The 72089-nt window shown below is 35.7% G+C and overlaps 1 protein-coding gene and 2 pseudogenes across 3 annotated transcripts; 2 read left to right on the top strand and 1 right to left on the bottom strand.

The window, feature by feature from the left end:
- Positions 1-31856: 31856 nt before the first annotated feature.
- On the bottom strand, positions 31857-33337 carry LOC149234912 (transcription factor SCREAM2 pseudogene; annotated as a pseudogene). The gene is made up of 2 exons (XR_016245864.1): positions 33193-33337; positions 31857-32054 (listed from the first exon to the last, which is right to left on the bottom strand). The product of XR_016245864.1 is annotated as a transcription factor SCREAM2 pseudogene (transcript).
- Positions 33338-43147: 9810 nt separating this feature from the next.
- LOC149234911 (zinc transporter 8-like) lies at positions 43148-44742 on the top strand. Its single transcript, XM_089461265.1, has 3 exons — positions 43148-43867; positions 43961-44110; positions 44222-44742. The coding sequence occupies exons 1-3, from the start codon at positions 43244-43246 to the stop codon at positions 44534-44536; spliced, it is 1089 nt and encodes a 362-aa protein (XP_089317391.1). The 5' UTR covers positions 43148-43243; the 3' UTR covers positions 44537-44742.
- A 17234-nt stretch (positions 44743-61976) lies between these two features.
- On the top strand, positions 61977-63799 carry LOC149234910 (zinc transporter 8-like; annotated as a pseudogene). Its single transcript, XR_016268239.1, has 3 exons — positions 61977-62707; positions 62801-62950; positions 63062-63799. The product of XR_016268239.1 is annotated as a zinc transporter 8-like (transcript).
- Positions 63800-72089: the final 8290 nt, after the last annotated feature.

Genomic DNA, 72089 nt, shown 5'->3' with positions numbered 1-72089 from the left:
AGTTCCAGGCTTAATATTGTAAATAATTCAGTTGTAGAATCTCAACTCTTATGACCTACAAGTTTTCCAAAAGTCACAATGGCCAGCGGAGATATCAAGACTACTTCAGAATTTTCAGTGGATATATTTCTTGCAGAATCCATTGGAATCAAAGTTGTTTGTCCAATTCTCACGGGAATGGATTGCGCAATGTATTTGGGAACACCTTTCTTTCAAAATTTCATGAAACATGGAGCAAAGTTTGACCAACAAACAAAGAGATTCGACTATTTTCTGGAACTAAAAGGTAAGGAAATGTATTTTCCTTTCATAAATTCAAGTTCACCCAATAGAATAAAATGGATTGAAAGGTTAGAAAATTTGTTGGCAAAGATGTTAAAAAAGAAGGAAATCCTCAGGATAGATGAAAACATTGAACAAGGAAAATTTGACAGAGAAATAATAGATCTAAGGAGTAAGTTTTTGGAATGTTGCTCGGAAGATCCAAATGCCTTCTGGCATGTACATAAGAATGAAGTCGAGCTACCTTTGAAAAAGGATTTTAATGGAAAACTCAGAAGATCAAAGGCCATTCCGATGAATCAGGAGCAGTTAATCCTCTGCAAGAAAGAGATCAAAGAACTCTTACAAAAAGGTATGATCAGGAAAAGTAAGAGTCCAATAGCCTGCTTTGGATTTTATGCAAGGAAAATTTTAAGGATGGAAAATTTTCTGGAAGTTTAAAAACATTGGCGAATCTCACTAATCCCTAATATGCAAACTATAAATTTTTTAATGATATATTTGCAAAATTATTCAAATTTATAATGATTTTATATATAGTCTCTATATAATGTTGGCGATTTTTAAGATAAAATAATTTTATATTCTAAAATTTGGGCGAATCATCTTTTATAAAAATTGGAAATTGGCGAATCATTTTTTGGAAAAATCATGGAAAATTAGCCCACTGGGCGAACATTAGCCCCTAAAATTTTCCATGATTTTATGTTAATAAGCACGCTGAAGTAGCCAGAGGAAAGCTAAGGCTAGTAGTAAATTATAAACCTATGAATAATTTGCTTGACTATGATGCCTATCCTCTTCCAAAACCATCCACCATCTTGGCACAAATCTCTAAGTCAAAGATATTTTCTAAATTTGACTTAAAATCAGGATTTTGGCAGGTAGGGATCAAAGAACCAGACAAATGGAAGACTGCTTTTTCAGTACCAGAGGGCCATTTTGAATGGAAAATAATGCCTTTTGGTTTGATAAATACCCCTTTTGCCTTTTAGTGCATCACGGAGGAAACCTTTGAAGGTATGGAAGATTTCCTTAAAAAGTATATTGATGATATTCTAATTCATTCAGAAGATATTCCTGCTCATATCAAGCATTTGAAGGTATTCCTCCAAAGAATAAAAGAAAAAGGAATAGTTCTTTCTGAATCAAAGATGAAATTATTTAAGACAATGATAGACTTTTTGGGATACAATATACAGTTTGGCTCCTACCTAGTAATCCAGAGAAGTCGAGATTTTATTGATAATTTTCTTGATAAAATTTTAGATAAAACACAACTGCAGAGGTTTCTAGGAAGCCTTAATTATGTATCTAAATTTCTTTAGCATTATGCCCAAGAAAGAAAACTTTTGAACCAAAGGTTGCAAAAAGAACCGATCCCATGGAATGAGGAATGCACTAAGTTGTCTAGAGAATCAAAGAAAGGATCCGCAGAGTCCAACCTTTAAGTCCGATACAAGAAAATTGGAAAAAGATAATCATAACAGATGCTAGTAATATTGGATAGGGAGTTGTTCTTTGCCAAGAAAATCCAAAGAAAAAGAAAGAACCTCTAGAAATATACCAGTATGCCTCTGGATTATGGTCTACAACTCAGACAAACTGGGCAAGCCTCAAGAAATAACTCAGAGCAGTCTGTCTGGGAATTGAAAAATTCAAAGATTTTGTTATCTATACAAGGTTTTTAGTAAAAACTGATTGTCAGGCATTAAAATTCGCCATCCAAAGATGTGATTTTGAAGATGCTGCTATGGTAAGATGGATGATGACACTCAGTCAATATAATTTTGAAATTGAATTCATTCCTTGCCACAAGAATTATTTTGCTGATATGCTATCCAGGGAATTCTTAGAAAAGAATTCTATTCATTCTTTAGCCTTCAATTTCATAAGAAGAGTCGAAGATTGTGTTGAAATAGAAACCCCTTATGGATGGGTCAAGTATCCCAATATCAGTTGTACCATGTTATTTGATCATGATGATGAATGGTACCTGTTGAGTCCCAAACTTGCATCTTCTCTATACACCTTTTTAACCTTTTTCCATTTACCTAGACCTCCTAAGCTGTCAAATCATTGCATATTAGTTTAAAAAGAGCATATAAAATGGTTTCCTAACTATGTCTTGTGAATGTTGTTTGATCTAGATTTTTTCTCATTTAGTTGCGGAATCTTGTCACTTTCCGCAGCCAGCTCAACTTTTCGTAGCCTTTTTGTTGAAGTCTATGTTACAGGTGTCTACAGGAGAATCCAGCCACATGGGCAAGTTGTAAATGATGTGGACATGGACCGTGTCCTATTGGTTTAGGCGAATCCCTCATAGAAGGCCGTGGTCAAAGGCAGTCAAGCAGTGGTCAACCTAAGAGTTTTACGGTGGCAGAACTCTATTTTTCACCACGTGAAGACTTACGTGGCCATTCCTAAATCTCAGGAGACGTGATAACACCTGGGGACTGCTCCATGAACCGAATATAACAGCCACCCTCCTTGGATTTAATCTCCACGACTACCATAATGCTAGATTTCTGGACGTGGTTATTCACATGTCTTTTTATCAGCGCAGATTTAAGGAAAGTAGTTGTGTCATCCTCTGTTATAAATAAAGCATTCTCATACGCATATTAGCTAGCTTTTTGAATGTAATTTTGACTGTTTACGAGCCCACTGTGCCGTGACTTTATCCTTATGTTATGACTGCATTTTAATACATGAGAAGACACTGTTTATAAGTTCAATTCGTGGTTGATTGCTGATTGGCCGAGGTTGTGCAGAGGGCCCCTGTACACACCAAGGTTTTGTAATTGCTGTATAGTTTCATGCTTTATTCCTTTACGTTCCTGATGCCATAATTGTTTACTTGTATATATTACACTACTTATGGTATTCATGTTGATTGATGTCCATAGTTTTTATGCTTTCTAATGTTGTTAACTGATCAGTGTCTTTATTTTGGGTTCTAATAGGCAGCCCGGGCATTTTCACATAGCTTTATAATGACTACTGACATGGAATTATCTTGTCCTTCTGCTGATTTATTTTCTTAGTTCTAATTCCAGCACTGTTTATTTCTTTCAGTTTTGTTCATTTACTTTTCTGCAATATATATATATATTAGATTACTCATGTCATTTTCAGTTATCTCCTATAGCCAGAGCGAGTCAAATGGTGAGGGATTGGAGTATGAGTGTGTAGTTTAATATTAGTTTCATTTTATGCAAATTAGATATCAGATTGCTCAATTTGTTTATGATTACCTCCTAAAGCCAGAGTGAGTCAAATGGTGAGGGGTCAGAATATGAGTTGATGTAATATGATTTTAGTTTACTTTGCTTGCAGTTTTTGAATTTCTTTGAGTTCAGTTTCTTTTTATACAGCAGCAAGGATACTGGGTTTCATAGTCACTAGCTCACTGTTTGGCTTAATTAGAATATTGGTATATTTTTATTTTCTCGTAGGAATAGATTTCATCATTGCAATTTTTAAAACCTTTTTGAAAACTTTGAAGTTTGGAAATTATTTTAAAAGTCACCATTGCCTTGAATACTTATATCCATACTTGAATTTTAGAATTGCCATCTCACATTAGGGAATCAACAAAAGATAAACCCAAAAACAAACCAAAAGTCAAAAACAACAAAAAGTAAGAAATCAATTATCTTTCATATATAGTGCACCTCACTTCAGTAGTTTACGACTCCCGGATTGACAATTAATATAGAAATTTAGGACACTCTAAATTGACCAAACATTTTGGTGCCATTTCTGGGGAAGTGAAACTAGGTAGCCAATTTCTTAAAAAAAACAAGAAAATTTCAAGGAAGGTAAAAATTGATAACTTCTCAAAGTATGCTCCTCTTGCACCTAGTGTGACCTGGAGGATCAGAAAAGAGAGTTATTGGTTCAATAATTTCTTGACTATGCTCTCTTCTTGCACCTAGAGTGATCTGGAAAGATCAGAAAGAGAATTATTAGCCCTACTTGAAGAAAAATAAAAAATGACATGCATAGAGCAAGAGATTCTAGGGGAAGGTTTATAGCTAGGGCCAAGAGTTCAATTTTTACAACTCCATCTACTTCAAGGCATAGACAAGATACACCTCCATCATCTCCAACTCACACTCCTAGCCTTAGGATTCCTGGAATTCAAGGGTCAGTAGCTGAATTAGGAGACTCTCCCACACTATCCAACGAATCTGAGTTAGGAAAAGACCCTTTCTTTACTTCTACAGTAAAACAAATTGTAATCGAGGAAGTAGAATCATCTGAAGAAGAAGAGGGAGAAATTCCTCCTCATTCGCCATTAGTAGAAGAACCAGAGGACTCTGAAATCTCTGAGGAAACTATCATGACATAGGAAGTAGTAAATGGATTTGGAGGAGGTAGGGGTAGAGGTAGAAGAGGAGGAAACAATGGAGGAGGTAGAGGTAACAACGGGGGAAATAGGGATGGAGATAACTCATTTGGATTTCCTATAGTTGATGAGGAATCTCGAACAACAATGAAAAACATCTCACCATCTGTCCTCCCAAAATTTTATGGGTTGCGAAGTGAGGATCCTGAAACATTTCTATTTTAGTTTGAAGTCGTGTGCCGAACTTATGATTATATGGAAGACTCTCGAAAACTCAAATTGTTTCCTTCAACATTGAAGGGAGATGCTCTAAAATAGTTCATGGGATTAGTCACTCAATCTATTAGGATTTGGAATGATATGAAACAAACATTTTTGGATAGATACCTAGACTATTGTATGCCCACCAATCATAAGGATGAGGTATTCAAAATGGTGCAAAAAGAAGATGAAAACTTGGAGGATTTACTTGAAAGATTTCAATACAACCTGAAAAGAGAAAAAATGAATAACATAGATGAGGAAACCTTGAAAGCCCTTCTATTGAAAGTCGTTAGAGATGAATGGATAGATATTTTGAACATGATGGGAAAAGGAGATATATCTCAACTTCCACTTCATGATATAGCAGAGCTATGTGTCCATCTCTCAAGGGGAAAATCTAAAACTGGAAAAGGGCCTAGAGATCCTTCTCTCATTAGAGAAAACAAATCTTTAACTAGATCAGTAAGTAGGGCTGAGATTGGAAACATGCTTGATGAGTTCAAAACTGATATTTTAGGGAGCCTTAGTGAGCAACTAGATACCCTTAAGATACAAAACAAGCAGAAAGCAAAATCTGAAGCTTTGGCCATCTTTTGTCCAAAATGTAGGAAGAAACATGCTCTAAGGGAATGCCCCTTGGATGCAAAAGTTGTAGAAACATGTATGATCAGAAAGCCATGAGACCAAGGATTTTCCTTCAATTCCTAGGCTAAAAGTTGTCTTCAAGAAGACACAAATTCAATTGAGTCTCTCTGCTTTGTTTGAAGGAGACCTTAGCAGGGGCAAGAAAATCAAGGGTTTAACAACCCCATGAACTTTCAACCCCCACCAAATTGGAATCCTTGGCAACAACCTTGGTCCCAACCTCAAAATCCATTTCAATCATGGGTACAAGGTATGAAAAATACTTATGGGAGATTTGCACAATTCTATCAATATCCTCCATCTTTTCAAAATCAACAAGCTCCACAACTTCCAAATCAAAATCCACAACTTTCATTGCCATTTCCACAACAACAACAACCTTCTCAACAAAATCCAAATTCCCAAGTCTTGCTTCCATTCCAACAAAAGAAAAATCAACTACCTTCCCAGCCATTGCCAAAACCCAATAATAAAAACCCTCAAAATGCTTACATGGTAGAAGGACAACAATTTCCTACCTATATGATTGTTCCTCCGAATGATGTACAACTTAGATCTGGTAGAGTTTTAGAAAAAAATTCTATAGATGCTCAAAAGCAAAGCATTTCTCAGGAAGATTCTCTTGAAGCCAATAAAGGTTTTAAAGCATCTCTTCAAAACCCAATCACTCAAAAAGAAAAAGAAAAATAATCAACCTCCACAACTCCTATAGTTGAGCAACCTACATCTTCATCCACACCTCCTTTTCCTGAAAGATTACAAATTGACAAAGGAGTGGAAAAACAAATATTGTTGCCTGACTATGATTTTCTAGATGAATTAAAGAATGTCTATATCAATATTCCCTTGCTACAAGCCATAGAGAGATTCCTATTCTAGCAAAAACAATAAAGGAGTTGAGTCTCAAAAGACTAGGAAGGAAACCAAGAGATACAAGAAGAATCCACCTAGTAGGAAAAATTGCAAATATCATGATGGGAAAAATTACCATGCAGAAGTATGTAGATCCCGGTAGTCCAATTGTCAAAACACATATCAATGGGGTAGAAATTCAAAATACTTTGATTGATTTAGGGGCTGCTATCAACATTATGAGTAGACAGACTATGGAACAGCTAAAACTTCCTAATCTTCTTTTTACACCTACTCTACTGCAACTTGCAGATCGATCAATTATCAAACCAGATGGTGTATTAAAATACATTTCAGTCTCCTTAGATTCTTGGGAATATCCAGTAGATTTCATGATTTTAACTCCCAAGAGTAATCTAGGAGGGCACCCACTCATCTTAGGAAGACCTTGGCTAGCCACAGCGGATGCTTTTATCAGTTGTAGATCTGGGGATAGTATATTTCTGATGGTAATTCAACAAAGAAATTCAATTTGTATCCTCCAGCGAAAGCAATTACAGAAGTAGGAGATAATGAATGGGTCGATGATGAGGACACTATACAACCTGTCTTTACCATTTCTGAAATCAGTGAAGATAGTCAAATTCTGAACACATTAGAAAATTTTGAAACATCTTCAGAATATGACCACACACAATTTTAGTTAGATTATGACATTGAGTATCTATCATCTAGAATATGTCTCTTTACTCTATGGAAGAGTTTGGTAGTTCCGCCATTGAGATTTTTCCAGGTAAAACATTTAATATCAACAAAAACTTGGAAGAATCACAATAGGGAGAGCTAACCAAAATCTTGCAAAAACATTCTACTGCATTTGCATGGGAGTATACTGATATGAAAGGTATTGACCCTAAGACTTGCATTCATCACATTTACATCGAGGAAAACAGTAGACCAATCAGAAAACCTCAGAGAAGGATGAATCCAAACCTTAGGGAGATAGTGAAAGAAGAGCTCCAAAAACTACTCAATGTAAACTTCATTTATCCAATTTCAAATATCCGATGGGTTTCTCCTTTGGTTATAGTACCTAAAAAGAATGGTAAATGGAGAGTCTACATTGATTACAGGGAATTGAATAAAGAAACTTTGAAGGATCACTTTCCTTTGCCCTTTATCGATCAGGTATTAGATACTCTAACAGGTAAAAAGTACTTTTCATTTTTGGATGGTTTTAGTGGCTATAATCAAATTCAGGTAGCACCTGAAGATCAAGATAAGACCACATTTACCTGTCCATGGGGAACTTTTGCTTACCGAGTGCTTCCTTTTGGATTATGTAATGCACCCGCAACATTTCAAAGGGCAGTACTAGGAATCTTTTCTTATCTAATCCATGATTGCGTAGAGGTTTATATGGATGATTTTATAGTTTATGGTAATTCATTTGAAGAGGCATTAGAGAATTTGGAAAAAGTCCTTATAAGAAGTAAAGAAACAAACCTTTCATTGAGTCATGAAAAATGCTTTATGATGTTTACTGAAGGTATTGTTTTGGGACATCACATTTCAGGGAATGGGATTAAAGCTGATAGATCAAAAGTTGAAGTCATCTCCAAGTTGCCTATTCCAAATTGTCAAAAAGATGTTAGAAGTTTTCTGGGATTTATTGGGTAATATAGAAGATTTATAGAAAACTTCACCAAAATAGCATCTCCACTCTTCAAATTACTTACAAAATACTGTGAATTCAAATGGGATCCTGATTGTCAATCAGCATTTGAAACTTTGAAAACAAATTGGAAACTTCCTTTCCATATTTCTATAGATGCTTCAGATACAGCTCTAGGAGCTATGTTGGGTCAAAAGGATTTAGTTCCTTATGCCATTTACTATACCAGTAAAAATTTGACTCCCACTGAGTTGAACTATATTGTGATTGAAAAAGAGTTCTTAGCTGTTGTTCATGCAATCAATAAGTTTAGACATTATATAACAGGCTATGAAACTTTTGTCCATACTGATCATTCTGCGATTAGATATCTAATGAACAAATCTGTTACTAATGGCAGAGTTACAAGATGGCTCTTACTTTTACAGGAATTCAATATTACTGTGTTGCATAGACCAGGGAAACAAAATACAGTAGCTGATTTCTTGTCTAGAATCCAAAATACTAAAGAAGATTCTCCTGTAGAAGATAAGTTTCCAGATGAATATTTATTTGCAGTAACTACTAAGACTCCTTGGTATGCGGATATTGCTAATTATTTGGTTACAGGGAAACTACCTCCACATCTATTTCCTAGTGAAAGAAGAAGAATTATTCAGAAGAGTTCAAAATATTCATGGATTTCTAACGAATTGTTTAAAACAGGGCCAAATTGTGTGATCAGAAGATGTGTTAGGGAAGATGAAATGCCTGACATCCTCAAATCATGTCATGATGAACCATGTGGTGGACACTTTGCTGAAAAAAGGACGGCCTATAAAATCCTTTCTTTAGGATATCATTGGCCTTCCCTCTTCAAAGATACAAAAGAATATGTCAAAAGGTGTGACAGCTGCCAAAGAGTAGGGAAACCGACTCTCTCAAATGAAATGCCATTACAACCACAGGTACTCATCGAACCCTTTGAAAAATGGGCTTTAGATTTCATTGGACCCATTAATCCACCATCTAAACAAAAGAAGTATATATTGGTATCTACTGATTATGTCACTAAATGGGTAGAAGCCAAAGCATTACTTTCTGCTACTGAAAATTAAGTTATTAGTTTTCTTTATGAGGAAATTTTTACTCGCTTTGGTGTCCCAAGAGAAATTGTGACAGATCAGGGAAGTCAATTTACATCCAACATGATGGAGAAGCTGATGGAAGAATACAAAATCAAGCATAGAAAATCTACTCCTTACCTGTTATATACCTAGGGGGCATAACATGGGGTACAAAGGGAGGTATCCAAGGGAATAATGTAATAATGGGATGGGCCATAGTAATAAATAAGGTGGTTAACCCATATCATGTAAGGGACCACAAGTAGTTTGTAATAAGAATAACAAGATCTGAATATAGATAGAAATGATTCACTTTATTGATCAAACCCTTAAGGTAGGGCAACACCATATATTCACTCCTTAAGGAAGTAGAACACTCCACAATCCATATGCCTGTTCATACAATAATCCTTCACATCCCTCAATGTGGAGTCTCTAGCCTCTTTATAGGCCTCATACATACAATACCATGGGTCATTACCATGGTTCCCTCAATACCATCTATCTAATACCATGGGCCCATTACATTATTACTAACTACTTGTGGTCCCTTACATGATATGGGTTAACCACCTTATTTATTACTATGGCCCATCCCATTATTACATTATTCCCTTGGATACCTCCCTTTGTACCCCATGTTATCCCCCCTAGGTATATAACATTACCATCCACAAGCAAATGGCCAAGTGGAGTCTACAAACAAAGTTATTGAAAGCATCATCACCAAAATTGTTCATCTACACAGGAGAGATTGGGCAGAAAGGATTCTTGAAGCCTTATGGGCCTATAGAACTACATGGATGAATACAATAGGACATTCTCCCTATGAACTTGTTTATGGGAAAGAAGTCCTGCTCCCCATTGAGTTTCAAGTCAAGACTTTCAAGATGGCAGTTTAGTTGGGGATGGATCTATCAGAAGCCCAAAAGCACAGAATGGAGCAATTGAATGAGCTGGATGAGATTAGACAAGAAGCAATCCTAAGAACTAATCTAGTTCAACATCAAAGAGCTAAGTGGCATGACAGATACATCAAAGAGAAAAAGTTTCAAGAGGGAGATTGGGCATTACTATTTGATTCCAAGTTTAAAGACTTCAAAGGTAAATTTCAGACCCATTGGCTTGGGCCATATGAGATTGACAAAGTCTTTAGCAATGGAGTGGTAAGAATCAAGACCATTGATGAATTCCATACTCCTCTTATTGTGAATGGCCATAGATTAAAGATTTATCATAAGCCACTCTCAAAAGAGGAATTTGTCAAAATGTTTCAAGAGAATTCTGTAATAAGGTTGGTGAAGAAGAATCCTTCTTCTCCACCAGCCTAGCCTTTGTTCTTTTTTATTAAAAAAAAAAAAAAAAAAAAAAATTAATAATAATAATTCTATAAGCCTGAAAACCAATCACTGATTGGAAGTCTTATACAGAAAATATAGAGTGAAAATCAGGAACACCTGACACCCTATATTTTCCAAAAAAAAAATATCTCTTTCTTTCCCATTTTCACTTCACTTCATTTTCATTCCACTCCATTTCATTTTCATTCCACTCCACGCCATTTCATCCATTTCATTCCATTTCATCAATAAAGGTCTCTCTCATGACCATTTCCATTCAGTTAGTTATTATCTAACTATCTTTATTCAGCCAAGTGGTTGTTGTGTCAGTTTCCGCAGCTGGAAGCCGTTTCCGCAGCCAGAAGCAGTTTCCGCAGCCACCACTCTGTTTTTCAAATTAACAGTCCAGATGTTAGTTCAATAATCATGAAAATGAAGGTATGACTGAGCATATGTTATGAAGACATGGAGCATCTAAAGACATCAATAAGGAGCAGTTGATTAAGGACTAATGGACAACAAATGGCAAAGATTCCAAGGTATGAGTAAAAATTTCTTTCAAATAGAAATTGAAGGCACAATTTTGCATAGTTATTAAACCTTAAAGCTCCACTATATGCAATGATTACCATGATAGCTCCATTACCATTTCACGACATTCCTCCTTGAACCATGCATTTATTCCCTAAACAGTCTCATGATTAATTCTCGGGTTTAACTCTTAGTTGACTACACTTTAACACCCCACTTGTAATCATGAGATGTGACCTATTTAATTACGGCTCCTCTCCACTGCATAATTTCCGCAGCCATTTCATAAACGTGTTAACATCTCCTACGCAGTCGTTCAGTTTAAAATTCTGGGTTCACTTCATTCCCCTCCCATTCTATTGAAGCCACGACTATGTTACCACCTCGTTCACATACGCCTCCACTCCATTTCGTGAACTCATCTTAGCTGCCTATCCTCTATTTCCGCTTACAGTCCCTAAACACTCCCGTTACCTGTTCTCCAGCTTCCATTTTCAGCCACTATTTTTTTCCTCCATAAACCTCGTAACCTAGCCGTCTTACCTCTGCTAAACCCCTCACACGCAGTCGAATTTCAAACAAAAGGAAGGATGGGTCGGTTATTGAGGGCAGAACCGGAAGGGCCCAAGTTCTTAGAAGGATACCCTCAAGTAAAAGACTTGCTGAAGAAGGCAAAATGGCTACGTTTCATTCAAAAATTTAAGGGCCACAATAAGGAGATAACAAAAGCTTTTGCAAGGTCTTTCAACGGCCAGGTGGTGGAAATTGGAGACCTTAAGTTCACAGTCACCGAAGCATCCATAGCAGCTGCTACAGACCTGCCCCAGGAAGGTGAACGTTGGTTTAAAAACAAAAGTTTGGATGAGCAGGCATGGAGAGTCATATTACGTAACCCAAGTATGGACATAACTGTATTCACAAAATGAATTCTTGTTCATGCATTAAAAGAAGAGTGGGCCAGCTTACTGTTAATCATTCAAAAGTTCATTACTTGTGAAGGCCATTTTGGAGCAATGTACATGTATCATACTCAGTTATTGATGAACTTCTTAGAGAACCAAACCCTTAATCTACCCTACTTCTTATTGCTGAGCTTGAAAAAGATGTGCACAACAGTCCAAAAGAACATAGAAGACATAGAACCTCATTTATATCATCATGGGCTTGTGAGGATTCTAATTGAAGACCAATTGAAGAAAAACAAAGATACCTGGGAACAGTTTTTAGTAAGAAACTACTTTTAAGAGCCATTTGAGGCACCTGAAAGCAGTACACCAAAAACACCAAGAAGGAGTAAGAGAAAAGATAAAAGTGTAATAATTCAAGACTCTCCTATTAGCAAAACTAAAGAAGTTGGTCAAAAAGAGAAGGAGGAAAGAACTAAGGATAGAAAACAGAGAAAATTAAAAGGAAAAAGGAGCATAGAAGATGTCTACCAATCACTAGAACCATTTGTAGAGGAAGACTATTAAGTGTTGTCTAAGACACTAGTGCATCTCTGAAAACAAGTTGCTACAACCAAGAAGAAAGAAAAAGGAAAACAGAGTATGGAAGAAGAGAGTACTAGCCCAGAGTATTTAAGAAGAAGAAACAGGCTTAGAGGAAAGTGGAGGAAAACAAAAGTAAAAGGAACCCACTTCATTGACTTGGGTAGGGAAACACCCGAGAAACCTCCAGCTGGTCGTAGCCCACCTCATCCTCAACCAAATATTGAAACCAGTCCTCCAAATGTTGATATAAGTCCTTCTCGGCCAGAGTTAGAAATTAGTTTTCCTCCTTAACAAGACTTTGAGGTCAACCCAAGGAAAACACCCGAAATAGATCCAAATCAGCAAGAGGTGTATGATTATCTCGAATCCTTAGAGAAGACAGTTGCAGGCCCGAGCACATCATCCACTCTGCCTCACATAGCACAAGAAGCACAAGTCCAATCATTGAAACAAGAAGTGTTTGAATTGGAGGTTTTAAACAGGCACATTAAACAAGGACATGAAGCATTAAAGGAGAAAAGCAAAGTGGAAAAAATCATTCATGATAATACTATGTTACATCTGGGACTATGGCAGAAAAAGAACAAGAAATTAAAGAAAAAGTGCAGGAAGTTGAGTAGGGAGTTAATCAATCTCAAATTCAAATGTTTGATAAGGAAGCCCGGGATGGTAGTAGCACCAAGGAAGAAGAGAAGAGGACTGGATGTACTGGCAGAAGCTTCAGAACACATGGACTAAAGGGGGGATGATCAAAATTTTGGTTGCATGAGGACATGCAACACCTTCACAGTGGGGGTATGTTGAGTCCCAAACTTGCATCTTCCCTATACACATTTTTAGCCTTTTTCCATTTACCTGGACCTCCTAAGCTGTCAAATCATTGCATATTAGTTTAAAAAGAGCATATAAAATGGTTTCCTAACTATTTCTTATGACTGTTGTTTGATCTAGATTTTTTCTCATTCAGTTGTGGAATCTTGTCACTTTCTGCAGCCAGCTCAACTTTCCGCATCCTTTTTGTTGAAGTCTATGTTACAGGTGGCTACAGGCGAATCCGGCCACATGGGCAAGTTGCAAATGATGTGGACATGGACTGTGTCCTATTGGTTCAGTTGAATCCCTCACAGAAGGCCGTGGTCAAAGACAGTCAAGCGGTGGTCAACCTAAGAGTTTTACGGTGGCAGAACTTTGTTTTTCACCACATGAAGACTTACGTGGCCATTCCTAAATCTCAAGAGACGTGTTAACACCTGGGGACTGCTCCATGAACCGAATCTAACAGCCACCCTCCTTGGATTTAATCTCCACGGCTACCATAATGCTAGATTTCTAGACGTGGTTATTCACGTGTCTTTTTATCAGCGCAGATTTTAGGAAAGTAGTTGTGTCATCCTCTGTTATAAATAAAGCATTCTCATATGCATATTAGCTAGCTTTTTTAATGTAATTTTGACTGTTTATGAGCCCACTGTGCCGTGACTTTATCCTTATGTTATGACTGCATTTTAATACATGAGAAGACATTGTTTATAAGTTCAATTCATGGTTGATCGTTGATTGGCCGAGGTTGTGCAGAGGGCCCCTGTACACACCAAGGTTTTGTAATTGTTGTATATTTTCATGCTTTATTCCTTTACGTTCCTGATGCCATAATTGTTTACTTGTATATATTACACTGCTTATGGTATTCATGTTGATTGTTGTTCATAGTTTTTATGCTTTCTAATGCTGTTAACTGATCAGTGTCTTTATTTCAGGTTCTAATAGGCAACCCATGTATTTTCACATAGCTTTATAATGACTACTGACATGGAATTATCTTGTCCTTCTGCTGATTTATTTTCTTAGTTCTAATTCCAGCACTGTTTATTTCTTTCAGTTTTTTTCATTTACTTTTCTACAAGATAGATATTAGATTACTCATGTCATTTTCAGTTACCTCCGATAGCCAGAGCGAGTCAAATGGTGAGGGATTGGAGTATGAGTGTGTAGTTTAATATTAGTTTCATTTTATGCAAATTAGATATCATATTGCTCAATTTGTTTCTGGTTACCTCCTAAAGCCAGAGCGAGTCAAATGGTGAGGGTTCAGAATATGAGTTGATGTAATATGATTTCAGTTTACTTTGCTTACAGTTTTTGAATTTCTTTGAGTTCAGTTACTTTTTATACAACAGCAAGGATACTGGGTTTCATAGTCACTAGCTCACTATTTGGCTTAATTAGAATATTGGTACATTTTTATTTTCTCTTAGGAATAGATTTCATCATTGCAAGTTTTAAAACCTTTTTGAAAAAATTGAAGTTTGGAAATCATTTTAAAGGTCACATTGCCTTGAATAATTATATCCATACTTGACTTTTAGAATTGCCATCTCACATTAGGGAATCAACAAAAGATAAACCCAAAAACAAACCAAAAATCAAAAACGACAAAAAGTAAGAAATCGGTTATCTCGCATATATAGTGCACCTCACTTCAGCAGTTTATGCCTCACGGATTGACAATTAATATAGTAATTTAGGACACTCTAAATTGACCAAACTGTACCCAGTAAAAGAGATAAGGTGGAGAGAAGGAATTCCCAACCTCTGGACTTGGGATGACCAAGAAGTTGAAAATGACCTGGTCATTCAAGAACTTGATTATTTGGCTCATATTGGGAATATTGCTTATGAAATTTACTATGAAGATGATAACAGAATTGGAAATTGCAGACTCACAATTAAACAATTTAACAATCCTCTTAGAAGGACTGATTCTGATCCAGAAAGACAAAAGTTTGCTTTCTTCCAAATGATGAATTTAGAAAATATCTCATCCAATTTCTTCTATCATCTCCAATTTGATTTCAGCCATGAAGACCAGCCAATAGAAAGAATGAATCAAGAATATCCTCTCCCAGATTGGTTTATAGATTGGTGGAAAATCTATGGTCTCAGTGCTATCCTTACCATGCCCTATCAGTTCACACGATTGAAGATTGATGGTTTTTCTGTACCCGACTCACTCCATACTCGAGTTTTGTATAAAATTCTTAAAGATGTCAAAAGATGTCATGGAAATAGAAGATATCACTTTCCTAAATGCAATAATGAGACGTGGTCATACTCACTGGTTCGTAAGCCAAAGATATTGTGCAAGATAGCTTGCCTCAAGCACTGATGGGACCAGAATGGAATACAATAACTTTCATCATCAATCAGATCTAGAAGATAATCCTCTTGAAGAAATTAATTTTTTTCAACTGCCAGAAAATCATGAAGATCAGATTTGGGAATCTTAAAAAGAAGTTACGGTCCAATTCTTTTCCACAAGTCTCATAGATCATTTCCGACATAGTTACTACACCCACCCACAAGTGTCATTTTTTGTACTGTAAATTCTTTCTAACCGAAAATGGTGTTAGACATTTCTTTCATGGGTTCATAAAAGAATCTCCATTTTGTACACACTAGCACATAATACTAGATATGTTTGTGAATCTCTGTGCGGATGTCCTTCCAAGGTCACCCGAAAGCAATGATTCCTGACATTTTACTTTCTCTATGTCACATAATAATTGTAAGGATTCTGATACCCTTGCACAGGACTATCAAATCCTTCTTTGTTTGGACGATTTCATTGCATGGATAATCTTACTCTTGAAGTCATGGATTTCACGGGGGAAGATTTTTCTGAAGGAATGGGCTATATAAAGAAGAGGAATGCCCAGATGAAGGCATTCAGGTCAAGTCTAGAGTACGTGTAAAAAATTAATGTCATACATTACTTTTGTCGTGGAAGTTGATTGATCCAATCACTAATTCTTCTTGCTCTAAGATTTAATAACTGTTGTACTTGGAAGGAGACAAGGCTCGTTCATTGAAGTACATGGAATCTCGATTTATTTTCTTCTCACGGTAATCTTATCGAATGCTCTACGAATAGATTTTGGCTCCTTATCAAATCCTCCCGTGAATAGATTTTGTATTGATGCCAGTGATTAAAATGAACCTTCAATTCTTCTTTTTTGAATGCATATTTTAATTGCAATTTATGCTCATCAAACTTTTCCATTATAAGATTCTATTACATCTACTTTACATTATTATTGGTATAGTTGAAATTATTGTTTACTTATTTTGAATTATATATATCATAATTTAAAAATTTATATATTATAGCAATTGCATTGGCTATTTTAGAAATGCTATTCACTATAAAAGTTCACATATTTTGAAATTCCATTATTTTCTAACAGAAACAAACTTCTTTGCCATTCCATCGGATTGCTATCCAATGTTTTGATATTAATATCTCCCAGTACAATTACCATATTTTTAGAAAGTTATTCTATTTTTAGAAAGCTATTCAATGTTTTTTCTCAGGATATTTATAGTTTTGTTCCAGTCTATCTATCAAGTAAGTATTTAGCTATAAATAATAATATATAGTTTTGATGAACGTTAATCATCGTATAAAAAAATAAATTGAATTTGCCTACTTTCTTCAAATCTTCTTTTCTTTTGGTTGCTACTATAACTTTCATAATACAATCTCTCTTCTAAACTGGAATGTATTTTCATGTGAAAATACAATTTAATTTATTTGAATATATTAGTAAAGAAACAATTAACTTATTTATAAAAAAATTAATTCATACATGCACAATATGGTATATCACACAATGATACATTGATAAATATGGTATATCACACATTGATAAATTATCGTTCAAGTGATGTTGTCATTGCAGCGTAAATTATAATGTTACTTTGTTTATTTATTGTGTGCATCCAATTATCAATGATAAGATGTATGTATTGTTTAACTGGTTTATTTTTTAGTACTTCCGAATAAAATCTAGACAAGTTTAGAAACAATAATCTCAATGGTAACTAGTTTGGATAGCTAGCTAATAATACTTTTTGTTTTGTTTTTCACATTCAATATGGCGATAGCTTCATGAGTTTGTTGATTTGTATTTCAATGCTTACTACAATATTAACATATATCTTTGTATATGAGAAGAAGTTTCAAAGCACTGGATACAAAGTGTATTCAACCAGGTTGCAGCGATTTTTAATTTGAATAAATTTAAGTGAACCATATTGTTTTATTAATAAGATTAGTTGGATACTTCTTGTTAAATTAAGTGTTATTTGGTCTTTGATTTAGGAATTAGTGATGGAAGTTGCTAATTGAGAAACAAAAACAATATCATGATTTGATTTTTAAGTGGGTGGGATAAGGTTTCAAAGTGCGGACATTCTCTCTGCTACTTGTAAGTCTGAAGATTGATTTTGACACCTTCAAAAGTGTGTTGCAGAAAATTTTGCTGATATTTTATGCAAGCAAGAAATTGGGTAAACCCACCATTTGAATATAAAGCTACATGCACTTATAGGAACGATATGAGCTGTCACAAAGTGGCTATCTCTAGGATTACAGGTCTCTAGGTTGGAAAAGCCTTCAATTAAAAAAAATAATAATCAAGTTGTCGCTCTTGTTCCACCCTTGACTCAGTTCAACCTTGCAGACAGGATCAATCAAGCACCATTCATAGGTCAGACAATGGCAAGCAAAAGTAAGAAAGGTGATCGAGCAAGTTCTTCGGCAGTTCAATGCAAAAGACAGCCCACTAGTGTTGTTATTCAAAGAAATGGAAAGTGGGGAGTACAAATATATGTAAATCATGAGAGAATATGGCTTAGCACCTTTTAACTCATAAAAATAAGCTGCATTGGCTTATGAAAGAACTTCCACAAATTTAAAAGGCAAAGATAGCCATATCTAACCAATAAACCAACCTTTGAAACACAACCATATTTTCAAAATCACAAGAAGTTGTTAAAATGGTCAAAGATCGTTCCTATGATGAAAAAATACAAATCAATTAAACAAGGTAAACCTCTTCAGCTTACCAGGGTCCTCTATGATGCATAAACAACATCAATTTCACAAAGCGTTGAGTGTTAGTGATGTGGGTTGGTGGTACCAAAAGAACATGCTCAGAATCACTTACCTATAGACACCCTGGACAATGGGGAGACCATATTTCTTACATTTTTTGACACATTGACAGCGAAACACATTGACAGTAATGGTAAAGAATGGAAATTCATGTTCAATTACTTGCCCATCTTCGATCTGTCAAAATTATTTCGATGATGATTTTTCTATGAATGCTAGACACATGAATGGTTACTACTTGCCGCTGAAAAAATTTGGACAACAACCTCTCGCAAACTACTCAAATAAACAACTAAAATCAGCAAAAGACTCTAGTCTCCCCTGTGTTAGAAAATTATATATTACGGAGCAATGGAACACATAAAATATTGCAGAAATATAAACACAGAGAACTCATAAAACAAGAGAGACAAAGATATACGTGGTTCACCCAGTTTGGGCTACGTCCACACCGAACAGCCAGTCCTTCCTTTCTATTATCTAGCAAAATGAAGAGACACAACCTACAGCAAATCCGCTGTAATATCCTCTGTTTTCTCTCACAGTCTCACCTCTCAGTTTCTCGCTCACAGAATACACATCTATATCTCAGCCTCAAATACAATGCCCTCATACAAAGAGAGGGGGTTTCCTTAGGGCAAAAAACCCTAAACTAAACATAATTTCTACCGTCAGATCATCTGCCTAATGAACGGCCCAGATTGACTAGAAATTACTATACTTTTACAAGGCAATTTTACATTTGTTTTTAGCTTCGGGGGCACTGCCCCCAAGCCCCCCCACGTGGAGGGGTGTACAAACTTCCTGGCGTATACATCCGGCTGAAACAAAGACCTCTAAAAAATAATGCTCCACACACAACAATCACCCACTTGGAGAATGATTGTAGAAACTCCACCGCTGCTTCATTTGCTGGACAATGACTCCTCTTTGGACCTGGTTGTTTCTCATCTTCATCGTCATCCTTGAAGACCAATTGAAACTGAGCATATTCTCAGTTTCTCCCTGGTTACAACTTTTGTTAGCATATCTGCAGGATTCTGGCTAGTGTGTATCTTTTCCAGCTTCATCTCTCCATCTTCCAACACTGATCGTATGAAATGGTACTTGAGCTGTATGTGTTTAGTCCTAGAATGAAATGCTGATTTCTTTGCAAGATGAATGGCACTTTGGCTATCACTGTATAACGTGCCCATATCATGCTCCTTACCCAATTCACCCATAAACCTTTGTAACCAAATCATTTCTTTACTAGCCTCTGTAGCAGCAACATACTCTGCTTCTGTTGTTGAAAGTGCAACAACACTTTGGATTTTTGAAACACAACTGACAGTTGTTCCTCCAACAGTAAATACATATCCTGTAGTGCTCCTAACTGGGAGATGTTTGAACCACCAAAGCATAATGCTTGATTTGTGGTACCTTTCAAATATCTGAGAATCCATTTCACTGCCATCCAATGTTCCTTTCCTGGATTGTTCATCTACCTGCTTACAACTCCCACTGCATGTGCAATATCAGGCCTTGTGTAGACCATTGCATGCATTAAGCTTCCAACTGCTGATGCATATGGAACTTTAGACATATAATCCATGTCTTCATGGGTCTTTGGGCACATTTCCTTGCTAAGTTTGAAATTGCTAGCAAAAGGTGTACTAACTGGTTTTGCATTGTGCATGTTAAATCTTTTCAACACCTTTTCTATGTACTCATTCTGAGACAATGTTAATTTACGATTTTTCCTGTCTCTAGTTATTCTCATACCAAGGATTTGTTTTGCAGCTCCCAAATCCTTCATTGCAAATGAATTTGCTAATTTTCTTTTGAGCACGTTTATTTCCTGCATGTTCGATCCTACAACAAGCATGTCATCTACATACAATAACAAAATAATATAGCTACCATCATTTTGCTTTTTCAAATAAACACAATGATCAGAGTGACATCTAGTATAACCTTGTTCAGACATAAACTTGTCAAATTTTAGATACCACTGCCTTGGAGCCCGTTTTAAGCCATACAAGCTCTTCTTCAACCTGCACACTAGTTTCTCCTTCCCTTTCACCTCATATCCTTGTGGCTACTGCATATATATCTCTTCCTCCAAATCCCCATGGAGAAAGGCTGTCTTTACATCTAACTGCTCAAGATGAAAATCTTCAGTTGCTACAAGACTTAAAATAGTTCTGATTGAAGTCATTTTAACAACAGGAGAAAATATTTCATCAAAATCAATACCTTTCTTCTGTGCAAACCCCTTCACCACAGGTCTAGCTTTGTACCTCTGTTTTCCTCCATCTTCTTCCTTCAGCCTGTAAACCCATTTATTCTTCAATGTAGTTTTTCCTGTAGGCAACCTGACTAAATCCCAAGTCTGGTTATGCATTAAGGAGTCCATCTCTTCTTTCATGGCTACCTCCCACTTCTTCTTGCTTTCAACCTGCATTGCTTCTTCATAACATTCGGGTTCAGCAAAATCAGTCAACAATAAATAATATAATGAAGGAGAGTATTGTTCAGGGGGTCTACTTATCCTGGTAGATCTTCTAACACCACTTTCAGGTGTTTGGGGTGCTTGTTGTTGTTGTGGTGGTTTCTGTTGTTGTGGTTGTTGATTATTATTATTTTTAGGCACCTTTACTTTTTCAGTGATTTCATCAAGAACTGCATATTCCTTGTTTTCCTTTTCCTGTTTCTTTTCCTGCAATTGATTCTTATACAAGACCTTTTCATTGAATATTACATCTATGCTCCTAATGATTTTGTGATTTTCGTAATCATATAAGCGATAACCAAAATCATTAACACCATATCCAATAAAGGTACAATTCTTTGACTTTGCCTCAAGCTTTGTTCTTTTTTCTTTATCAATATGGACAAAGGCCTCACAACGAAAAGGCTTTAAAAAAGAGTAGTTTACCTTTTTACCTGTCCATGCTTCCTCTGGAACACCACCATCCAAGGAACTTGAAGGCCCTTTGTTTATTAGATAAACAATAGTATCTACAACATCTGCCCAAAACTGTAAAGGCAATCCTGCATGCAATCTCATGCACCTTGCATGCTCCATGATTGTTCTGTTCATCCTTTCTGACACACCATTTTCTTGTGGTGTTCTTGGAACTGTCTTCTCTCTACGAATTCCATGCTCTGAACAGTACCTATCAAAATCTTTGCTGCAATATTCACCTCCATTGTCTAATCTAAGACACTTCAATTTCTTTCATGTCTCAATCTCAACCGAAGCTTTCCATTTCTTGAAAGTATCAAATACATCAGATTTATTCTTAATACAATAAATCCAAGTTTTTTCTAGTTGCATCATCAATAAAAGTAACATAATAACGAGAGCCACAGAGAGATGATACCTGAGCAGGTCCCCATACATCTGTATGCACAAGCTCTAATTTTTCATTCTTCTTTTCTTTCCCAACTCTGAGAAATCTGACTCTCTTTTGTTTTCCATAAATGCAATTCTCACTGAAGTCAAAATCAACATTCTTCAAACCTGGCAACAAATTCCTTGAGTGAAGAATCTTCATCCCCTTTTCACTCATGTGTCCGAGCCTATGATGCCATAATGTTGTATCTGCTCCTTTGGAAGTTAAAGCATTAACATAGTTAGAAATACCATTGCATAAATACAATGTACCAACCTTTTCGCCTTTTGCTATTACCAGGGCTCCTTTGGTGACCTTCCAAGCGTTATCTGTGAAAGTTGTCACACAACCTTCACCGCCTAACTGCCATGTTGAAATCAGATTTTTCTTTAGATCTGGAACATGCCTTACCTCCTTTAATAGCCATTGGTTTCCATTCTGTTGTTTTACAAGAACCTTACCCATTCCAACGATTTTACAGGGTTTATCATCACCCAGACGAACTTGTCCAAAATCTCCTTGAACATAGTCATGAAAGTATTTCTTATCAGGTGTGGCATGGAATGAAGCCCCTGAATCTACCACCCAGGAATCAGTAATATTTTCGAAAGAAAGAATCAAAGCATCTTGTAACACCTCACCTGTCACATTTGCTTCATGATTGTTTTCTTGTTGTGCATCTCCTTCTTTTCCCTTCCGAGATCTACAGTCTTTCTTTAGCTGTCCTTTCTTTCCACATTTCCAGCACACTATCCCCGATCTAGACTTGGATCTGCCTTTCCTTGATTTACTGCGATATCCTGAGCTCTTTCCTCTTTCCATTTTTCTTCCTCTAGACTCTGCACTAAAAGCATTTCCCGATGTCTCACCAGAGCTTTTCCGTCGCATATCCTCGCTAAGAATAGCACTAACAACATCATCAAACTTTAAAGTACTAGATCTAGAAACAGAGTTACTAATGGCCATTACCAAACCATTCCAACTTTCTGGTAATGAGCACAAGAATAACAGAGCTCTAACTTCATCATCAAAGTTTACCCCTACAGAACTTAACTGACTTGTAACTGTATTAAAATCATTTAAATGGTTTGCAACAGATCCACCTTCCGATATATTCATATTAAATAACCGTTTCATAATAAATACCTTGTTTGAGGCCGAGAGTTTTTCATATAGTTTCGACAACGTCTGCATCAAACCCTTTGTTGTGGTTTCCTTCGAAATGTTGAAGGCGACTGATGCAGCAAGGCACAACCATATTGTTCCGAGTGCCTTTCTATCGAGAAGGTTCCATTCTTCGTCTTTCATACCCGTCGGCATCTTTGTTTTTACGCCCAATGGTAGGTATAGATCTTTCTGATACAGATAATCTTCCATCTGCATCTTCCACAGAGAGAAGTTTTGGCCGTTAAATTTCTCGACCCTAAACTTACCATCTTCCGCCATTGCTCCCACTCGAACCAGGAACCCTTCTTTCCTGCGAGTTTATCAGCCAAATAGACCTTCGGCTCTGATACCAGTTGTTAGAAAATTATATATTACGGAGCAAAGGAACACATAAAATATTGCAGAAATATAAACACAGAGAACGCATAAAACAAGAGAGACACAAATATACATGGTTCACCCAGTTTGGGCTACGTCCACCCCGAATAGCCAGTCCTTCCTTTCTATTATCCAGCAAAATGAAGAGACACAGCCTATAGCAAATCCGTTGTAATATCCTCTGTTTTCTCTCACAGTCTCACCTCTCAGTTTCTCGCTCACAAAATACACATCTATATCTCAGCCTCAAATATAATGCCCTCATACAAAGAGAGGGGGTTGCCTTCTAGGGCAAAGACCCTAAACTAAACATAAGTTCTACCGTCAGATCATCTACTTAATGAACGGCCCAGATTGACTAGAAATTACTATACTTTTACAAGGCAATTTTACATTTGTTTTTAGCTTCGGGGGCGTTGCCCCCGAGCCCCCCTATGTGGAGAGGTGTACAAACTTCCTGGGGTATACATCCGGCTGAAACAAAGACCTTTGAACAATCATGCTCCACACACAACACCCTGTTCGAAATGCAAACAGAGCAATTTTCTAAATCAATAAATTGTCGCATGTCGACTTACTTGCAGGAGGGAAGGCTGTCTCTTATAGATTTCATGTGGAAGAGAGGGCCGCCATGGGGTATCAATGGAGGCGACAAACCCCATGAAGAATTGTTGATGTCTGTAATGTGGTCCGAGGAAGCCGAGGAGGTCGTGAATTGGTTGAAGAATTAGAAAAATCATGTGGTCCGAGGAAGCCGAGGAGGTAGTGAATCTGCTGAAGAATTAGAGAAAAAATTCAGAAAATGAAGATAAATCTCATAATTTCGATATTAAGCGCTCTTCCACCATGGCTGCTCATAAAGAAAATAGGGTTTCCAGATTTTGAATGTTGGTCACAGAATTTTCTATTTCTTTCCTTTTGCACAACTTAAATTCTCCTACTCCTGCTCCTACTAGTGGTTGTGCTGGCCGTTTTGTAGTGGGCAGCTGATAAAGACATCTCGGCGTATGTTCATACAAATCATGCCTTGTGGAACTCTCCGGAGAGAGAGCCTTACTTGGGGCGGGCTATAGGCAATTTTCTTCTCGTAGCTACCGGTTTTAGCATTCTATTGGCATAGAAATCTGTGGATACAACGATTGTGCTGTTAGACTAGAGCATACATAACATACAGCGGATTCATACTCAGAGACTTAGACGGCAATAGCAGAGAATAATTCACATAGATAGAAAAATGGAGAAACAACAAGATTACTCAGTGAGAAATAGCGGAATAGATAAAACAATCACTGAGAACAGAAATCACTTTGCATTACATAACAGGCTTGGGCCTTGGCTTGCTTTCCTTGGCCAGAGAAATTACAAATTTATAGAGGCAAAAGAAGGATCTAGAATCCTGTATGTGATTGAGATGGAGATCTAGAATGATCTAGAAACTAATGGCAGTATAGAAAGATCTAGAATCCTGCATGTGATTATAGAAATTGCTTACAGTGTAGAAGGATCTAGAATCCTGCATGAATTTGGCTTCACACTTAAAATTCTCCCACTTGAAGCCAAATAAGAGTCATCAAGTCACACCGAGTCCTACCATGCCTCTACATAACTCATGTTTATTTCGTGGTAGAATCTTAGTGAGTATATCAACAGGGTTCCTATCTGTATGGATCTTTTCCAAGGATAATTGTTCTTCCTCCAGCACATGCCGAATCCAATGGTACCTTAAGTCAATGTGCTTGGTTTTTTAATGAAATGCTGGGTTTTTCGCCAAGTGAATGGCACTCTGACTATCAAAATATAACACATACTTGTCCTGCTTTATTCCTATCTCTCCTAGGAGTTTTTGCATCCACAACATCTCTTTACAAGCTTTTGTTGCAGCTATGTACTCTGCTTCTGTTGTAGAAAGGGCTACTATTCTTTGTAGCCTTGACACCCAAGATACTGCTGCACCTGCAAATGTATGCAAATAACCTGTAGTGGACTTTCTGGTATCCATATCTCCAGCCATATTCGCATCTGTAAATCCTTCAAGCACAATCTCATCATGACCAAAACATAAACAATAATGACTAGTACCCTTGAGATGCCTCAAAATCCATTTTGCTACTTGCCAATTTTGTTTGCCTGGATTGGCAAGGAACCTACTCACAACGCCCACCGAATATGCAATGTTTGGTTGTGTGCATACCATGGCATACATCAAATTTCCAACTGCTGAAGCATAAGGAATCTTGCTCATCTCTTCTTTCTCCTTGTCATCACTAGGACATAATTCAGTACTCAGCTTGAAGTGGGCTGCAAGGGGTGTACCAACTGGCTTGGCATCCTTCATATTAAACCTGTCAAGCACCTTCTTGATATATTTTTCTTGTGACATCCACAACCTTTTGTTTTTCTTGTCACGCATAATCCGCATGCCCAATATCTATTGTGCTAGTCCCAAATCCTTCATTGCAAATTTTCTACCCAAATCTTTCTTCAACCTATTGATCTTATTCTTATCATGCCCAACAATCAACATGTCATCCACATATAACAATAATATGATATACTTTCCTTGATCATACCTCTTGATATAGACACAATGGTCAGCTTCCAACCTCTGAAAACCATGTTCCAACATGAATGAATCAAATTTCTTGTACCATTTTCAAGGTGCCTGTTTAAACCCATAGAGACTCTTCTTCAACCTACAAACAAGGCCTTCTTTGCCTTTTTCTATGAAGCCTTCTGGATGCTCCATATAAATTTCTTCCTCTAATTCACCATGAAGGAATGCAGATTTTTTATCTAACTGTTCACATTCTAGGTCTAAAGTAGCAACTAGACCAAGAATGACTCTAATGGATGACATTTTAACAACAGGTGAGAAAATTTTAGTGAAGTGAATACCTTCTTTCTGGGAAAAACCTTTCACCAGCAGCCTTGCTTTATACCTCTCCTTCTTTTCATCACCTTCATGCTTAATCCTGTAAACCGATTTGTTTTGTAGAGCCTTTCTACCTTTTGGGAGGTTTACCAACTCCCAAGTTTTATTTTCCTGCAAAGAGTTCATTTCTTCTTCCATTTCTTTCTTCCATTCTTTACTATGCTTGACTTTACAAGCTTCTTGAAAACAATTAGGTTCACTTTCATCAGTCAACAAAATATAGTTTGAAGGAGGATACCTTTGTGAAGGCTTATGAGGCCTAGAATATCTGTGAACCAACTATGGTGGTGCATTATCAGGTTAAATCTCCTGTAAAGGTTCTTGCAAGATTCCTTCTTCTTATTGTTCATCATTTTCCACTTGTTGTTCTTCATGCTCCTGAATTTGTTGTTTATTTTCTTGTATTGGTGGTATGTTTTCCTGCTACTCTTCAAACCTGTCAATAACCTTCTTGACCTCCAACTCACCTACAAACCTCTTGAACATTTGTGACTCATTAAATATAATATCCCTACTTCTATAATTTTATGTTTGAATGGATCCCATAGACGATAACCAAAATCTTCATCCGCATATCCCAAAAAAATGCATTCCATAGATTTATCATCTAGCTTAGTTCTATTTTCTTTGGGAATGTGTACGAATGCTTCACATCCAAATATTTTCAAGTGAGAATAATTCAAGTTCTTACCAGTCCAAACTTCTTCAGGGATACTGCCATCCAAGGCTGTAGTTGGAGATCTATTTATGAGGTAGCAAGCAGTCCTGACTGCTTCAGCCCAAAAATTCTTCTCCAAACCGGAATTAGACAACATACTTTGCACCTTTTCCATAATGATGCAATTCATCCTTTCTACGACACCATTCTGTTGAGGAGTACCAAGCACAGTCTTCTCGTGCTTTATGCCAAACCTGTTACAATATTCCTTAAATGCATTTGAGCAATATTCTCCACCATTATCTGTTCTTAAACACTTCAGCAATTTGTTAGTCTCTCCTTCAACGGCAACATGGAATTTTTGAAGTATTCCAAACACTTCAGTTTTATTTTTCATAGGATATGCCCAAACCTTCCTGGATGCATCATCTATAAATGTTACAAAATATGATACTCCTCCTAATGATTTCATGTTAACAGGCCCAAACTCATCTGAGTGTACCAATTCTAACACATTTTTCTTTCTGCCATGGCCACCTCTAAAGAATGAAACCCTTCTTTGTCTACCATATATACAATGCTCACAAAGATCAAGATTGTAGGATTTCAAACATGGCGATAAATTTTTACCAACAAGGATTTTTAAGCCCTTCTTGCTCATGTGACCCAAACGCTTATGCCACAGATCTGCTGAATTTACTTCTTTTGTGACAACAGCCAAATTTGATTTTCCTATCAGTGTCTTCAATGTGTATAATGTTCCTGTCTTGGGTCCTTTGGCCACAACCAGTGCACCTTTGCTAATTTTCCAACCTCCTTTTCCAAAGCTTGTCGAATAGCCTTCATCATCCAGTCGTCCCAAAGAGATTAAACTCATGCGCATTTCTGGTACATGCCTGACCTATTTCAACAATATATCTTGTCCATCTATCAACTTGATCTGGACATCTCCCACTCCAACAATACTACAAAAATGATTATTCCCCAAATGCACTCTACCATAATCACTAGGATTATATGAAACAAAACTATCTTTGCATGGGGTTACATGGTGAGATGCGCCAGAGTCAAGGATCCAATCAAAGCTACTACTAGATGCATATACACATGCATCCTCTACTGAAATAGTAAACAACACATCACCATCTGTGGCTACAGCAGTAGTCTCACCTTCATTTGTGCTGGATGACTTGTGATTTGTACTAGAAGGTCTGTGTTCCTTTTGTCCTTTCTTCCAGAATCGACATTCTTTCTTCATGTGCCCGGGTTTGCCACAATGAAAGCAGATGATTCTGCCTCTCCTTTATTTTTATTGGCCTCTCGATCTTGATCGCCCTTGCTATCATCGATCCATTCTCCTACCATGATCAGCGAGAGCTAGAGCCTCTCCTCCCTGGTTTTCCGCAATTGACATGCGTCACAGCTCCTCATTCATTAAATTACTGCTGACATCATCAAACTTCAGGGTCCTTATAGTTGCTGAAGTGCTCATAGCTACAATTAAATTTTCCCAACTGTCTGGCATAGAACACATCAGTAATATGGCTCTAATTTCATCATCTAAAATGATTTTAACAGAGGCAAGTTGATTAATAATAATATTAAATGCATTCAAGTGCTCAACAACTGAAGCACCCTCCTTTATTTTGAGATTATAAAGCTTCTTCATCAAGAACATTTTTTTTGATGTCGTGTTCTTCTCATATAGATCATGGAGCTTCTTCCATAATCCTTCTGTCGTCTTTTCTCCGGACACATTAAAATACACAGTCTTTACTAAATATTGGCGGATTGTTGCAATTGCCTTTCTATATAGCTTATTCCACTCTTCATTCGTCATCAGTGAGGGTTTCTTTGTTGTGTCCTCAATCGGAAAATATTGATCCTTTAAAATCGGTATATCCTCCATCTGTGATTTCCATAGGGCAAAATTAGCCCCGCTCAACTTCTCCATATCGGTAATTGTTGTCTCCATTTTCAATCAAATTCACGCCCCAAAATACAAAAACTCCACTTAAAAATAAACTTTAATTATTACTCTTTAAAATTTAGTAATAATGACCTTCCTCCTTTTAAAATACCCTTTTCAAAATTCTGGCTCCTTTTAAAATATACTTTTCAAAATTCCAACATATAATTATATATGATTCATAATAAATATATAAAACATATATAATGTTTTAACCTTTTCACATTTCACAAATACATATGTTGATTTGAGAAAAAACTTGACGTATACGTGGAAGCTTGATGTAAAAAAAAACTTACGAACACCACGTTTCAACTCCAAACTCCACGGATCTCCATGTTTCAAACTCCAGCGACACGTTTCAACATAGATCCACAATCTTGTTTTTCTTGCAACAACTATCTTTTAGTTCCAACATTCCTCAACTATTTCCTTGATAGATCCTTCAACAGTGCGAGGGGTAACAACCAATGTTTTAATGAATGCTGCCAGAGTAAGGCGATGGCACTAAGCGGCTTGCACAGTGAATATTTGACCCTAGCTCTGATACCAGTTGTTAGACTAGAGCATACATAACATACAATGGATTTATACTTAGAGACTTAGACGGCAATAGCAGAGAATAATGAATAATTCATAGAGACAGACAAATGGAGAAACAACAAGATTACTCTGTGAGAAACAGCGGGATAGATAAAACAAACACTCGAGAATAGAAATCACTTTGCATTACATAACAGGCTTGGGCCTTGGCTTGCTTTCCTTGGCCAGAGAAATTACAAATTTATAGAGACAGAAGAAGGATCTAGAATCTTGTATGTGATTGAGATGGAGATCTGGAATGATCTAGAAACTAATGGCGCTGTAGAAAGATCTAGAATCCTGCATGTGATTCTAGAAACTACTTGCGGTGTAGAAAGATCTAGAATTCTGCATGAATTTGGTTTCACACTTTAATAGGTGCAGTGTGGGGGATGGTTCACCCCCGAAAATGGGACAAATGTCATTACAAGACAAAATTTAGAAATCTTCTGATTCAAGGAAAAAAGTCTATCAACCTAACCAACTTTGTAAATATTAAACTCCAAATATAAATATATAAGTATTATGAAGATATGTAAGAACCACCCTGACAAACTTACTTCAACTTAAATTTAAATCTAAATTGAAGTAGCCAAATGTGGAGGTAATGTTCATCAATTTAATTAGGTTTCTTTGAACTGAAAACTGAAAAATGGTGCACCAAGCATATGTTTCTCGTAAAACTTTTCTAAAATAATGCGCAAGATTTGTGAAAATGTCTGGTGACTATTTATTCTGAATAATGAGGGAGTCATGGCGTGAAATATTTATTGAAGTTGCGGAAAAAATAAACAATATTTTTTATAATAAGAGGAAGGGATTTAAAAATATAAATTATAAATTATTTTAAATGTTTTATATTAAATAATAATTTATTATAATTATTTTTAAATAAAATATAATGATATTATTTTTATTATAATACTATTTATTAGTGTAGAATACATCGTGATAGATTATTTTATTAAGATATTTTGTTGTGAAATATTAAGGGTTGGTGTGATCTGGTTCGGGTGTCATTTAATGATTTTTGGTGATTTTGATGGTTTAGATGGCTACTAAGACTCCTTCAAGCCACAAATTATACATGTTACATCTAAAATCTCAAATTACTTAACAAACAAACAAAAAATTTTTTGTATTCAACCTTTTCTGATCCATAACTAATTAATCAAAGTCTTTCGGTAGAAATCACATAAGAGAAAATTTTGATTGACGCAGTTGTTACTTGAAATTGGAGTAGTCTACCTAGGCTGTAGAATGGCCCGTTTTCCGGTACCGGCCGAAAAATCGTCCGGCTCCGGCTACCGGTAAACTCTCCATCCTCCGCCACCATCTCCTAGCTCCGCCACCCTCTTTCTCCGCCACCGTCCCCTCACAGCCCTGACATTCCCTGACAAAAAAATCGTCTGGCAGTTAAAGCGCCTGACATCCCTGACCGATCAGCGACGAGCTGGAATTCATGCGGGGAGTATTATGGCCGGTTCGAAATGGTCACCCGCGCGCGATCGTTCAGCAGCTCACTTCCCGCTCTGAATTGCGATTCCGCTGTGCTGAGGTACCGCTCTGCAGCTCGGAGGCCAGGAACTCTTCAGCGCGACCGTGTAAAGCTTTTATATTTTACCTCTAATTCTTTATGGAGTAGTCTTTTAGATTACTCCGCTGGATGAACTAATTTATGGAATCTCCTGCTAAAACCTTCTACGCGTGCAGTTAACGCAATCGAGAAAGTTTGAGATGGTGGCCGAGGAGCCGTCGGTAACAAGCGCAGATATCTCTAAAGAATGTATGGCCGATGTTCAGTTTCCGACCTTTGAAGCCAGGAATTTCGTCTACTGTCTATTTTCTTTCATCTGCCTGTTTAAAATTTGACTGTGAAATACCATTGTACGTCTTTGAGTTTTTGAAACTTCGCCGTGGGATTGATAACGGATTAAAATTGTTTGCCCTACTGGACCCTGGTAGCATAGGTTTCGACTCTTGTCCTGAGTTTGGTAAGTTTTTCACAGTTATATCTTTAAACAGAAAAATCCCTTTATGGTTGAATCTTCGGTTTTTTCCTCCTCATTCGACAAATCTCCAGCAAACGTTTGGAACTCCGGCTCGGTTATCTTCTATTCCGAAAATTATTTGTGTAATTCTTCGCAATCTTCCCCATATGCCCTTGAAGAAAGCTTAAGGATTATGTAATTCCGGATTATATTGGATATTTTGTTTGTATTCTTGTGTCTTCCACATTTCTTTTTTTGGATTGGACATTTGTATTTTCTTCTCTGTTCTAAAATATTCACGACTCTATCTTGTTTCATATATTTGCAATATGTCTTGTTTCATATATTTGCAATATGCTTTGCAAGGAGAATCGAGCGATGTGGGTGCGAATGGCTTGGCCATGGGGGACCCATACGTGAACTCGGTGTGTAGTCCATTAATACGTTGCAGAAGCTCCTTCAAGTACTCAACAGCATCTCCCAATATTGAGGTCCTGTCCGTCTGCTAAAAGGAAATGCCAAGCAAGAGGAGCTTTAGTGTTAGTTACCATTAATTAGCAACATCTCAACAAGCATTCAAATGAAAAAACTCTTAAAGTAGGCAAGTTTCCCCAAATTATATGTTCAAACTGTGAACAATAAACCAGAATCTATCATATCTAAATCATTTGTTGAACCAAGAATTCCACTGAAACTACGAAAATCTAACTTGCTCATTTGATGAAATGGGACTTTTTACTGATCTAAATTGATTAAATTGATTAATTTTTTTTTTTTGAGTTGAGGATTCTGTGAGATGAGTAAGAGTAATTTTGATATGAGACTTTTGAACCCATCACATTATATTTTTGGGTAGACCAGCCTCACACTTGCTGGTCTATAGTGACTGTTACAACACTCTTTACAAATAAAATATATAATCTATGCATCTGCATTAACAATGCCTGAGAGGACCAGCTTTACTATTCTCTATAGATCTAACAAAATGGACGAATAACTACAGAAATCTATCTAGAATATGAATAACTATGTAGGAATAACTATGGAAAACTGCATTCAAACATACTAAAATGTAATCTGAAGTGTCTCAACTATTTATCCAAATTGTAAACCATTAAAGCCATGACTTACTGAAAAAGGATTCAAATCTCATGATCCACAATCCACAGATCATATAAACAGCTAAGGAAACAGTGAACTGCTCCATAAACACAATCCTGCAATCCTCTTGGACAAGATGAAGCCAGGACTGTAATATTTTCTTGGTACATAACTTAATTTGCATTTGCCAGAATAGGTCAGGATACTTCAGGATATATCTGAGAGGACATTAGTCTCTAGTTGGTCATGAAAATCTATGTGACAAAACTCCCAAGACAGATTATCTGAAAACGAATATCTGAATATAACCACCGAGCCTTTCTGAAGGCATGGAGTTTTGGTCCCTAAATCTCAACCAAATGCCAGCAAAATTAGTCCTTGAATTTCAACAGAATCTTTGGCCAGGCTCAATATTTTTATACTGTGATTCTAACTTCAGTCATCTTAAGTTTTCTAACTGAAGTGTTGTAACCGATTCAACAGAGAAAACCAGAAGAGGGAAAGAAGCAGGGGGGACAATGAAAAGGAAATGAGATCACCTTGGAGACGTTGGGCACCACAGAACGAAGCTTTAACAGGCGATCATTGACCTTCTTCCTCCGCCTCCTCTCTGCCATAAGATTCTTAGCAGGCAACCCATTCTTCCTTCCTCTACCAACACTTGCAGCATTAGCATACCCATTATTGTTATTATTATTAGCAGCACAAGGAGCATCAGCCTCCCTTTACCTGGCAGTGATAACTATATGGAAATATACAAAATTATTATGGCGCATCAGCCTCCCTTTGTCTCATGATCAAACCTGATCAAACTTGCCAACACTGAGAAAATTTGACATATGACCACGTTTATCATTTTGATAGATAAGACTAGTATTATTTTGTCTTTTTATAACTGGAGTCATATGTGGTGTCTTCCCTGAAATTTTCTAGAGCCTCTTACTCTTTGCCTTTGTCAAGTCATTCCAAAGTCCAAGTCATGTAACTAAGGCATTGAAAAGCCTTGTGATATTTGCCAACAAGAATGAAAAATGATAATGCTTCTCTTTGTTCAGAGTCGGCCAGATTGAGCAATTATAATTATGTTGCTCATCAACAGGGGAAAATTGTAGTGGGACAGAATCTTACACTCCTAATTCAAGAAGAAAAAATTGTGGAAAAATGCATGGAAAAACTTTATAAATTAAATCACACAAGGAAGGCAGCATCATGAGACAAAGTAGCAAAGCAAATCCAAGTTCTGAAAACTTCTTATGGCAGTGATGATAAAATCTAAATACACAACAGAAGAAAACTAAATAATAAACCCACAAATAAAAAGAATGCCATTGAAATTTGGAATTTTTAGATATTGTGGTCTCTTGCTAGCATTGAACTTGGGTAGGGAAAATAAATCAGTATGTTGATGTAAGGTTTAGTTTCATTAAGTTATTGATTCAAATCTTATGAAAAGAAGTAGAGCCTTACTCATTACAGTGAAAAATAAATCAGTATGTTGATGTAAGGTTTAGTTTCATTAAGTTATTGATTCAAATCTTATGAAAAGAAGTAGAGCCTTAAGTATGTAAATTATTTATTTGTGGAGATGTTAATTGACAGAGAATTGGATTTAAAGTGTCTTTCCAGCCAAGATAGTAAGATGCATGCTGGGCTGTTGTGGGAGATGTTTAAGATTTGGGAGGTAACCGACTTTGAATATTGATGATCATTGGGTCCCTCAATTCAGAATGTGAACATTCTCACCTTCATGCCTTGTTTCCCAACTCAGAAATTGTTTAAACTGGTGCATTGTTCCCACTGGGCTTGAACACATGCAAGGAATCCAGGGGCATTGACTAGGTTGTAGATTTGTTGCTAGTGGACATCACCTACAGAGGCTGGTTGTAGCCATTCATGTACATAGCATTGTCTTGGCATCTCACAGCCAACAAATTGAACCACTAGAAACACAACTGGATATGCTTAGAACTGTTTTGATGAGTGGGGTGCTCCATTGTCGAGAACTGGCCTTGGTTTTCATAGCACTCAAATCAGTGAAGTCTTGAAACTAGACCAGAACATAGAAAAGAGTTGCTGGCCACCATAAGCAAGTAACTAGAAGGGTAATGCATCACACAAGCACAACCAACCTCTAAGCAATCAACTAGATACTCATTACAGTGAAAAATAAAGCAGTATGTTGATGTAAGGTTTGATTCAAATCTTATGAAAAGAAGTAGAGCCTTAAGTATGTAAATTATTTATTTGTGGAGATGTTAATTGGGGTATCTCTAGCTGTTGGATAGAATGACCACTGTCTTTCTAACTCAAGATTTATTTTCCCCACCCAAGTTCAAATCTGAGCTAGTGACATCATAATGAACTATAATATCTTGCTAAATATTCTTGTATTAGCTTCTAGCTTTCTAAATTCTAAAATAAATATATTTATGACATAACTTGATCCCGCAACTTCACTCTAATCTTTCCAGTGAAAAAAACTGATCTTCCCCCCTCATTCAAGCAAATTGGAAGTAAATCCCTTTTATGCAATTGGCTAATGGTTCACATTTGGGAGGATTTATTCGTGTGGAATTTCAGGACTCTGTTCTTCTAGTCAAATCAGTGAAGTCTTGAAACTAGACCAGAACATAGAAAAGAGTTGCTGGCCACCATAAGCAAGTAACCAGAAGGGTAATGCATCACACAAGCACAGCCAACCTCGAAGCAATCAACTAGATACTCATTACAGTGAAAAATAAATCAGTATGTTGATGTAAGGTTTAGTTTCATTAAGTTATTGATTCAAATCTTATGAAAAGAAGTAGAGCCTTATGTAAATTATTTATTTGTGGAGATGTTAATTGGGGTATCTCTAGCTGTTGGAGGGAATGACCACTGTCTTTCTAACTCAAGATTTATTTTCCCCACCCAAGTTCAAATCTAAGCTAGTGACATCATAATGAACTATAATATCTTGCTAAATATTCTTGTATTAGCTTCTAGCTTTCTAAATTCTAAACTAAATATATTTATGACATAACTTGATCCCGCAACTTCACTCTAATCTTTCCAGTGACAAAAACTAATCTTCCCCCCTCAATCAAGCAAATTGGAAGTAAATCCCTTTTATGCAATTGGCTAATGGTTCACATTTGGGAGGATTTATTCGTGTGGAATTTCAGGACTCTGTTCTTCTAGTCAAATCAGTGAAGTCTTGAAACTAGACCAGAACATAGAAAAGAGTTGCTGGCCACAATAAGCAAGTAACCAGAAGGGTAATGCATCACACAAGCACAACCAACCTCGAAGCAATCAACTAGATACTCATTACAGTGAAAAATAAATCAGTATGTTGATGTAAGGTTTAGTTTCATTAAGTTATTGATTCAAATCTTATGAAAAGAAGTAGAGCCTTAAGTATGTAAATTATTTATTTGTGGAGATGTTAATTGGGGTATCTCTAGCTGTTGGATGGAATGACCATTGTCTTTCTAACTCAGGATTTATTTTCCCCACCCAAGTTCAAATCTGAGCTAGTGACATCATAATGAACTATAATATCTTGCTAAATATTCTTGAATTAGCTTCTAGCTTTCTAAATTCTAAAATAAATATATTTATGACATAACTTGATCCCGCAACTTCATTCTAATCTTTCCAGTGAAAAAAACTGATCTTCCCCCCTCATTCAAGCAAATTGGAAGTAAATCCCTTTTATGAAATTGGCTAATGGTTCACATTTGGGAGGATTTATTCGTGTGGAATTTCAGGACTCTGTTCTTCTAGTCAAATCAGTGAAGTCTTGAAACTAGACCAGAACATAGAAAAGAGTTGCTGGCCACCATAAGCAAGTAACCAGAAGGGTAATGCATCACACAAGCACAACCAACCTCGAAGCAATCAACTAGATACTCATTACAGTGAAAAATAAATCAGTATGTTGATGTAAGGTTTAGTTGCATTAAGTTATTGATTCAAATCTTATGAAAAGAAGTAGAGCCTTAAGTATGTAAATTATTTATTTGTGGAGATGTTAATTGGGGTATCTCTAGCTGTTGGATGGAATGACCACTGTCTTTCTAACTCAGGATTTATTTTCCCTACCCAAGTTCAATGCTAGCAAGAGACCACAATATCTAAAAATTCCAAATTTCAATGGCATTATTTTTATTTGTGGGTTTATTATTTAGTTTTCTTCTTAGTTTTATTTGTGGGTTTATTATTTAGTTTTCTTCTTAGTTTTGGAAATGCTTCTCTGCATTAACATGGGCATAGTACACTGTCAATGGCCCTAATAGACGCACTCTGAGTAAAACTGAAGATGAAAGTTGAGTCTGAAACCATCAGCCATTTGCTTATTCATTGTCCCTTCTCAAGAGAAGTACAGGCCGATTCTTTGAATCTGAACAGAGGTCTAGGTCACTGGCAAGGAAATAATGTTGAGGATTGCTTGAAACATTGGATGGAAGGCAAGTCTATTAGGGCACCACCTTGGGTGGTCTCTTGGGCCAAATGGCTAGCTAGGAATGCTATGCTATTGCAAAACAAAGGAGTCCCAACTTTTCAGGTAACCCACTAAATCAGGTACACATAATAATAATAATCTATTTTTAAAGTCACAACCTAAACTGTCACCAAATTGATATGGAGGGTTGTGATTAGCTGGTCAGAAAAGAAAAGAAAAACAAACACCAAAAAAACAACCTAGAATAATGGCAGAAGTAAACATTAACAAATTGAAAGATGGGTAGTTTTCGTGGGGCCTGTCAAGGAAAACTTGGAGTATGTGGGAGAAGGAGGCATACTATTTATTCAGGAAAACCATATAGATTGATTTGAAGACTGCACTGGGTGAAGGTACCATTAACTGTGGAGAGATGAATTGTCTATGGTTCTTGTTAAGGGTTGCTATTGAAAGAGGGGTAACAAAATTGCAGATTTCTTAAGATCTTTAAAACATCACATTTTTGTACTAGGTAAAAGAAGACAGATAAGGTTCACACTGTCAATGGCCCTAATGCTAGCAAGAGACCACAATATCTAAAAATTCCAAATTTCAATGGCATTCTTTTTATTTGTGGGTTTATTATTTAGTTTTCTTCTGCTGTGTATTTAGCTTTTATCATCACTGCCATAAGCAGTTTTCAGAACTTGGATTTGCTTTGCTACTTTGTCTCATGATGTTGCCTTCCTTGTGTGATTTAATTTATAAAGTTTTTCCATGCATTTTTCCACAATTTGTTCTTCTTGAATTAGGAGTGTAAGATTCTGTCCCACTACAATTTTCCCCTGTTGATGAGCAACATAATTATAATTGCTCAATCTGGCCGACTCTGAACAAAGAGCAGCATTATCATTTTTCATTCTTGTCGGCAAATATCACAAGGCTTTTCAATGCCTTAGTTACATGACTTGGACTTTGGAATGACTTGACAAAGGCAAAGAGTAAGAGGCTTTAGAAAATTTCAAGGAAGACACCACATATGACTCCAGTTATAAAAAGACAAAATAATACTAGTCTTATCTATCAAAATGATAAACGTGGTCATATGTCAAATTTTCTCAGTGTTGGCAAGTTTGATCAGGTTTGATCATGAGACAAAGGGAGGCTGATGCGCCATAATAATTTTTTATATTTCCATATAGTTATCACTGCCAGGTAAAGGGAGGTTGATGCTCCTTGTGCTGCTAATAATAATAACAATAATGGGTATGCTAATGCTGCAAGTGTTGGTAGAGGAAGGAAGAATGGGTTGCCTCCTAAGAATCTTATGGCAGAGAGGAGGCGGAGGAAGAAGGTCAATGATCGCCTGTTAAAGCTTCGTTCTGTGGTGCCCAACGTCTCCAAGGTGATCTCATTTCCTTTTCATTGTCCCCCCTGCTTCTTTCCCTCTTCTGGTTTTCTCTGTTGAATCGGTTACAACACTTCAGTTAGAAAACTTAAGATGATTGAAGTTAGAATCACAATATAAAAATTTTGAGCCTGGCCAAAGATTCTGTTGAAATTCAAGGACTAATTTTGCTGGCATTTGGTTGAGATTTAGGGACCAAAACTCCATGCCTTCAGAAAGGCTCGGTGGTTATATTCAGATATTCGTTTTCAGATAATCTGTCTTGGGAGTTTTGTCACATAGATTTTCATGACCAACTAGAGTCTAATGTCCTCTCAGATATATCCTGAAGTATCCTGACCTATTCTGGCAAATGAAAATTAAGTTATGTACCAAGAAAATATTACAGTCTTGGCTTCATCTTGTCCAAGAGGATTGCAGGATTGTGTTTATGGAGCAGTTGACTGTTTCCTTAGCTGTTTATATGATCTGTGGATTGTGGATCATGAGATTTGAATCCCTTTTCAGTAAGTCATGGCTTTAATGGTTTACAATTTGGATAAATAGTTGAGACACTTCAGATTACATTTTAGTATGTTTGAATGCAGTTCTCCATAGTTATTCCTACATAGTTATTCATATTCTAGATAGATTTCTGGAGCTAAACATTCGTCCACTTTGTTAGATCTATAGAGAATAGTAAAGCTGGTCCTCTCAGGCATTGTTAATGCAGATGCATAGATTATATATTTTATTTGTAAAGAGTGTTGTAACAGTCACTATAGACCAGCAAGTGTGAGGTTGGTCTACCCAAAAATATACTGTGATGGGTTCAAAAGTCTCATATCAAAATTACTCTTACTCATCTCACAGAATCCTCAACTCAAAAAAAAAAATTAATCAATTTAGATCCAGTTTCAGTAAAAGTCCCATTTCATCAGATGAGCAAGTTAGATTTTCGTAGTTTCAGTGGAATTCTTGGTTCAACAAATGATTTAGATATGATAGAGTCTGGTTTATTGTTCACAGTTTGAACATATAATTTGGGGAAACTTGCCTACTTTAAGAGTTTTTTCATTTGAATGCTTGTTGAGATGTTGCTAATTAATGGTAACTAACACTAAAGCTCCTCTTGCTTGGCATTTCCTTTTAGCAGACGGACATGACCTCAATATTGGGAGATGCTATTGAGTACTTGAAGGAGCTTCTGCAACGTATTAATGGACTACACACCGAGTTCACATATGGGTCCCCCATGGCCAAGCCATTCGCACCCACATCGCTCGATTCTCCTTGCAAAACATATTGCAAATATATGAAACAAGACATATTGCAAATATATGAAACAAGATAGAGTCGTGAATATTTTAGAACAGAGAAGAAAATACAAATGTCCAATCCAAAAAAAGAAATGTGGAAGACGCAGGAATACAAACAAAATATCCAATATAATCCGGAATTACATAATCCTTAAGCTTTCTTCAAGGGCATATGGGGAAGATTGCGAAGAATTACACAAATAATTTTCGGAATAGAAGATAACCGAGCCGGAGTTCCAAACGTTCGCTGGAGATTTGTCGAATGAGGAAAAAACCGAAGATTCAACCAGAAAGGGATTTTTCTGTTTAAAGATATAACTGTGAAAAACTTACCAAACTCAGGACAAGAGTCGAAACCTATGCTACCAGGGTCCAGTAGGGCAAACAATTTTAATCCGTTATCAATCCCACGACGAAGTTTCAAAAACTCAAAGACGTACAATGGTATTTCACAGTCAAATTTTAAACAGGCAGATGAAAGAAAATAGACAGTAGACGAAATTCCTGGCTTCAAAGGTCGGAAACTGAACATCGGCCATACATTCTTTAGAGATATCTGCGCTTATTACCGACGGCTCCTCGGCCACCGTCTCAAACTTTCTTGATTGCGTTAACTGCACGCGTAGAAGGTTTTAGCAGGAGATTCCATAAATTAGTTCATCCAGCGGAGTAATCTAAAAGACTACTCCATAAAGAATTAGAGGTAAAATATAAAAGCTTTACACGGTCGCGCTGAAGAGTTCCTGGCCTCCGAGCTACAGAGCGATACCTCAGCACAACGGAATCGCAATTCAGAGCGGGAAGTGAGCTGCTGACAGATCGCGCGCGGTTGACCATTTCGAACCGGCCATAATACTCCCCGCATGAATTCCAGCTCATCGTTGATCGATCAGGGATGTCAGGCGCTTTAACTGCCGGACGATTTTTTTGTCAGGGAATGTCAGGGCTGTCAGGGGACGGTGGCGGAGAAAGAGGGTAGCGGGGCTTGGCGGAGGATGGAGAGTTTACCGGTAGCCGGAGCCCGACGATTTTCCGGCCGGTACCGGAAAACGGGCCATTCTACAGCCTAGGTAGACTACTCCCTTGAAATTATGGTCTCTACATTTCTCTCTATTTAAGCGAAAAAAATTTGGTTGATGCCTTTCAACCAACAAGTGTGGTTCATCATAAGGACGAGATGAAATATAACCGTTACTTGAAATTATAGTCTCTACATTGCTCTCTATTTAAGCCTTTGCCATGGTCTGCCTCTTCATTTGGTCTTGACGATGAATTACACTCAAAAATTTCTCTTGTGTGATTTCTACCAATAGGCTTTGCTTAAAAACATATTACTATAATAGAAATTAAAAATAAAAATTATAATAATCAAGTATAACTGATATCTCGATATATTGCCTCACTACTTCTGAATATACGAATATATATCTTGATCAATTAATTTTTCTTAATAGGTGAAACTGTATATACTTTATATTACTTATTTTATATCATTTTTGTTTATTACTTTATATTTATATATATATATATATATATATATATATATATATATATAGATATAGATATATAATTATAATTTTAGATGTTACTGGATTTTTAAACTCATATTTTATCACTTTAATGATATTAAAAATGAAAAATAATTTTTAATATATATTTGTACTCCATTTGAATTTCAAAATATTTATCATATTATTAATTTTCTTGATATTTTAATTTAGTAAAAAATAAAATGATTTTATTGTTTTTTTAAATATCTAAAAATTTAAAGAATTTCAAAATAATTTTTTATTTTAAACATGTTTTCAAAATATAATTATAAATAAAAAAAAGTTGTATTTTAATTATAAATATAATTTGTTTCTTTAAGTCTCATAGACCAATGTTTCGTCTCACCGGAGGTTAACCATCATCATCATCATAAAAAAATTCATAAATCAAATTTTAAAACTTCAATTTTTTTATTGCAAATGGTAAACCTAATTTAATGGATGTGGTTTAAGCATATTAAGATTTGGAATTGTTAGAGCATAATTTTCTTCCCTTTAATGTTAGATGTATTATTTTGTGGACCAAAGCTATCACTATGACTTTATAGGGATATTGATAAAATTTGTTATTTAATATTATTTTTCTATTTAATGTATAGACTAATCTTGAATTAAATTAAATTTAAATAAAATGTATGAAAAAATAAAAAGTTGTTGTGAATTAGATTAAATCAATTTTGTTTATTTAGTGAAAAATTATTCAATCAAGTATAGATATTTCCATAACATAAGTGACCAAATAAATATTGACATCTTTATTATTTTAAATTAATTTCCATACTTGTCCCTGTTAAACTTGGGAAATATATATATATATATATATATATATATAAACTAACTTCAACTTCAACTTAAGCTTAATTTAAACAAAATATTTAAATTTAAATTTAAGAACTTAAGTTAAACTAGTGAGTGTGGAAATTTAGTCAAGTCTCACTAGCACCACTAGTTGAGGATAAGCTTCCTTACCAAGGCGACCAAGAATTGAACCTCACGAAAGTTCATAAATCCGTTCTAGAGAGAGGAAATTTAAATTTTAGAATTTAAGTTAAACTAGTGACTTTGGAAACTTACTCAAATATCGCCAGCACAACCCATTGAAGATGAGTTTTTTAAATTATTAAACCCGTTCTATAGAAAAGAAATATGCTAAAATTCAGTTAACTTTTAAAACTAGACCTACATAAACACAGATGACTTGAAAAAAAAAATTACTTTTAAAACTTACAGTTCTAAACTAACGTCAAACATAAACACAGCTTTAACTTAAACATCAAGGATTAAATTCAAACCAATAATATTTTTTATTATTTAAAGTCGAACGACTTTGTCGCCTTACAAATATGGCCCATCAAAATAGTTATATGCGTGTACTCTAAACCTATTTATTTAGATTCGAACCTTTTCCAGTTTGAATTCTCCTCGTGTACCTTAAAGTAGCCGCCCTGTTTGCATAGCCGGAGGAATGTCGACATATTCCGTCATTTTATAGTCAACGGTTGTGTTTACTTCCAAATACGGAGCATGATCGTAGGAAATAAAGTTGCCTACAAGGAAATAGGGAGGAGGCAGCAGTGCAAGTGACGATATTAAGATCACATTCTTTGGACTTTCAGAATGGCTGTGCATTGAAGGGCTATGCATTGAAGCTCTTAAGTGTCGATATTATGAGGACATTTTTTGGACTTTGATAAAGAAGTACGCGTTGGGAAAACAGTTAATTATTGAATTTTGTGAGATGGAGATATTTATGCAGACTAATCGTAACAAACCAACGCGGAAGCAGTGCAAGTGTCGATATTATGAGGACATTCTTTGGACTTTGATAAAGGGGTGTGCGTTGGGGAAAAAAATTAATTATTGAATTTTGTGAGAGGTAGATCACTGGAGTCTTTTCAAGTGTGAAGAATGGCAAATTCTTCAGCAGCCATGAAATGCATCATAGCTGGTGCGACCATGGCCTTATGTTCCATGGTCAATTTTGTGGGTGCAGAAGAGGATACTTGCTCTGGTAAAGACAGTGAATGCAGAAACAAGACAGAAGCTCTCGATTTGAAGATTGGGGCACTCGTATCTATTCTTGTGGCAGGCACTATTGGGGTATGTTTGCCTGTTCTGGGCAGGACTTTCCCTGCTTTAAAGCCTGAGAGGAATATATTCTTCGTCATTAAGGCTTTTGCTGCCGGAGTGATTCTTGCTACTGGTTTCATCCATGTTCTTCCTGATGCCTTCGAATCTCTTACCAGTGAATGCTTAAATACGAATCCATGGGGCAACTTCCCCTTTGCTGGGTTTATAGCAATGATGGCCGCAATTTGTACTCTCATGGTGGATGCTCTGGCCACTAGTTACTATGAGCGCTCTCACTTGAGAAATCAAAACAAAGAGAATCATCTTATTGGGGGTGCAGATAGTGGTGGGGGCAATGACCCAGAACATCAGAATCATAATTCACATGGTACACATGGGCATGCCCATGGATCCAATTCTATAGCTGAAGTTTCCACTATTCGTTATCGTGTGATTGCGCAGGTAAAATTCTAAGATTCAAACTCTCAACTGCAGCTTTGAATAGCTATATTATTAAATTTAACGTCATGCAGAATGGGACATGGTTAATATCAGGTGTTAGAGTTGGGTATTGTTGCTCACTCCGTTATTATTGGAATCTCATTGGGCGCATCTGAAAGTCCATGCACAATTAGGCCTTTGGTGGCGGCCTTATCATTTCACCAATTTTTTGAAGGAATGGGCCTTGGTGGATGCATTGTTCAGGTAATAACTTTTATCCCTTAAATCTTCAAAAATTCAACTAGTATAAAGCAGGAATATTTACATTGATAATAAGGTTGATTGATTGAAATCTGTTTTGATTGAGTGGAGCAGGCGGGTTTCAAGAATAAGTCGGCAGCAGTTATTCTTATGACATTCTTCTTTGCTGTGACAACGCCGTTTGGTATTGCACTAGGAATTGGGATTTCGTCGGTTTACAACGAGAACAGCCCCACTGCACTGATCGTTGAAGGGGTCTTTAATTCTGCGTCTTCGGGAATTCTGATATACATGGCTCTCGTGGATCTTATTGCTGCCGATTTTATCAACTCGTCTCGGATGAAACAGAATGGAGCGCTTCAACTGTCCTCATACCTCGCTCTCTTGTTCGGTGCAGGGGCCATGTCTTTGCTCGCCAAATGGGCTTGAAATTTGAACAAATCTTTTCCGTACAAAATCTCATCTATTTTTATCTTGGTCGGTCAGATGGACCTTTCTATATACGACACATCCTTTTCTTTTCTTTTTCCAAGTAGAAAAAAAAAAGGGTTTTTTATTACAATAATCATGATTATGTCTTTAAATGTTTTTACGTCTTGTTTTTCCTTCTTCCTTGGTAGGATCATAGATAAAACTTCATGTATTCCTCACATAATAAAACATTATTAATTCTTTATATGGTCCGTTTAAAACAAAATATTATATCTTTTGGTATACAAAATTTATTACAATCTTTATTACATCGAAATGTAATAAATGCTATGCGGGGAACCCGTTTCAATGGTTAGCGTGGGGCTTTGGAATTGTATATTTTTGGAGTTCCCGCATTTCCTAAGAATTGGGAATACAAAACTTGTAAAGAAATGTGCTGAACTACCCACAAAACATGAACCTATATTGAAATCTTCCTAGGAAGAAAGGCCAAAAACATCGTTAACACTGATATCCTTAATTGAGACACTGGAGCAATCACTTGATGTGTTAAGGGAGCCTGTGGCACCATGATGCCATATCTAGGATGTCACGCTGATGAGTATTTCTTTTGCTATTTATGTATACATTTAGCAGAAGATTGTGTGTGCATATTGTATGTGGTAATGAATGCTTAAACATTAGAGTTGTTTTACTTTTTCCCTTAAGAATAACTAGAGAAACATATGTAAAATTGTTCCTTTGTATTTTTAAGCTAGATTGTTTCGAAGACTAGTCATGTGTCATAGAACTAAAAGTGAACTTGAGATTTTAATATTTTATATATATATAAGGGAGAAAATCCTGTAGAGAGACACATAGAGAATATACAAAGCCAAATTGTTTCAAAGACTAATCATGTGTAAGAGAACTAATAATGAACTTGACATACATATATATATATATATATAAAATGGAAAGACTCTGGGAGAGACACCTACATCGTATATTATTATATAATATTACCATTCTCCATTCACTGTATTTTATAAATTTTGAGAAAATTTTTAGCTGTTCCAAACACCCTTACCCAAATTCCCACTTTCCAACTACTCAAACAACACAAACAACACAGACTACAACTATTTTCAAATATGATTTTCCATAGTCCAAAGTCTTTCTGATAATAACCGAGTTACATTACAGTGCTTTTACTTAACTTCACAAAACTTCTTCAGAATAACATAAAAAAAATCTAGATTTAAGAGCATTAAATACCTCATAGAACTTCTTTTAAAAAAAAAAAAATTAAATAGAAGTAAATACTTCCAGCGTTCGACATATTAAATACTCCCAGCGTTCGACAAAGGTTCAGCACAATATAACTTTCCAAACTCCTTTCTTAGGTAAAAAGTCCACTATTTAATTTTGCTCCCTTAAATGTGCCCAAATAATATATTCGGAAAAAAAGCCTCCCAAATTCTAACTCATCCCCGTTAAATAAGATGAACTCGCTAAAAGGGAAACTCCCCTTAACCTAATCTATTAGACGTACCCATCCTTAAATTTGTGAGCGTACGTTGTCAATCGATGTAAATATGGAACACTGACTTTTGAAAATAAAGAAGGGGTACACTGTTCCAACTGAATATCACGGTCTTTATATTTATGCCCTGAAATATAAAGAATTTTTTCTTAATTAAAAAAAAAATTAATATGTTTAGTAATATTGTATATTAAATTTAAATTAATATAATTTTCTATTTAAATAGTTAAATTTTAAAACGTTTTATAATTTTATAGACTAAAATTTATATTTGGTTAAAATTTATTTTTTTAGTATTTTTAGGGATGATGAGTTATGTTAAATATGATAAAAAGATGATATATGTTTTTTATGAATATTTAGTGTTATTAATTATGTGGTAGAGTTCATAACTTATGTTATATGTTGAGTGATAAATAATTTTTTGGAATGTGTTGTTTAAGATTGTGTTTATGGTTGATATGTTGACAATATGTAACATTTTTTTCACTTCGATGGTATGGGTAAGGCGGGAAATAGAATATGCACTTAGTGGACTCATGTTGTTTTATTAGAGAATCTCATAATTCCTCACACAATATTATCATTCTTGAATACTTGGATTATGGAGTTTGTTGTCTTATTCATGAAATACAAATAACTAGCATACTATGAACTGAATGGACACTTGGGTTGTGCTTATAACTATATAGATTATAAATAATATGATAAATTGAGTTTTATGTACACTCATGTTATTATGGATGAGAAGTGTAACAATTTGAATGTTTAGAGATGTTCTACTGTTTGATGAATGGACCATGATTCTCTTTGAAACTTTATAAAACTTTGATTACTTAATTAGTGAGTGGATTGCCCCTAGGCATGTATACTAGCTTGAATAAAGTCAATAAAGTAGGACTGCACATAAGATTTTCTATATAGCTTGCAATCTCCTAAAGTCCAATTGAAATTTTGAATGAAGACATTTCCTTTTAAATATTTTGTATTTTTTAATTCTAATTTATAATGAGTTAAAAGATATTGAAATAATAATATTCTTTTGTCATATTAAAAATAATTAAAATTAAAATTAAAATTACAAAACAAATTATCAGGAGATCTTAATACAACTATTTCAATCATAGTAGATATTAATCTTCTTCTTCATCAACAACAACATGTAAAACATTTATAATTACCTATAATAAATACAAGTATGATAGGGATTTTCAAAAATGAAAATTTATTATTTTATAGATATCATAAAATTATGCAATATTTGTTATTTAAAAAAATTAATACCCAAATATTTTCATGTGATTTCCACATATTAAAAAATTTCCACAAGATATCCACATATCACAAACTTTACTGATGTACAAATGTCAAAAACCTTTTTCGCTATACAAATATTATGAAGTTTGTAAAGGTGGTGTATAGCTATTCTATGTTTCGAAGATTTTTGTCAGAATCATGTGAGACAATTTTTGGTCATATTGTGAATTTTTGTTATTTAGAATGCATTCAGGAACACATAAATAGATTTAATGCCATGAAAAACTTCTAAGGCACTTAGATTGTGTAGATTTAAAAGCTTAGACTTATGATTCCAGTAATTCCTTATCGAATTTAGGGTAAATTTGACCAAAAAATATGCACTACGAATCTCCAAAACTTATAACATAACTATTGCATGTGTTGAAAAACTACCAAACTTATAAGAAATAGACTATGACCTTTATAAATTCTTCAAAATTTATCATAAGAAACAAAGATATTCAAATTAAGATCCACATACCAAAAAATTTATGATTATATAATTTTAGATTTAATTGTCATCGCAAGATTTAGTGTATATTTGAGTTAAATACTAGTCATTGCATACCCTCATTAACTAGCTATGGTTAATGAAAAAATTAAGGGTTGGCATCCTTTTAAGCCATCTTCATTCATAGATTTATTATTTTATTTTTTATTTCACTCATATGCAATATGTAAATTTTCAATACTTATCTTATGAAAATTATTTACCAAGCTTGAGTTCATCTCCCTTGGTTGAATGACGTCACTAATTTCTTAGAAACTAACATATTGATTTTATAATCCAAGTTTTGAGAGGGAGATAAATGACAGGAAGAGAACAAGGGGTGCAGAGGAGGACGGAGGGATAAACAAATTATGGGGGGTGTAACAACCCCTAGTTGATTTTCTATGTAAATAAAATAAGACCAGGGTCATGAGACACATATTCCAAGATGAATGTTGGGAAAAACATAGTGATGGGTATCGCTGGTGATTAATTTATGGATGTGGAAATTGGAAAAGGTATTGGAAAAGACAAAGTGACATTAATTGTCATTTATTTATGAAATAAAGGAAAATAGGAAAAAAATAACGTGAAGAGACACATATTTACATGAGAGGAAAGTTGAAGGAAAAATGAAGAAAATAGAGGTCTCAATGATAAAAAGGCTTCTTAGAATTAGTTCACAACATTTTGTCAGTTCAATTTTAGAGCTATTTTTTATTCTCTCATTCTCTCATACTCTTGCACACTTAGATAAACCTTGGAGCACTTTAGCATTCATTTTGATTGCAGAAAGAAGGCAAGGTAAAGTGGGAAAGCATAAGGGAGAAGTTGGATCAACAACTATAGCTCAATTTCTTTGCAGGTAACAGGTTGCATGTGTGTTTTCCTTGTCGATTTCTCGATGTGTGGAATATGAATCTGATTTTTCGGTTAGTATTTTCATTGGGATGGGGATTTTCCTGGAGAAAAAATTGTTTTATCCTTGCCTTGCCATTTCCTAGATAGTCATTGTGTTGTGGGTTTTTCTACTTGATGTTTTTCTAATTGGTGGTCATGTACCTTATGGTTGTGGGCTGGAATAAATGCTCTGGAAACCCTAGAACAACTTGGATTGAGTTACTAGTCTTGGAGCCTAGGTTGGGAAAAATGCTCTGGAGCCCTTAGTGGGTTGAGATACTAGTCCCTGGAGCCGGGTTAGACAAACGCTCTAGAGCCTTGGAGGGCTATGGGTTGAGTTACTAGATCGTGGAGCTCTAGAAAACTTGGGTAGAGACTGCTTTGGTTGGTGTTAGTGATGTCTAATTGTGGAGGTGTAATCAATGTAGTTGAGGGTAGGCATGGCTTGGCCTCTCGAAGCCCTGGTTTGATTTTGTCTTAGCTTATTCCATGATATCCCACATTCATGCTTGGAATATGGCGCGAGGGTGATTGGTTGAAAGAGATATTTGGTTCATCCAAACCTATGGTCGAGTGGTGCGTGGAAGTCCCTGACTTGGTTGGTATTTTCCTATATTAATATGAGACATTTTCCTATTGTGATCTATGAGAATTTGTAGTGATTATGTTCATGATATTATGGTTGGGTTTCCATGGCTTCTATGTTGGTTATTTTCTGGTTATATGTTTGTCATATAATGTGTATTATATATGCCTATTGTTATGAATTATTTAGTTATTGATCGGTTGATGAATGTATTGACTAATAAGTGTTGTTGTAGCTATGTGGAGAGGACATAGGGACTTCTTGGTGATTCTCAAATGAATATTAGACTATCATGGTTAGATATGCATACATGACATGTAGCTTACATGTTTACCATGTGTTTGGCGAAATATTTATCATCAACTAGGCATGTCCTAGGTTAGTTGTTAAATTTTTGTATGAAAATCTTTGTCATTATGTCATTTGTCATTCTAAGAAGTTACATGCAGTTTTCGGAAGAGGTATGGAGGATGGCTTAGAAAGGTATCTCAAATATTGAGGCCGCACCCTCTGAGCTAGAGATTTTGGGCTATAAACGCACGGAGGTAGTGTTGTGTGTGCAGCCAGAGGCCTATAACCACCACCTGTCCTTTACAGATCCCTCCACCTAAGGTAGAGGTTATCCCCAAGATTCCCAAAGGTCCATTATGTCAAAATTATACTTCTACTAAAGAGGCCCATACTTATAGCATAGTAGATGTTAGGTCCCTATAATACTAGTGATTACCCCATTACTATTGTAGTTGTATCCCTTATTAATATTGTTGTGCCCCTATTGCCCCCATACTGTTATTACTGTGCCCCATAGAATCCCTCTATTGTTATGTTTGTGCCTTTATATTATTATTGTTAGGTCGGCTGGGTTATATTGTGACTCTTTAGACTCTTATATATAGAAAGGAGGTTTTTTCATTTGAATCATTAAAGAATCATTCATATGTGTAATGTAAAGGAGGTTACCCCCTCAAAGAGGCTGAATTCTAAGGCGTTGATCTATCTTTTCTATCTTTTTGTGAGATGGTTTCATAACATTTGGTATCAGAGCTTTGGATTCTAGGGTTTCGCTGCTTCAAATAGGTCATCATGGCATTTTCGCAATAACTTTTTTCCTGCGACGTTTCAGAAGCGGAAAAAACCCATTTGATATGAAATCGCACTAAACCTCAGGTCCGAATTTCAGAGCTTTTCGCACTGTATTTGCGGAGATATGATCTGAGGAAGTTGGTCTTTTTGCAGACTCCTGAATTACATTCCAAACAGGCGACCTGGCGAAAATCATCATAACATTCTCTCTGAGCATCAGGTTGAAATTTCGTAAGAAGATACAGAAAGAGGACTGACTGTAGTTTCTTGTATATATTTTTCAGAGCCAAAGGTTGAAACAGGGACATGTGGCATGTCATACAAGTTCTCTCTACTGAACTAGTCTATAATCAGGTCACTGTGGGATATTGGGCATAACTCTTCCTTGGAGAATCCAATTTGGATCAGACTAGTGGCATTGGAAAGAGGACACAGAGGGATACTGCAGGTCACAATTTCAGAACTGAATGATCCAAAATTACAAAGATACATCAAAGGCAATATCGAGCTCCTACAAAGTGAAAAAAGGTGTGTAGACATTTTAAATTTTTTTCTTAAGTTTGGTTTGAAAAATTATTTTGAAAGAAATCAAAGGGCATAGTAGAGCATTATTATCGGTAATTGATGCCCCGAGGAAAGAAAATGCAAACACCTAGTAAGCAACCTGAAAGCTCTAGCATGACTCATGAAGAAGAGGAAGAAATGCTACATGATATATCAAAATTACAAGACCAAGTGCAACAAATGTCACTCTCACAAAAGCTAACAGAAGCTAAGATAAATGGCATGGAGTCTAAGATAAAGGGCGTGGAAGATAAGATGAATGGCTTGGAAGCTAAGATGGACAATTTGAAGACAGATTTGAAGACAAATTTGAAGACAAACATGGCAGATTTGAAGCTAGATTTGACAAATTTTCTACAAGAAATACTTACTAACGGTGAAAGGGTAGTAAAGGAAACTCATGATGCGAACAAAAGAAATGTTAATCATGATTTCATAGATTCTAATGTTGGATCGAAGACCCACCATATTCCAAAAATCGATATGAGGAAGTTTGATGGCAAGGATCCCGCAACATGGATATTACAGATGGAGCAATTTTTCGATCTCAATAATGTGCAAAACACACAAAAGGTACGTATTGCAACTCTATATTTGGAACCAAATCAGTTTGTATGGTATCAATGGCTTTGCTCTCATAAACAAATTATCACTTAGGAAATTTTTACAGAATAATTGACAGCACATTATGAGGATACAAAAAGCAACACTTTTTTTAGCCAATTGATAAGTCTCAAACAAAAGGGTTCAATAATGGAGCACATTGAGGAGCTCCAAAAATTGAACATAAGGGTAAAAAATATTCCAGAGGGGCATAGGATTGATGTGTTCATAGGGACTTTAAAGGATAATATCCAACATGATGTTTGCCTTTGGGAACCTGATTCATTAGAGAGGGCATTCAGGTTAGTAAGAAAAATGGAAAGAAAAATTATGGCAACGAGGAAGCATACCACTCACAACTATAAAGATGGAAGTGTTGTTGCCCCTAGTCTTCCACAACCTATAATGTTGACACCACAACAATGGAAGAAAAAAGAGCAAAAGGGCTTTGTTACAGTTGTGATAGCAAATACACTAAAGGTCATAAGTGTGCTGAGAAGAAATTATTCTACATAGAATGTGAAGAGGAATAAGAAAAGGAGCAAGAAAGGTCAAAAGAAGAGTATATACTCTAGGAACAAAGCCTGGATAAAGAAGAAATGAATTCGACCATTACTTGTAATGCATTGGCTGGAATTACCACTCCTCAAACCATCAAGATAGAAGGACAAATCAAGAAGAAAAAGGTAATAGCGTTGATTGATTCAGGAAGTACCCACAATTTTATTCATTGTAAGGTAGCAAAGAATTGAATTGCTTCCTATATCCAACACCAGAGTGTCAAGTGATGGTTGCAAATGGAGGAACAATAAATTGCTTTGGAAAGTGCCATAATATCAAGCTATCCAATATGTATTGAATAGCCCAATGCTTTCCATTCCAATGGGAGGTGTTGATATTGTACTAGGAGTCCAATGGCTACAATCCTTGGGTACAATAGCTTTTAATTTTCAAGAACTTTTCATGAAATTTTCTGCAGAAGGAAAGGAAGCTGAATTAAGGGGTATTGCAGGGAAACCAGGAAAGTTAATAAGCTCTAACGGTATGACAAAGCTTCTAGAAAAGGAACAAAGAGGTGTAATTGCACAATTATGTTCGCTAGATGTTTCCACATCGAATCATCTATTTATCCAGATCTACAAAAAGTCTTGGACAATCATTCCAAGGTATTTGAGACTCCCAAAGGTCTCCAACCTATTCGTGATCATGATCATGCTATTCATCTGATTCCAGGAAGTGTTCCTCCAAACATCAGGCCGTACAAATATCCTTATTCCCAAAAGAGTTAAATTGAATGTATGGTTGCAGAAATGATAGAGGCTGGTATAATTCAACCTAGTCAAAGTTCTTTCTCTGCTCCAGTAGTATTGGTGCACAAGAAGGATGGATCATGGTGCATGTGTCCGGATTATAGGGAGCTCAACAAGCTCACTATTAAAGATAAGTTTCCCATTCCTGTCATTGATAAATTACTGGATGAATTGCATGCATCAATTTACTTCACCAAGTTGGATCTTCGTTCAGGATATCATCAAATCAAAATGAAGAATGAAGACTGAAGACATTCTGAAAACAACATTTAGAACTCATGAGGGTCATTATGAATTTTTGGTCATGCCTTTTGGTCTTACCAATGCACCTTCTACATTTCAAGGTTTGATGAATTCCATTTTCAAACCCTTCCTTAGAAAATTTGTGTTAGTATTTTTTGATGATATACGAATCTATAGCAAGTCTTGGAAGGATCATGTTGAACAGGTTGACAGGGTGCTACAATTATTAGAGGAGAAACAATTATATGCAAAAAGATCCAAATGTTTCTTTGGAGTACAAGAGGTGGAATATCTGGGTCATATCGTATCTCATGAAGGAGTTAAGGTAGACCCTAGCAAAATTAAAGCCATTAAGGAATGGAAAATCCCCACATCCATAAAGCATCTGTGAGGATTTCTCGGGTTGACAGGGTATTATCGCAAGTTTGTTAAGAATTATGGGAGAATAGCAGAACCTCTAACAACATTATTGAAGAAAGATGCATTTTCATGGAATCCAGAAGCAGCAAAGGCCTTAGAACATCTTAAAGAGGCAATGTGCCAAGCACTGGTCTTAGCTATACCGGACTTCACAAAATGTGACGCTTTAGGAAATGGAATTGGTGTTGTTTTAATGCAAGATGAAAGACCCATTGCTTTTGAAATTTGTCCAATCAAGGGAAAGTTTTTACACAAATCTATTTATGAGAAGGAAATGTTGGCAATGCTACATGCACTTAAGAAATCGCGACCATACCTAATGGGAAGACACTTAAAGGTAAAAACAGAACATGATAGCCTTAAATACTTTTTAGAACAAATATTATCCTCTGAAGAGCAACAAAAGTGGGTCACAAAGATGTTTGGTTATGACTTTGAAATCATCTACAAAAAAGGGAAGCGAAATGTGGTGGCAGATGCACTCTCAAGAAAGGATAAGGATGTGGAAGCATTATTGTGTGCCATTTCTATTATCCAACCAGATTGAATAAACGAAGCAAGGGAGGAATGGAAGAATGATGAAGAAGTGTGGGCACTTATTCGAAAGTTACAACAGGATTCCAGTACATCTGATACATTTAGCTAGAAAAATGATTCGTTATGGTACAAAGATCACTTATACCTCTGTAAGAATTCCCAACTCAAACAAAAGATTCTTATGGAATTGCACACTTCTCCCTTAGGAGGGCACTCAGGATTTTTAAAAATTTACCATAGGGTTCAGAAGGAATTTTTTTGGGATGGCCTTAAATCAGATATTCAAAAATTTGTGGCGGAATGTTTGGTTTGCCAACAAAATAAAGTTGAAACAATTAAGACCCCGGGTCTATTACAACCTTTATCCATTCCAAGCCAATGTTAGGAGGAGGCTTTAATGGATTTTATCACAGGTTTACCCAAGTCTGAGGGAAAGAGTTTCATCATGGTGGTAGTTGATAGACTTAGCAAGTATGCACACTTTTGTGCATTATCACATCCATTTAAAGCTAGTACAGTTTCTATGGCATTTATGGAAACAATTCAAAAGCCACATGGAAACCCAAAGATTATTGTAAGTGACAGAGATCCCATTTTCACTGGAAATTTTTGGACATAATTATTTTCTTGTCTCGGTATTCAGTAAGCTCATATCTCATCTTATTATCCTCAATCTGATGGGAAAAATGAGATAGTAAACAAATGTCTGGAAGGATATCTTTGTTGCTTTGTATATGCTAAACAGACACAATGGGTCAAATGGTTGCCTCTGACTGAATGGTGGTATAACACTTCATTCCATACAACAACAAAAATGGCCCCATTTATGGCACTTTATGGATATCAGCCACCATCCATCACATCATATTTAAGAGAAAATTCTAAGGTTCAAGCAGTGGAACATCACATCAAGCATCAACAACAAGTCCTCCAACTCTTAAAGGATAACCTCGTGTTGGCGCAGAATAGAATGAAACAACAGGAAGATCAACATTGCAACGAAAGAAGTTTTGATGTAGGTGATTGGGTATTCCTACGGCTACAACCATATAAACAAATATCCCTCAAGCAAGCTATGAAGGACAATAAATTATCACCAAAGTATTATGGTCCGTACAAGGTGTCACAAAAGATTGGTACTATGGCATACAAATTGGATCTTCCTGCAGCTTCTTGAGTGCACCCAGTTTTCCATGTTTCATGTTTAAAGAAGGTTATAGGCGACAAGCTCCCAGTTCAAACAATATTGCCAGAACGTGACAAGGAAGGAAAAATTATATTGGAACCGGAAGCAGTCACAGAAACAAGAACTTGACAGCTACGAAATTGATCAATTTCGAAGTATCTCATCAAGTGGAAGAACTTATCCGTTGAAGATTCCACATGGGAGGATGAGAATTTTATACAGAATCATCCAGGACTACTCAAGCGTTGAGGACAACACTTTTTTGAAGGAGATGGGCATGTTAGGTCCCTATAATACTAGTGATTACCCCATTACTATTGTAGTTGTATCCATTATTAATATTGTTGTGGCCTTATTGTCCCCATATTGTTATTATTGTGCCCCATAAAATCCCTCTATTTTTATTTTTGTGCCTTTATATTCTTATTGTTAGGTCGGCTGGGTTATATTGTGACTCCTTAGACTCCTATATATAGAAAGGAGGTTTTTTCATTTGAATTATCAAAGAATCATTCATTTTTGTAATGTAAAGGAGGTTTCCCCCTCAAAGAGGCTGAATTCTAAGGCGTTGATCTATCTTTTCTATCTTTCTGTGAGCTGGTTTCATAACAGTAAATGACTTGGTGCAATCTTCTGATGCCATGTCTATGCTGGAAGTCCTTTAGATGTTCCCATCCAATGGAAAGTTCTACTCTCTTCTTTGGGTATTGTGGATCCCCATGAAGATTGTATGATTGTCTTTGACGTTGACAAGTCAGAACATTCTCCCCTACCTTCATCCGTTTCTTTTCAAATACCAGTCTCCATAAGAAACGCCATTGTTCAATGGTGTATTATACATGAAGGTTCCTTCACTTATGTATTGGTTTCTTGTGTTTGGAAGCAAATTGGTTCACCTGACATGTCTCCTTCCACCATCACTTGCTGGCAAGAATGTCTTTATAACATCAAGGTCATTGATGCCCCATTAGATTATAACATCCTTTTGGGTCGTAGGTATACCCATGTTATGTCATATTTTTCATCTGCGGTTCACATTAAGATGTGATTCCCTCATAATGGAAAGATCATCACTACCGACCAACTGATGTACTATGATCCCAAATCTCTAACTTTACCTCAATCCACTATCTAATTGATGACTGGAAATAAGATTGTCTCATCCTTAACCAATGCCTCTCCTGTAGTCTACAAAGATTCCACCTTGCTTGGTGCTTATTATGGTCCACAACCTACTCCATCTAAGCCTATCTCATTCACTTTTTGCATGCTTCAAGCATCACAGCTGCCCATAAGAGGTTTGGTATGCTTTCACCACAGTCAGCACCTCCACAACCTTTTTTTCCCAACTCAATCCAACCTTCTGGTATTACTCATCAAGGTCCCCTTCCCTTTGCTGGTATATCTCCTAGCCCTTTTCATCCCGAAACCATTCCCCTCAGTCTTAACCATCTCAGAATAGTAACCTAGGCCATTACACTTTTGGTCATATACCGTTCTTTTTTCCACCCCCTGGAGTTTATTATACACTTATTATGGCCATGTTGAGTTTACCTAGCATTACCTTAGGGATCCTAGTATGGTACATTGATCCTCCAGCAAACACTCCTCTAGATCAACTCAAACCTTACACTGTTTTTTTCCTGGTTCAACCTGTTGTTCCTGCCCCTTTGTTTTCTTTTGTTCCACAACAACCTCAACATGAACTTACTCATGTTGTGAAAGCATTTGGTGAGGTGGGAAAAACCTAGAAAAATGGAATCAAAGACAAGGCACCCCAACCAACTCCAGCTACTCCTAAGTCGCCAAAGCCTACTCCTCTATGTGCTTTGTGTGAAGTTTTTGGTCATGCCACAAAAATTCTCCTAAAATCCCTCATATAAGGAATCTGGTCTCTGATACCTTCCCTAATTCTAACATTCCCGAGGTCATTGTCACCTTACCCGAGTCAGCTACGAAAAATAGATCATTACGCATGAATCACCCATGTGTTTTATGTGATAATTATGGCCATTATTCTCATTGATGTCCCCATCTCAAACAATTTTAGGATACACTTCAAGTGCTTCATGAATTAGAGGTCGCTCATAGTGAATCCACCTCTCCTCTACCCATGGGTTATGGTCCCACTCCTATTCCAGAAGAGGAGGTTTCTCAACCACCCATCGTGATCCCTCCCCATGATCTCAAGATGGCGGATAGTACCACCCCTATTCTCTACATGTCATCATGCATGGGATTGATATATTGGGACTATCTTGACATCTCCTATGATGATTCTGTTGAACCTTCTTCCATGAACACTTTGGTCTCAACATTAGTAGATGTTAGATATAGTAGTCACTGGTTTCTTAGCCTTGATGATGCGTATGTGAACCTTGACTCTCATGAAGATGCCTGAGGTAGATCCTCTTCATCATGTGATACTTCTTCCTTCAGTACCCCCATATTCCATTCTGATGAAGACATCATGGAAGCCATGACCACCCTTGATTATCCTTCGGATGATATGCACCATCGTACATATGTCTGTCTGCAACAAACCCATGATTAATATGTTGTGGAGTCCAAAGACTACATCCATTGTGAGGTCGATTGGTTCAATAAACCCTTACCTCAAACCCATTCGATCCACATCCACCTTGTGGCCATTACCTTGACACCCAATGTTTGGGTAAGGGGGCATCCAATTTTGAGAGTCTAGGACACACAATTACCCTAATAGTGCATCTCGTAGTGTTGAATCTAGTACCAATATTATTCCCCAATTGTAAAGAGTCTCTAAATTCCCATCTCACTCCAGATCACCATAGGGTTGATCCACTTAATCATTCCTCTATCTTAAATCAACAACTCAGTCCCTTAGACATTGTTGTTGTTCAACCAATATGTCATTTAGGTAAGCATCATTTCATTATATCCGAAGCCACTCTTTGGTATAGTCACGCCATGTATGTGAACCAAGACATTCAACCCATTTGACTTATATATGCAGTACCAAATCAGATTGGTAATACACCATTTCCTTTCTCAAACTGTATCTATCCACACTTCTCACGAGAAGACATCCATAACATAGACAAATGGTGAACCACATTATCAAGAAGTGTTTGGAATCCATTATTCTAAATACATTCAACATGTCCATATCATGCTACATCCATCCATCCGCAACTGGGGGGGAACTTATGCCTCTACATCTACTCATTATCATCTACAAGATCTTGTGCCAGTAGGTCTGAATGCTTGAATCCATTATTTGAAAACTTCAAACAAAATGGCACTTGACAAATTCATCAAACTAGGGGCATCATTCCCACCTTTCAGATACCCCATCAGTTCCCCTCCACCACATATGTTAAGGGGAAATATCTCATGCTTGGAGGCATGATGGCACCCTTGGCCACCTTCTCACTTGATTAACATAAGTCTCAGCCTAGAACCCAATGATCTAGGTATGGTTGATTATCCTTTCATTCCTTGGATAGTTTATCCTACTGACCTCTCCGTCGAGCCATATGCACATCACATATTACAGATAATTTATGCCATCTATTCAAACATTCTACTCTATGTGATGCCATAATTACCACACAGTCCCCTTGTTTGACTTAGTCGGCGGGGATAATCCTAAACCTTCTCTAGTATTTCACTCTTGCATTCCTTTCTTACCTTGATTCTTTATCAGGAACAATCCTTCCATGAACCATTAAGGCCATTTAGAAAAGTCAGGCCACCTACCTGAAACTCATAGATCCAAATTTTTAGCATTTTATTTTTCTGCTACAATCTCCATAAGATTTAGGGCCTTCTCCTCCACTCCAAGTTTTACAACAAATCACTATGCAAGTGACTTGGATTTTGGGGCAAAACAGCCTTCTATAGGAAAAACCATAGATTTTCCATCGTCCATTGTGACCAAATCGTAGCTCTGTTTGATGAACCATCAACACTGTTGGAAATATCTCACCGAGTTCTATAATGGCTATCACTTTGTTTTTGCTAATTTGAAATGTCACTAGGAAACCATTTTTCCATGAGGTCTCACTTTGCTGCTTATTAAAATCAAATTTCTTCATTTGAGCAATCTATACTATGGTACCACTTTACTCATGCATTAGTTGACTAACGTGTCGATTTTATTCATGAGTAGCCATCCTTTACTCATGTTTTAATGGTCCCCTCTAGGCCTCCCCCATGTGGCAACATCATGGAGTCACCCTTGTTTTGAGCATCCAAGTTGAGTCACCCTTACATCTATGGAGTATGTTTCAAGTCCCCTTGAGTCTAGTTACAGTGTTCCATACATCTTTGTGTCGCATCCATCACATTTTGTTCATATTTGGCCCCCAACTATATTGCTCCGTATTTAAAAAGCCCATGTTTGAGTAATTGACTATCATTCAAATTCAATCAATTGCAAATATTTTCTCAAGATCATCGTTAGAATATTTTCCATTTATCATTTTTTAATCCAATATGTAAACTAACCTCAATGTCCGTAAATACTTATTGAAGTTGGGAAAAGAATTATCAATTTTTTTTATAATAAGAGGAAGGGATTTAAAAAATATATTTATTAATTATTTTAAATGTTTTATATTAAGTAATAATTTATTATTATTATATATATATATATATATATATATATATATATATATATATATTTGAATAAAATATATTTATATTATTTATATTATAATAATGTTTATTGTTCTAGGACAGATGATGATCAAGTGTTTTATTAAGATATTTTGTGGTGAAATCTTAAGGGTTGGTGTGATCTAGTCCAGGTGATATCCAATGATTTTTGATAATTCTAATGGCTTATACACCCACTAAAACTCTCTCAAGCTACAAATTATAAATATCAATCATCTAAAAACTCATATTATTTAAAAAAAATAAAAAAATATTATTATAATAAGAAAATATTAAAAATAATAATAATAATCCAGTATAATTTATTAACCTCCGTACCTATGAGTATGTGGATATATTGCCTCACTACTTTTGAATATATATAAATATTTTGATCAATCAATTTTTTTAATAAGTAAAACTATATATACTTAATATTACTTATTTATATAACTTGTTGTTATTACTTTTAAAATGTTTAGATAAATAAATATAGTTTATATATATACACATAATTTAGGTGTTATTGTCTTTTTAAAACTTATATTTTATCACCTTTATGATATTAAAAATGAAAACCATTTTTTTAATATATATATATTTGTATTCAAATTAAATTTTAAAATATTTATTATATTATTAATTTTTTTGATATTTTAATTTAGTAAAAAATAAGTTGATTTTGTTTTTTTTGAATATCTAAGTAAAATTTCAAAGAATTTCAAAATAATATATTATTTTAGACAAATTTTCAAAATATAATTATAGATAAAAGAAGTTGTATTTTAATTATAAAAAAAATATTCATAAATCAAATTTTAACACTCCAATTTTTTTATTGGAAATGGTAAACACAATTTAATGAATATAGTTTAAACATATTAAGATTTGGAAATGTTAGAGTGTAAATTTTTTCCAATTAATGTTAGATGTATTTTTTTGTGGGCCAAAGAATATTGATATAATTTGTCATTTATTATTAATCTCAGGTTATTTTTAATTTAAATATAATAAAAAATTGGAAAAAATTATCTTTTAAATTCAATCAACTATAGATATTTCCATAACATTCCTCACCAGATAAATATTGACATAATATGTTATTTATCATTTTAAATTAATGTCAATATTTAAGCTTAATTTAAACTAATTGCCTACACTTTCATTCTTATCTCAACTTAAATTTAAATTTTAGAATTTAAGTTAAACTAGTATGATTTTGGAAACTTAGTCAAGTCTCACTAGCACAACAAGTTGAGGATAAGCTTCCTTAGCAAGGCCACCCAGGATTGATCCTCAAGAAGGTTTTGCTAACCCATGATTGAACCTCATGAAGGTTATTGAACCCGTGCTATGGAAAAGATACACTAAAATTCAGTTAGCTTTAGGGTTGGTGTGGCACAAGCCGTGTGCCACCCCAAATTATTTTAACGACTTAGATACCCTGAATGGCAATTTCTGAAACCACAAATAAAACATAAATAAGCACATATCACTCGTTAAAAAAAATTGTAAAAACTTAAACTAACGTCAAAGCACTTAAACATTTAGGGGGAAATTTTATATTTTTTATTATCTAAATTCCAACCATCTAAATTCGAACGACTTTGTTTACCCATAAAAATAGTTATATGCATGTACTCTAAACCTATTTAGATTCGAACCTTTTCCAGTTTGATTTCTCCTCATGTACCCTGGCCTCCCTGTTTGCTTCGTTGAACACTTACGGAGTCACCCGAGGTGCAGGAATGTCGACATATTCGTCATTTTATAGTATACGGTTCTGTTTACTTCCAAATGTGGAGCATGATTGTAGGACTTCGCTGGTCACCCGTGAGTAAAGACAATAAAGTTCCCAGCAAGGAAATAGGGAGGCAGTGCAATTGACGATATTAAGATCACATTCTTTGGACTTTCAGAATGGCTATGAATTGAAGCTGTTAAGTGTCGATATTATGAGGACATTCTTTGGACTTTGATAAAGAAGTGCGCGTTGGGAAAATAAATTAATTATTACATTTTGTTAGAGGGAGATATTTATGCATAGTAATCGTAACAAACCAACGCGGAAGCAGTGCAAGTGTCGATATTATGAGGACATTCTTTGGACTTTGATAAAGGGGTGTGCGTTGGGAACTAGATCGCTGGAGTGTGAAGAATGGCAAATGCTTCAGCCGCCATGAAATGCATCATAGCTGGTGCGACCATGGCCTTATGTTCCATGGTCAATTTTGTGGGTGCAGAAGAGGATACTTGCTCTGGTAAAGACAGTGAATGCAGAAACAAGACAGAAGCTCTCCATTTGAAGATTGGGGCACTCGTATCTATTCTTGTGGCAGGCACTATTGGGGTATGTTTGCCTGTTCTGGGCAGGACTTTCCCTGCTTTAAAGCCTGAGAGGAATATATTCTTCGTCATTAAGGCTTTTGCTGCCGGAGTGATTCTTGCTACTGGTTTCATCCATGTTCTTCCTGATGCCTTCGAATCTCTTACCAGTGAATGCTTAAATACGAATCCATGGGGCAACTTCCCCTTTGCTGGGTTTATAGCAATGATGGCCGCAATTTGTACTCTCATGGTGGATGCTCTGGCCACTGGTTACTACGAGCGCTCTCACTTGAGAAATCAAAACAAAGAGAATCATCTTACTGGGGTGCAGATAGTGGTGGGGGGAATGACCCAGAACATCAGAATCATAACTCACATGGTACACATGGGCATGCCCATGGATCCAATACTATAACTGAAGGTTCCACTATTCGTTATCGTGTGATTGCGCAGGTAAAATTCTAAGATTCAAACTCCCAACTGCAGCTTTCAATAGCTATATTATTAAATTTAACATCATGCAGAATGGGACATGGTTAATATCAGGTGTTAGAGTTGGGTATTGTTGCTCACTCCGTTATTATTGGAATCTCATTGGGCGCATCTGAAAGTCCCTGCACAATTAGGCCTTTGGTGGCGGCCTTATCATTTCACCAATGTTTTGAAGGAATGGGCCTTGGTGGATGCATTGTTCAGGTAATAACTTTTATCCCTTAAATCTTCAAAAATTCAACTAGTATAAAGCAGGAATATTTACATTGATAATAAGGTTGATTGATTGAAATCTGTGTTTTTTGAGTGGAGCAGGCGGGTTTCAAGAATAAGTCGGCTGCAGTTATCCTTATGACATTCTTCTTTGCTGTGACAACGCCGTTTGGTATTGCACTAGGAATTGGGATCTCGTCGGTTTACAACGAGAACAGCCCCACTGCACTGATCGTTGAAGGGGTCTTTAATTCTGCGTCTTCGGGAATTCTGATATACATGGCTCTGGTGGATCTTATTGCTGCAGATTTTATCAATTCCTCTCGGATGAAACAAAATGGAGCGCTTCAGCTGTCCTCATACCTCGCTCTCTTGTTCGGTGCAGGGGCCATGTCTTTGCTCGCCAAATGGGCTTGAAATTTGATAAAATCTTTTTCTTACAAAATCTCATATATATATGTTATCTTTGTTGAATTGCCCACAAAACATGAGCCTATGTTGAAATCTTCCCAGAAAGAAATGCCAAAAACATCTTTAACACCTATATCTTTAATTGATAAACTGGAGCAATCTCTGGATAGGTTAAGGAAGCTTGTGGCACCTTGATGTAAGGGTGATATCTGGGATGCCATGCTGATAAGTATTTATTTTGTTGTTTATGTATATATATAGCAAAAGATTATATGTACATACAGTATGTAATAGTGAATGATTAATCATTAGAGTTGCTTTACTTTTTGTACAGGAGAAACATATGTAAAATTGCTCCTTTGTATCTTTAAGCAGATTGAGTTGCTTTACTTTTTGTACTGGAGAAACATATGTAAATTGTTCCTTTGTATTTTTAAGCCAGATTGTTTGGAAGACTACTCACGTGTCATAGAACTAATAGTGAACTTGACATTTTAATATTTTATTTATATAAAAGCGAGAGACTCAAGTAAAAAGACACCCATACGGATTAGCTGTTTCCTATAAAATTTGGGGAAACTTTTAGCCTTTCCCTACACCCTTACCCAAGTTCTCAGCGTTCCCACTTTCCCAACCCTCATGCAACACAGACTACAATTATTTTCAAATATGATTTTCCATAGTCCATAATTTTCCTACTAATAACCTTGTTACATTACAGTGTTTTTACCTAACTTTACAGAATTTCTTCAAAATAACATTAAAAAAAAATCCAGATTTAAGAGAAATAAATATCTCACAAAATTTCTTCAAAATAACGTTAAGGAAAAAACAGATTTAGAAGAAATAGATACTTCCAACCTTCGACATAATATCGTTGACATAAACAGCAATATATAATTTTCCAAACTCCTTTCTTGATACCCTTTTAGATAAAAAGTCCACTATCTAATTTTGATTTTCCTCGCTGTAAAGAAACCAAATAAAATATTCTAAAAAGAGCCTCCCAAATTCCTAATATGACTCATCCCGTTAAATAAGATAACTCGCTAAAAATAAAACTACCCTTAACCTATTAACGTACCCATCCTTAAATTTGTGACCGTACGTTGTCAGTCGATGTAAATATGGAACACCCACTTTTGAAAATAGAGAAGGGGTACACTGTTCCAACTGAATATGGCGGTCTTATTGATGTGCCAAAGAAGTCTATCGACAAATTCGTATCTTGCTTTTGGTTTAAGGAATTGCCTTTAAAGAGATTTTTTTGAAAGTTTTTTTGGTGAGTTTTTTTTGTTGAAATTTGGTCGCAATTTATTGAAATCGTAAGTTTGATAGTTAATTTTTGCACAATCAAAATATCCCAGGGGTTTTTCAAGGTGCTGAATTCAAATATACAGTTAAAAAACCATTTTAAATAATACAAATCAAAATTTAAATTCAATTTTTTTTGATCGAATTTCGTCATTAAATTTCGTCATTAAAATCTCCAAAAAAATCACACTAAAAACAACTCCTTTGTTTAATCACAAAATACGACATTGACATAGTCTAATCCTGGAAGAGATATTAAAAACTTTTTTAACATCACATGGATTAAATGTTATCTCCGCTTATATATTATCAAACAAAAAGTCTTTGGTTTCCAAAAGAGGATAGCGAATAGATAGACAATATAGCAAAAAGGTCTCAGAGGGCGTTTCTTACGAGAGGCTGGAACATGTATATTTCTGCCATGAAATATAAAGAATTTTTCGGAAAAAAAATAGGTTTAATAATATTTTATATTAAATTTAAATTAATATAATTTTCTAATTAAATTTTAAAATATTTTATAATTTTATAGATTAAATTATCAAACAAAAAGTCTTTGGTTTCCAAAAGAGGATAGCGAATAGATAGACAATATAGCAAAAAGGTCTCAGAGGGCGTTTCTTACGAGAGGCTGGAACATGTATATTTCTGCCATGAAATATAAAGATTTTTTTCTTGATGAAAAAAAAATAGGTTTAATAATATTTTATATTAAATTTAAATTTAAATTAATATAATTTTCTAATTAAATTTTAAAATATTTTATAATTTTATAGATTAAATTTTATATTTGGTTAATTTTTTTTATTTTTTTTTTAAGGATGATGAGTTACGTTAAAAGGTGATATATGTTTTTGTATGGATATCTAGTGTTATTAATTATGTTGTAGAGTTTACAATTTGTGTTATATGTTGAATCATACATAAATTTTTGGATTATGTTTATGGTTGATATATTGATAATGTGTAATATTTTCTTTCACTTGGCTACTATGGGTAAGGGTTGGGATGGAATATGCACTCAGTGGACTCATGCTATTTTATTAGAGGATCTCAAAATTCCTCACACAATATTATCATTCTTGAATACTTGGATTATGGAGTTTGTTGTCTTATCCATAAAATGCAAATAACTAGCATACTATGAACTAAATGGACACTTGGGTTGTGCTTATAACTATATAGATTATACATACTATGATACATTATAGGTTTATGTACACTCATGTTACTATGGATGAAAAGTGTAATAGTTTGAATGTTTAGAGACGATGTATTGTTTGATGAATCTTTGAGTGTGTATAAAACCTTGATTACTTAATTAGTGAGTGGATTGCCCCTAGGCATGTATACTAGCTTGAATAAAGTCAACAAAGAGACATTTACTTTTAAGTATTTTGTATTTTTTAATTCGAATTTATAATGGGTTAAAAAATATTGAAATAATAATATTTTTTTGTCATATTAAAAATAATTAAAATTAAAATTACAAAACAAATTATCAGGACATCATAATACAACTACTTCAATCATAGTACATATCAATCTTCTTCTTCATCAACGAAAACATATAAAACATTTATAATACCTATAATAAATACATATATAATAGATACATATATGAGAGGGATTTCCAAAAATGAAAATTTATTATTTTATAAATATCATAAAATTATGCAATATTTATTTAAAAAAAATACCCAAATATTTTCATGTGATTTCCACATATTAAAAATTTTCCACAAGATATCCACATATCACAAATGTTATTGATGTACAAATGTCAAAACCTTTATTGCTATACAAATATTATGAAGTTTGTAAAGGTGGTGTATAACTATTCTATGTTTTGGAGATTTTTGTTAGAATAGCGTGAAACATTTTTTGGTCATATTATGAATTTTTGTTTTTTAAAATGCATTCGGGAATACATAAATAGATTTAATGCCATGAAAAACTTCGAAAGCACTCAAATTGTCTAGATTTAATAGCTTACACTTATGATTCCAGTAGTTCCTTATCGAATTTAGGGTAAATTTGACCAAAAAATATGCACTACAAAACATCGAAACTTATAACATAACACCAAAACTTATAACATAACTATTGTTTGTGTTGAAAATCTACCAAACTTATAATAAATAGACTTTGACCTTTATAAATTCTTCAAAATTTATCATAAGAAATAAACATATTCAAATTAAGATCCACATATCAAAACATTTATTATTATATAATTTTAGATTTAATTATCATCATGAGATTTAGTGTTGTTCCACGTGGCTCCTGACACATGCAAAAGTCTAAGAGGGCTCAGAAATGGTCAAAATTAAAAGTGGTCATATTGCTCTCGAACTAGCACCAGATCGAAGTACTCGTCACCCTAATTCCAACAGTGCTAACGACACTCAAATCTGAGTTCGTATGAAGGAGATAGAGCAAGGCAAAGTTTTGATCAAAGTTGTCATGTGGGCCAATTAAATGGTCTTACAAATTGACCAAGTCTCGAACATGGAATTTGGCTCCCAAAAGTGTGGCCTACTTACTTTGCCCAATAACTTCCAGTTTTGAGATTTTTTGATAATTTGGGCTGTGGTAAGAAAAATAAAATAAATAAATGGGGGGGAATAAAAAAAATTAAAGGGGGACGAGCTGTCACCCCCACCACCCCCGAACCATGTGACAACAACTAATATTTATAACATCTTTTGATAAAAATCACATAAGAAATCATCTCGTCGACGCATTTCGAACCAACCAGTGGTTCATCTTTAGGACAAGATGAGGAACTAGATTGAGGCAATGCAATAAATAGATGAAGAGACCAACGAACTAGTCGTTTGTGAGTAATAACTAGTTTGACTAAAGGCATAAATTAGTAATTAGGATTTGACCAAGAACAGTAAGGGAATCTAACTAAATAATTTAAATTTATAAAACTATTATTAAATTCTTATTAATATTATAAATAAATTCAAAATTTTTTAGGTAATAATATTATTAATAATTATTATTTTAATAAGATAATATTATAAACCATGTAGTTATAATATGTTAGCTTTATCTTTATTAATAAAATAAATTTTTTATTAAGTTTTTTTTAGCCCCTTATAACCCTATTAGTATATATTATTATATATAATTAAATATAATAACAACTAAAATATTATATAACTCTTATAACAACTAATATATGTGTGTGTGGGGGCCACCTCTGGTGGACCTGACCCACACCCCCACCCCTTGCCACATGTCAATGAAGATCGTGAACGGTAGGGCTTGAACCTGCCGGGCCAAACTGGTTGGCCCGCCTCCCAAGCGCCCACATGAAACCAACGTATTGCAAGGTAACCACCAACCATGTTAATGTAACCATACCTCCCGTATGGAATGCTACCAGCGGGTGTTATAATCGTCGGACCTTAAAACAAAACATGGATGCTAATATTGGCAGGGGCGAGATTTGATGCCCCAACCTACCCAACTTATTACATCCACCCTAACCAACACACCAATGGCACTTTATTGAATTTTCTACCACTTTTGAATTATATAAGCCCCAAATTTAATTGAATGAGGAGGACCCGTGGAGCATAGAGCACGCCAACATTTTGGGATTTCGGAGGTGGAACTGTGAGCCTAGGAGGGAGTGGACAGGTGGAACCGCCAAGTTATGGAACCATGACACAGTTCCAAGAGGTAGATTGATGGCACACTTTTCAAGAAGAATTCTCAAAGAATATTCCTTGATGCCTAAAAGATATCATGGGGAGGTAAATTTTCATTTTGTTAGAATGATATAAGTTTACAGTCATTTTAAATGAAATTTCGCAGTCAACACGATGGTGAAATCATAATCACAATCTGAGCAGTAGATTTGTAGATTCCCCGCAGAGGAGAATCTTTAAATAATCTTGAGGGAATCTTCCAAATTCCATAGAGCCTGAAATTCGCTAGAGTTAGAATGCAGCCAACTTTATAGTGAAAAGTCTCAGAATCTCGCAAAAATCATGATGGCAAGATCAGATTCGTGATTTGAGCAGCAGATCTCCAATCAGCCCAGAGAACAAAATCTTTGCAGAATCATGGGGAATCTAAAAGATTCCTACAGGCCCCAATTTTGATAGTATCAAAATTCGACAGATGGATGGTCGATTTTACATCTCTCGACGATAGAAATTCAGTAGTGCAATCATTTTTTCCAGCTGAGCCTTCCATTTTTCGGCCAACTTCAGAGGTGAAGGTACATGAATCAGTCATGTCATGTTTTCCTTCATAATTGCTCAGATGATGTATTATGTTTTGAGATCCATGTTTGATGTTATGTTGTGGGATCTCTTTTGCCACATTATGTGATATATATTTAGCTTGTCATGGTATGCATTGTTTTTTAGATCCCTGTGTAACTATGTTGAAGGGATACTCATTGCCACATTGTGTGAGATCATGTTAAGTTGTCATGCTGAGAGGAAGCCTTCTTGAGTGAGAATTCATGTAAGTGGAACGTCTTGTGGAGAGACAAGCCACTCTTGTTTGAGGGCATATGACCTTCCTATGACAAAGTGTTTTCCATGTACATCATCATCATTTCCAGCATTATATGAAGTGACCAACACCACCTTGACACTGGGCCCAGAGGCGTAGTCCACACTGGATGAACTCCGTTATCAAATGTCTCGTGCTTTGACTTGCTGGTCGTTGTCATGTTTCCTCTTTTTTAAGCATGAACATATGTTCTTTTGTGCTCTGTAAAATGAAATTCTAACAACATCATAGAAGTAAAAGATCTTGGATAGTTCTAGTAGTTGAAGGAACCAAGATCAAGTTTGGTATTAGAGCAATATTCTCACTGATGTGAATTGTGAGTGTGAACAATTGAACGTGCAGCAATGGAGGATGACAATGACATGTACGAGGCAATGCTCAAGATGTCCAAAATGGTGGACATGTTGTATGAAGCTTATTAGAGACGGGAGAAAGAAGAAGAAGAAAGCAATGCTTCATCCACATCTTCCAGTGAATGTTCATTGCCTTCATCATCTTCTCATCATTCAAACGTGTAGATCAACCAGGATCTTCAAGCAGATAACGTTGAATTGAAGATGCTTCTATGAGAAGAGAAATAGGAGAAGCATCGTTTGTAGCTTCAGTTGCAAGCTGTGGAGGTAACCTTGGAAGAATTAAAGCGAAACAACTGAAGTCTTGAAGGAGAGCTTGCTGAATTAAGGAGGTTTCTACAGGAAGAGAAAGAGGAGAAGTAGAGGTTGCTACGCCAGCTGCAAGCTAAGGACGAGGCCTTGGAAAAGTTGCAGTGTGACCCCTGTGAGGTAAAAAGTAATTCCCTGACTTCATGTATGTTTCCTGATGATGATTTCATTGTTTTTGAAAATCATACCACAGGTATCGGCTCTAAACTGTTAAAGAGAATGTAGTATCAAGGGAAGGGCCTCATCATTAATGGCCAGGGCATCATAAACCCCATAAAAGTAGAGGAATTACCCCATCAGGAAAGACTTGGATATATTAGGAAGGAAGTTGGGGAATGCGCCAAGACAACTAGCAAATCACCAACAACAGATGAATAGAAGTGCTCATCAGTTCTTTCAAAATCGACAGTGGAGGTAAAAGAGGTTGATTTCCCCTTAGTTTCATCTTCACATAGTATAATTTATGTTGGAAATGTGAAGATACCAATTACAGAGACAAACATGAGGCTCCTTACCAAGATGAGGTACAAGGATGAAGAAGGACTTCGTGTTAATAGCTAAGGCATAACTCAACCATTGGAGGTCATGCAAAGACCTTGGTTTACAGGCTTGGGATACACCGAAGGAGAATGCTCAAGGGTGTCAGATGCTTCCAATACATTGTTGAGATCGTCAAGAAAATAGAATGATGGGAACACATGACCATCATCCCATGGTAATATGCATTACAGAGAAAGAGTTGAGGTGATCTCTTATTCCCATGATCATACTAGAGACCAACAAGAAAGGTATAACCAGTCTCAGTATTCTAATGTTCGTTTTGATTACAACCGTATTGTTAATAATGAACGAAAATCATGGCATAAAAGAACTTATAGTTTTTGTGGATTGTATAACCATATGTTTGCTGAGTACTGGAAAAGAATAGCATCATGGAAAAACATGAGGCATGAGAGACCCTATCAACAACAGGAAAAGAAGAAGGTAAAGAAGATCTGGAGGAAGAAGGATTATTGTAGTCATTGCAACAAAGGTGGCCATACAAATACCACATGTTGGAGGCTCCATCCAGAAAAACGTCTCAAGGACAAAGCATCGGAGCATGAACCAGATGAAATAGTTCTTCAACCAATGAATGTGCCACAAGGAGACGACCCATTCACTTTGATAAGTGAGAGATTATTTTCTAGGTTTGGTAGAATGTCATGGTTTTATTTTTTCCAATCATGTGTTGCACTTTAAACTGTAAAATTGATGATGTGTTTTCCATCACTTGTTGCAACAATAATGATGTCTAACATTATTTTGTGTTTCATTTTAAACTGTGAAAGCGATGATGTGTATCCATCACCTATTAAAGAAACAATAGTGTTTGGCCTTTTTATTGTAAATCATGTGTTGCAGTGATGATGTGTTTTCCATCACTTGTTGAAGAAATAATGATATTTCGGCAGTGTTTTGATAGCTGGGGTATTATTTCCATTTTGATGTAAACTTGACCATAGAGTATGTGTTATAAACTCATGGCAAGTATGGGATGCTTGGGTCATTAGTTGTTCATGTTGATAAGCATGTAATTTGCAAAAAAAGTGTACTACAGGTTTGCAAGGGATGTAGGTGTCGTCTCATCACTTATGGCTCCAAAGGACAAAGGTGAAGGAGAAGGAAGGGTGGCCTATTAGGACACTTGTAGTGCAGACAAGGTACAAAGAAGTTGCAAATTATTTTCATGCTTTTGGAGGACCAAAAGCTCCTCAGTGGGGAGGCTTGATTTAGGTGGCTCCAGACACATGCAGAATTCTAAGAGGGCTCAGAAATGGTCAAAAATTCAAAGTGGTCATATTTCTCTCGAACCAACACCAGATCGATGTGCTCGTTGCCCTAATTCCAATGGTGTGAATAACACTCAAATCCGAGCTCGTATCAAGGCAATAGAGCCAGTCAAAGTGTTGGTAAAAGTTGCCATGTGGGCTATGTTTAATGGTCCTACAAATTGACCGAGTCCGGCACATGGAATTTGGCTCCCAAGAGCGGGTGAAATTACTTAATTTTCCCAATAACCTCTAGCTTCGAGATTTTTTTGTTAAATTGGGCTATGGTAATAAAAATAAAAAATTAAATGGGGGTGGGCTGTCACCCCCGCTACCCCCGAAATATGTGACAACAACTAGTATATCTATATCTATATCTATATCTAT

The sequence above is a fragment of the Pinus tabuliformis genome, chromosome 8 (assembly GCF_031772625.1).
Source record: "Pinus tabuliformis cultivar Carrire ecotype Pingquan chromosome 8, CPIR1, whole genome shotgun sequence".
NCBI lineage: Eukaryota > Viridiplantae > Streptophyta > Pinopsida > Pinales > Pinaceae > Pinus > Pinus tabuliformis.
Note: the sequence above shows the minus strand (reverse complement) of the source record. Positions and strands in the feature narration are given on the sequence as shown.

Excerpts from the sequence above, each read along its gene's own strand:
- LOC149234911 (XM_089461265.1), top strand. The coding sequence starts at position 43,244 with ATGGCAAATTCTTCAGCAGCCATGAAATGCATCATAGCTGGTGCGACC. Across the intron at positions 43,868-43,960 it reads GTTATCGTGTGATTGCGCAG|GTGTTAGAGTTGGGTATTGT; the intron begins GTAAAATTCTAA and ends GGTTAATATCAG. Across the intron at positions 44,111-44,221 it reads TTGGTGGATGCATTGTTCAG|GCGGGTTTCAAGAATAAGTC; the intron begins GTAATAACTTTT and ends TGAGTGGAGCAG.